Genomic DNA, 56,833 nt, shown 5'->3' on the forward strand with positions numbered 1-56,833 from the left:
ACTAGTGTCAATCTCTCTACTGACACAGATACTTCTTCTCATGACACTCTTTCTTCTCCTTTCTCTTCTCCTCATACCACTCCACTTTCTTCTCCACACTCTTCTCCTCCATCTTTCTCTACTTCTACTTCTCACATTCCTTCTAATGCCACACAGGATCTTACAGATACATCTCTCAGAAAGTCCAGCAGACATCATAAGCCACCCTCTTATCTTGCAGACTATCACTGTCACACTGCTAGGCATTGGTGCAATTTGGTTTCATACACTAGCTTGCCACCTACTTATCATGCTCTAGTAAGTCTTATTGATAGCCTGATGGAACCAAGGAATTATAAAGCAGCAGTACTTCACCCAGAATGGATTGAGGCTATGGAGAAAGAAATAGAGGCATTACTGAACAATCATACTTGGGATATGGTACCTCTCCCACATGGCAAGAAACCAATTGGATGCAAGTGGGTGTTCAAAGTCAAACTTAAGGCTGATGGGTCTTTGGAAAGGTGTAAAGCCAGACTTGTTGCACAAGGATATACACAAAAATATGGAATAGATTTTGAAGAACATTTTCTCTGTTGTGCAGATGACCATTGTAAGATGCATTATAGCTTTGGCAGCAAGTATGCAATGGACTATCTATCAGCTGGATGTCAACAATGCATTTCTTCATGGTGATTTACATGAAGAAGTGTACATGAAAGTACCAGAGGGCATTCCTGTAATCCCCCGTAATTTTATTATGTTTTATTTATATATTTTAACGTATATTTAATATATTTAAATAAGAATTTATGAATTTTGAAAATAAATATATAATTAACGTATATTTATTTATTACATTTTAATATTTTCAACGATTTACGAAATTGAAAATAATTTTAGAATTTTAAGTTGAAAAGAATTTGAATTACGAAAATTGATTGAATTTAGAAAACGATCCTATTCAGTTTTGGATTCGAATCAGAAAAGCTAAATCCTAATTCTAGCCCACTTGGGAAAGCCCAACATGAAAACCCAAACCTCATAACCTCACCCAAACTATTTCACGTAAAATAACTCAAGCCCTCCTCTCCCTTTTCTGTTTCACGTAACTCAAACCCTCATCCATCACACTGCAGTTTTCTCTCCTCCCTTCACGTCCGCCGCTTCTGCCAGCCGCCACAGCCACCGGCGACCCTAACGCCGGTAACCCCTTTCTTCTTCTTCGATCTCCTACTTCTCCGTTCTTCGTCCTTCTAATTTGCTTGCGTTCCCTTTTCCTTTCGTTTGTTCTCACCATTAACCCCCTCCTTGTGTTCGACTTTGCACAGCAGCACCACGAGCTTCGTGCCGCCGTCCACCACCTAGCGCAGTCACCCACGAACCTCGACCACCGCCGCACGGTAGTCCTCTTTATTTCCTTCTTTTTCGTTTTTAATTTTCTTGCTCTTCGTTCTTGATTCTTCGACCCTTATTAAACATGTCGTTCTCCACAGCCGTCGAGCCGCGCAACCAACCTCCGCAAGCTGCCGCCTTGCCGCCGCCGTGATCTGTCCGCCGGCCAACCCTTTTCTCTCCCTCTTTCTTGGTTATTTCTTGAACTCTAAGCAATTGAATTAAGTATTTTAATTTAAATGTTATTAATATAAGTTATAATTTAATTAAATTGAATTTATGAATTTATGATTTAATTAGAATTTTTCAGAATTTTATATTATGTTTAAATAATATATTTAATTTTCAGATTATATAAATGCATTGAAATAATGATTTTTAATTATTTAAAGCATGAATTTTAAGTTTTAAATCATGGTAGGATGATTGTGGATTATTAAATTTATTGTTTCGATGTTCTAAGAACGTAGATTGGCCTTGGTGAAGTTTTTAAATAAGTTTACATTGCTGAAATTGAAAGTACGATGTTTGCAAAGAGTTTTCAACAAATTTCAATCTCTAATTCAATAATTGTTATGCTAGGAAAGCAAATATTCAAGTTTTGTTATTGGAGAAAAGTTCTAAATATGTTTAGGATGTAGTTAGAATGTGTTATTATAGCTGTGAACGATTAGAAGTTGATTTGGAATCCTTGTTGGTTGTTTTTAGGCGGAGAATTCTCTGTAGGCGACTTTTGAATTATTAAAGTGGTCTTGAAGTTTGTTTACACAAGGTACGTACATACCTGTGTGCTTGGAATGTGTGCTAATTGTTGAAACCATGTTGAATTTGTTGTTGAACTTGGCTATGTTGATATTATTGTTGAACTTGGTGATGTTGATATTATCGACGAACCTAGTCAGGTTGAAATTGCATGTTTAATACTGTTGGATGGACGTATTGAACCTATATTGCATTAAGAGAATTATAACATGTTAGTATGGATGATTGATGCAAACATGTTTGATTGGGAACACTAGATTACTTTGTATATGTTGATTCAGATCAGTTGATTGTTGTTCCCTTTTTAGCTTTTCACTACTTTATGAGGGCCGAGGACCTTGTTTAGTAAGTTGAAACTTTATACCCATATACAGGGTTGATCATGGTTAAAGGAAAGGTTGGGTAAATTGGAATGAGTCTTGATTGATGCCTTTATGATCACGTACTTAATTCTAAGATAAAAACAGTTGTGAACGAATGTGGATTATATGCCTTATGTGATTTTTGAGTCATAACAGAGTCTCAATTTGTAAATCATGTAAAGTGAAACTGAGTAGCAATAGCTTTAGACTGTGCACGTCTAAAGTGACGGACAAACAGGAGTTGGGGTTCATGGTGGTAGCCCATGGCCTTTATCTCGGACCGGATTGATCACCGTGTCCTATTTTTATTCAAATGTTCCTCGATATCGCAGGTCTCTGAGGTTACGGAGTCGCGCCCGTACCTCGTCTTCCTTAGTGAAGGCTGTCGGACGGTCAACTCGGTCCATTGTCTATTTCAACTAAAATAATATTATTGCTAAAAGTCTAGCCTAGTCTAGTCTGGTCAAGTATGGTCGTCAAACTATCATGTTTTGTCTGCCTTTATTTGTGTTCATTAGTATCATGTTAGGGTTGTTCGTTTAATAGAATCATGTTAGGATTATTATTGATTTAGTATGTAGTACTCAGCTTTGCTGATTACGTGCTTTTGCTTGTGCATGTTGATCATGGCTATGCCTTATTGATCCTGTGATGACCCAATCTTTGGTGAGCAGTCTCTAAGGATCAATAAGCATTGTCCATCTGCAGGTTTGAAGATGTTGCATCATTGGGATCGGGAATAGAGAGCTTGTATTTAGTTTTGATTTGCTAAGTTGACTTGGGTTTGTTTAATTGGACTTTAAACTTGTCGTACTATTTATATTTCCTTATTTTCGTTGGTTGATTTTTGGGACTAAACCTGTAATCGATTATTTATAAACCTAAAGTCAGTTTTATGTTTTCCGCTGCAAAATTCTGAATAAGCCGTTACGTTTTCACACGGGCGATAATGCCTTGATAATTCTCTACGTTTTATATTAAAAGGTTATTTTAGAAAAGAAAGAATTGTCGGGGTGTTACAAAGTGGTATCAGAGCTATAGGTTTTATTGATTTTTCGTGTCTACTTTTTAAATTTTTAGGCGCCTAAACTAGCTAGTTTCCTAAAACGAATTTCCTAGAATGGAGCTTCTACTTATTATATCATTAAAAAATGCGTACTTTTTTTGGGGGGACCAACTTCATTTTATTTTGTTTGAAAGTATATTAACATTTCTTATTTAAGTTCGGAATTAACTTATTTATTCGAAACTTTTCGTTTATGTGAATTAAGTACGTTTTTCTTTATTTTCGAAACCCTTTCTTAGCATTAAAAGGTGAGCAAGGCTGCCCATTCCCGCATCGGGGATTGGAGGCAGTCGTGAGACTGTTCGTCCTCAGGCCATCTTGATTTCAGTCACTGTTCGTATACCTCCTAAGTCAGGATGCCGGGGCGGAGTTGAGAACATTCGAAAATTAAATTAAATATATTCGAAAAAAATAAAATAAAAATCTTATTCCTTAAGTATATTTATTCGTTTAATATTTATTCGTTTAATAAATATTTATTCGTTTATTATTTATTCGTTTAATAAAAATTTCTTATTATTTATTCGTTTAAAAAAATAAATAAAAAAATATTCGTTTATTATTTATTCGTTTAATAAATTTTTTTTTAATCGTTCTTGTTTTATTCTTTAAATTCTTCAATGTTTGACCTATTATGATTTATTATGAGAGATGGGTAATATAGGAAAGGGCATATAGGATGGAATTATATGTGCATTAGTAGTTAATTGCTAGCATAAGAAGTTAATTGCTATGTGCATGTGTTAAATGTTTAACTGTTGCATGTAAATGTGCATAGAAATTGTTTGATTCCACCAAACTTATTGTTTTATTGAATTCTGATTATGCTTTGGTTGGGAAATCGTTAGTAAGATCTTAAGTTGTTTGTTTCATGAATAAAACACTTCTTTCCAAGTACACCAACATAGGATCCTTTGAGAAGATCGACGAATACTGAGGATCTAGATTTCACTTCACAAATTTCCAAGGAAAGAACAGATAGACAAGATTCCTTAAACATTTGAAGTTGTAATAGTTAGTTTGTTCTTAAATGTTTTGGAGAATAAGTAGCAAAGCTACAACAGTTTAAAGTTAAAGCAATAGGAGTTTGAGTTATTCTTTATTCTTTTCAAGGATGTATTAAACCTTTATTGAATTAGCAATAAAGTTAAAGTATTCGTTTCCAATATGAGAATTCCATAATTCGCCCAACAATAGTTTATGTTTATGTCATAGAACCTTTATTTTATTTTGGGACAAATATAGTGTTATGGTTTAGGAAGTGTTATCAACACTTTTTCTTTCGAGGAGTAAAAGTTAGATTATTGATAATCCAAATGATCCAGAGTTTATTTTGGGCACGCGAATGGAAATATTATTACTTATTTGTGGTGATTGAATTTCCATTCATTGATTTTCAAATTGTGTGTCTTTGATGGAGATAATTTTTTTCATGAATGAGTGACGAGGATTAATCTAATATTGTTGTACTTTCTTGAATAAGTGTTTGTTGAGGTGATCTCTATGATCAAATCAAATATTTACTCCGTAGGGAATGAACTATAAGTCATGTACCGAACCTAAGGTAGAGTCATAAATTTCAGGTCGCGTACTAGAATGGAAAACAACCACAGTGAGTTAGCTGCTGCTTTTCGCAAAAACTGACACAGGAAAGAACTGAGTGTCCTGATTCTGCTAGGGACATGTTTGAAAGGTTAGTCAAAGTTAAGTCACCATACAGTGAGTTAGCTGCTGCTTTTCGCAAAAAATGATTATTCATTGTTCATTAAGAAATCTGGACCACACATCACCTTAGTTGCAGTATATGTAGATGATATACTGCTGACTGGAAATCACTTGCCTACTATTGTTGCTCTCAAAGAACATCTTCATGATGTTTTCAGTATTAAGGATCTGGGGGCCATGAGTTATTTTCTAGGTATTGAGGTTGGATATCTACCTGATGGTATCATTCTCACTCAGAAAAAGTTTACTAAATCCCTTCTTGCAGAAAGTGGTTTTGATCTCTACAGAACTGCTGCAGCACCCTTACCTATCAACACTAAACTTCTTGTTGATGAAGGAGATATTTATGATAAACCAGAACATTACAGAACTCTTGTGGGAAAACTGAACTTTTTGACACATACTAGACCAGATCTTTGTTATGCAGTTCAGTTGCTCGGTCAGTTTATGCACCTTCCCAGGGTTCCTCATGTGGCAGCTCTTCATCATGTCCTGCAGTATGTGGCTGGTACAGAGGGGCAAGGTATTCTTCTTAAAGTTGTTGATACCTTAACTCTGCAAGCTTTTTCTGATAGTGATTGGGCTTCTTGTCCTAACACCAGAAAATCCATCACTGGTTACATTCTATTGTTTGGCAACTCACCTGTTCCTTGGAAGTCAAAGAAACAAGGCACTGTGTCCAAAAGTTCTTCAGAGGCAGAGTATAGGGCCATGGCAGCTGCTGCTTCTGAAATCACTTGGTTGGTGAGATTGCTAGAGGAGATTGGTGTTACTGATTTGAAACCAGTTACATTACACTGTGATAATCAATCAGCAATTTACATTGCTAAAAACCCAGTTTTCCATGAGAGAACAAAGCATATAGAGATAGATTGCCATTTTACAAGGGATAAGGTATTGGAGGGTCTAATTAATACAGCTAACTTATTTTCCTACTACTTCACAGCTTGCAAATGTGTTCACAAAGGCATTGCCTTCACCCCAGTTTTATGATCTTCTCTCCAAGCTTGGAGTCTCTCCTGCACCTCCTAGCTTGAGGGGGGGTGTTGGTTATACTGCACCAGTGGCTGAAACTTCATCAGCAAGTCAACCACACAATAACAAAGGTGGAGCTGGCCTCACTTGATTATTCCCCCTATAACAGATTCTGTTATTGTGTCAGCTTATGGCAGCTAGTTTGTTAGCTTATGCCACCTAGGATGATTATGATTGGTTGTTAGTTTTTATCCTGCATGCTGATTGGTTATGACAGCATAGCATCAAGGTAGTTTATATAGCTAGCCTTTACCTCTTTGTACGAGTAGTTGAGCATATTCCTAAGCTGTATCAACATACTCACTCTCTCTCTAAATATAAGCTTTTACACAGCTTCTTCAATGGCTGTTTGAGCACCAAAATCTCTGTGTTTTAGTTACTTGATTTCTGCTTGATTTCAACAAATACCTTATTAAAAAATACAGTAATTAATTATATATCTGGTAAGATACTACCTATTGGTCAGATTACTAACATTGATTCAAGATTTTCGGGGTTGACTTAACTAGGTGTATCTCACGGGAATATGGGTAACTAAATGACACATAAATTGCATGCATATGGTAAAGTCAATCCAAAATTTTGAGTCAATTAACGTTCAAAAGGTAATATATTAGAGCATAAATTTTAATAAGTTAGTTAAACACAATATTTTTTTATAACGTACTTTTCGCAAAAACTCGACTTTACGTAGTACTCCTTGATATTATGTTTTTTTTGCCAGTTACTACCTCTGTTTCATAAAGATCTTTAGGGTTACTATTTGCACAAATATTAAGATAAAAGTTGGTTGAATATATTAAAAAAAATGGATAAAATAAGAGAAATATGTAAAAAGGTGGGTAGATTCGATGAACGAAAAAATGAATAAAGTAAAAAAAAAAGTGAGTGAAAACTTGTAAATGTTGTGGAGTAAAAAGGGTAATTAATGTAGTAAATTTAAATTTTCACATCCAAAAATGGAATACAATATTTGTAGAGAACGTTATGAAACAAACTAAAACGGAAAGCGTACGAAAAGATCATTATAAAACGGATGTAGTAATTCATAATATGTTTTCTTTTGACATAGCTAAGCTAGAAATCTTTTTTTGATCCCCTAGTTACTTTTAAAATAATTTCATACGCGTTGATTAAGTAGCTTAGCATTGAGTTCACTGACTGGGTGCCCTCAATTGGATAATAAGACCATTTAAACCATGAAAAATTGTTTGAAATTTCAATCCAGTACATGTTCTTTATAACTCTAACTATATATATACTCTCCTAAATCCTAATCCTAGTTAACTTGTTTGTTCATTCACCTAATAATTTTGATTTTGTGTTTTTCTTGCAAATTTACGTATCTTTTTACTCGTTAGATCATGAAGCCACAACAGCCTGCGGCAATGGGAATTCCCGTGGGTCAGGGAACCGCCCCATTTGCACCCCTGAATCAACCAGCCGCTGCTGTTGCGGACTTCTCTACTGGTCTTTGCGATTGTTTCTCCGATATTGACCTATGTAAGTACCCATTTTTATGCTTATAGGCCGGTTGTATTTCCTCCAATTTTTAATACTCGCAACGTTTGTTTATTTTACACTATTCACCTATTCTATTTTTGACTATTGTTGGTGATTTATACGTAAGATAAAACATAATCACGTAGGATCTTGTTAGATTCGTCTCAATTTGTATTTTCAAAATATTAACTTGTTATAATTTTTATCCCCATTGGGCCTTTGGGGGTCCCTCTCACATTTTTTTCCTCTTTCCTTGCATTAATACATTAATGATAGTAGCTCGTAAATTAAAATTATATTACACCCTCTCACATTCTCGTGGACATAAGCAGGTTGCTTGACTTGTTGGTGTCCATGCATTACTTTTGGACGGATAGCGGAGATAGTTGACAAAGGTTCCTCATGTAAGTATCACTATTTCCGACGTTGATGAATCTTTAAAAATCCGATTTTTTTTTTTTAATAATACTACCTCCATCCCTAACTAATATTTTGTGTACATTTGATCCTAAAATGTAGCATGTGGAACAAGCGGGGCATTATATTCACTAATTATGGGCCTAACTATGTGCCAATGGATATATTCGTGTACATATCGTACAAAATTGAAGGCACAACTCGGAATGCAAGAGAATAATTGTGGAGATTGTTGTACCCATTTTTGGTGTGAGCCTTGTGCGTTAGTTCAAGAGTACCGTGAGCTTCAACGCCTTGGCTATGATCTTGCCCTTGGTAATGCTCTATTTATATATATAATTAACCATATATATTACTAATTAATTAAATTACTAATAATTCATTTTTGAATTATGTTGTTAATTGTAGGTTGGCATGGTAATATGGAGAGGCAAAATCAGGGAATTGTGATGCCTCCATCAGTGCCAGGTGGCATGACCCGATAAGTCAGATGACATGACTTTATGGGCACGCAGTCATGCACGCTTGTGACTTAGGCCGGAGCTCACTCGATCGAGTTAAAAAGTTGTATATTAATCAAATAAATAAACAAATGAATGTATATGTAAATTTGTTTGTACTTTTGGTTGGTCTATTTGATTTTCTATCATTTGGAGCTTGGATGATTTGTTGTTTAAGTTGCTTGCTTTGGTCTTATTTATGAGGATATGAACTTGTGTAAACAATTATCTTCCATGTTGTAATATTTCAAGTATTTTTTTTCATGGGAGGATCAATGAATGAACTTTATCTTTATTTTAGAAATTGTTGAGTGAATTAAGCCCTTTTCAATGAAAAAAAAGAAGTAGAATGAGTCTTTTTGTATGGTCTAGTGTGGTCGCTATAATGAAAATAAATGAAATTTATACTTCGTATAAAAATTACAAAATGTCACGTGTTGATGCAATATCGAACGATAAATCATTAAATTCAAATTCCAATGAAGAATTTATGTCGTATCTTTAAAACAATTTTGCTCCCTTAATGTATATTTTAGACATGTTTTGTTCATCTTATTTCTACTCATTTCAGACGCCTAGTAAGTCACCATAGCTTGATTGAGTAGAGATGTTAAGCAAATACCTTAAATACAGATCAAGGTCATGAAATGAAATATAATGGAGTCAAATTAAGATGTTGCTTTGAGTACCATGGCCGGTTATTAGGCTGTGCAACCAACCCAACAACACAGGGCCCCCAACTTTTTGGGGCCCCAAAATCCAAATATTTATTTAGTATAAATAAAATTTAGAACAAAATCAACTTTCAAGATGAAGAAAACAAGGCAAGTGAAGGAGGCGCCAGAGGTCAGGTGTTCGATTAGGCTAACCTCTATTTGTGAGTTAGTTAGATTTTCTAAAAATAATTCTCGTTAGTTTTTGCTCTTGATTTATTGGCTTCTTCAATAAGAAACCCGCGCAATCTTCTAAGTTTCAATAAAACACATACCTGGATGGCAAAAAAAGAGTTCATTTGACTGTTTGAGAGTCTAGAGAGGACTAGGGGAGGGAACTTAAAATTACCCATATTTATGGAAAATTTTAATGTTGTGTAACACCCATTATGAAAGTCAGAAAGTCCAATAATTTATGGCACAAGAGGGCAAGCGCAGAGCACTTGCCAACTTGCCATGTGTTCAAATTCAAACCCTAATGTCTTTGTTAAAGAAAAAAAACTTCGAAACTATTAATGGCGGAAACTATGGGCAACAACTTCAATTATAAGTGTCTTATCAAATTTCGGGTGTCATCCCATAATTTTTGGGTCAATCATTTTATACAGTCGTGTATCCTTTTCTGAAAGTTCTTTATGCTTTATAATATGTGTCCAAAATATGAAATTTTTTACTATAAATTCTCACTATTATTATACATCAAACATTACCACGTGCCTTATTAAATTCGTCTCGTTATTTACTTTCAAAATATCTACTCCCTCCGTTTCTTTTTGTTGTATCCATTTCCTTTTTAGTCGTTTCATAATGTTGTATCCACTTAGAATCTTTTCTATTTTTGGACATACATTTTTTTCTAAAATACCCTTACATTTCAATCTAATTACCAAAATACCTAAAGATTCTACCCATATTCCCACCTAATTTTCCCCACCTATAATATTTAATCAATTTATTTTCCCAACCTCCATTATTAAATTAATATTCCCTTCCCATCACTTTCACTCTCTCTCCTCCCTCTCTTTTCTGTTTTCCCTCTCTCTCCTCCCTCATGTTTTCACTCTCTCTCCTCCCTCCCTCTTCTGATGCGTCTCCCCTCCCTCCTCCCTCAAAAATTTCACTCTCTCTCCTCCCTCTTTCTTCTGATGCGCCTCCCCTCCCTCCCTCTTCTAATTTCATATCTCTCCTCCCTCAAATTTTTCACTCTCTCTCCTCCCAAAACCTCTTTTGTAGATTTCCGCCGCAACCACCACCACCACCACCACCACACCTCCGCCGCCTTTGTGTTTCCACCACCATCTCTGGAAAAAAACTCTATATTAAGGCTTTAGAGGGTGAAATTCGACCTTAAAAATTCTAGATCTAGAGTTTTCATGGTCGAATTTGATCTCTAAATCTTCAAAATCTTGGATTTATGGTAAAATTGTTGATTTTTATTTTATTTTGTAGATTTTTGTGGTTCAAAAGTCGATTTTCTGTTGGTTGATTTTGTTCGAATTTGTTGATTTTTGGGTTGATTTTTTGCGTTGATTTTTGGTTGCTTTTTGGGTTCGAATTTGTTGATTTTTTGTTGCTTTTTGGGTTCGAATTTGTTGATTTTTGGATTGATTTTGGTTGCTTTTTGGGTTCAAATTTGTTCGATTTTTTGTTGAATTTCTTGGTTGAATTCTTGATTTATTTGTTTGAATTTTTGTTCGAATTTCTGGGTTGAATTTTGTGTTGATTTTTGGATTGATTTTTGGATTTTTTGGTTTCAAATTTGTTGATTTTTTGGGTTGATTTCTTGAATTTTGTTGGTTTTTTTGGGTTGAGTTTCTGGGTTGAATTTCTGGGTTGAATTCTTGATTTTTTTTGTTTGAATTTTTGTTCTAATTTATGGGTTGAATTTTTGTTGATTTTTGAGTTGATTTTTTTGTTGTTTTTTTTTAAAATTTCTGGGTTTGAATTTTTATTCGAATTTCCAGATTGAATTTTTTTGTTGATCGTTGTTCGAATTCCGGTAAACAAATTTGTGGTGAGAAAATCTGATTATTTTATTAATAATAATACAATATCTCCCCTTTACACTAATTATTTATTGCTTTCTCTCTCCTTCTTTTATTCCAATCACTTACACACAATCATTTCTCTTACACCCAATCATTACACTTATACCCATACAAACCAAGATTCTATTTTTCTTAAAAACCCAACTTGATTCCATATGGATACAACATTTAGAAATGGAGGGAGTACTTTTTAGATTTTTTTTTCTCATACAAAATTGAATATCTTGTGATTAAATATTACATTGGAGTCCGTGCAAATAGTGATTGCAAACTTAAAAAAAATGGAGGTATTATAATTTAAAACATCAACTATATATATCATCTTACCACATACTCCCTCCGTTCCTAAATAAGTGTCCACTTTGGACATTTACGCGGGATTTAATAAAACTGAGTTGTGTGTAAGAGGTAATGATTAGGAATGTGTTTTTTTGGGAAAGGAAAAATTAGATAATTGTTTATTGATAAAGTACAAATAAAAGTGGATGTAGTGATTGAAAAGTGGGAAAAGTGTAGAATGTGTAAGAAAAATTAATAATGATTTATGGAAAAGTGAGAAAAGTATGTGGAAAAGTGGGAAAAGTGTATGAAAAAGTGGAAAAAGTATATGTTCAAAAATGGAAAGTGGACACTTATAAGGGAACGCTATTTTTGGAAGGTGGATACTTATTTAGGAACGGAGGGAGTACTATATATAATCAAAATTTATTTGTTGTCATCATAATCGTACTTGAGAATCTTCATCATACAAGTATACAACCGAGGTACAACCGTACAAGTATACAGGCCGAGGTACAACGAAATCATGAAAATCAAAATGTCGTAACTAAAAGAGGACAATATGTGTACTCTGTATAAAAAAATGTCTAGACGGTGAATACGCTGTTACTCCGTATTTATCAATCATAACCAATAAATGTTCCTAAATGTTTTGTGCCTTGTGGCCGGAAATGCTACCACCTTTGGTTAGGAAAGGCACGTGAATGAGGGATTCTCCTTACCATTTTCCGCTATTCTAACTCATAGTGTCTGGTCCGCTAACTCACATCGAATTGACCTAAAAGAAATTTAGGTTTGATAGATCGAACCCTTTAACTTACCTTTAAATAACGTATAGGCCATAGTGGTTATTTAATAATTGGTTGACTAGAAGGCCAACTACGAACGAGGTTAATTAAACCTCACTACCTCTCACCATCTCATTTACAGCGTGTAATCCAGGTTGATAAAATTGAATTGACCAAGTCTACGTACCAAAAAAAATTAATTAAAATAGTAGACTCAAGAAACCAAACAAAACCTTTTAGTCTTTTACCATACTATATTTCCTAGAAATTTCCAGCTTCTTTAGCTATGTGTAGTACTATATATATGGCCTTACCCAAACTCTAATTTATTCCATTCATCACACATTCATACATATTACCTTATATACCAAACAACAACAACAAAATTCTCAAATCACGTACTCAATTTGTTTCGAAAAGGAAATTATATTCATTAACTAATTTATCATGAAGCAAGATCAGCATGCAATGGGAATTCCAGTGGCAGCTCAGAATCAATCCGTTGTTACCGGGGAATTCTCTACCGGTCTTTGTGATTGTTTCTCCGACTGTTCTCTCTGTAAGTCGTCCATCTTCTATTCAATTGATAAATAATATAGTGAATTACTCCATATTATTTACCGCCTTGTTTTACCATGGGGTTAATACGTGGTACTTATCATCATTTAAATTATACGAAAATGATAAAGGTCGCAACATGCGACCTTTAAGCCGTGTCACAATGATGACGTGACATGCTTATGTGTCATGCGACCTAAATTATATGTGTGTGCGCAGGTTGTTTGACATGTTGGTGTCCATGCATCACCTTTGGACGTATAGCAGAGATTGTTGATAGAGGCTCATCATGTAAGTATTATTAACTATTTAACCAACTTGATTAATTTTAATTTTGTGGATATTTGACATGAATAATTTGGATTAATTCTGATTTGTGGAAATTAATTAATTAATGCAGCATGTGGAGTGAGTGGAGCATTATATGCACTACTAATGGGATTAACTGGGTGTCAATGGATATATTCATGTACATATCGTTCAAAATTGAAGGCACAACTTGGAATGCCAGAAAATAGTTGTGGTGATTGTTGTACTCATTTTTGGTGTGAAGCTTGTTCTTTGTGCCAAGAGTACCGCGAACTACAACATCGTGGCTACGATCTTGCCCTCGGTACGTAATTAATCATTCATCTAATCTCTATTATACGATGTTCATATAGTACTCATGAATCCATATTAAATAAATATGATGAAATAATGAAACTATTGTATTACTTCGTACTAAGGCCGTAAGGCCTGCTTTAAAATGAGATAAATCCGCAACCTTCACTTTTAATACTAAACTGTTATCCAATTGAGCTATGACTTTTTATATATTATCTTTGAAAAATTAATATAAATATAATACAGAAAAAATAACTTGTGAAAAAAATTCTTACATAATTTCATTAAATATAATAATTAATTGTTATTCACATAATACTTCGGGGCGTCGCCCGGACCAAAATACTACTAGTTAGTTATTAAACCGATGTAACTTGTGATAATGTATTATATTTTAATTTTTACTGAAAATTGATCGATTTGTTTAATTGGTTATGATTATAGGTTGGCAGGGGAATGCGGAGAAGCAAAACCAGGGAATGATGGCTCCATCTATGCCAGGTGGCATGACACGATAAGCTGGGTGATACTTGATCAACAGATACTGGAATTAATTAATTAATTAATTGAAACTGGAGAATAAAAGTGTGTTGTGTTGTATACTTGTGTTGTACTCGTAGATTATTTGACTGATTCAATCTTGTGTGATTCTTTTTAATTTAATTGTTTGTATGAGTATCATTTTATCAAATGTTTAATTTGTGATGGTGTGAGTGTATTTATTTATTCGGATTAGTGAATAAGATAAAAGTTTTAACGAGCTGAGTATTTCTATTTTATTGCATTGTACTGCGTATGTTTATATATGCAATATCTATATTACGGAGTACCTAGCACTTCGTATTCACTATTTTGTAAGAGTACTACCTACGGAGTAGAGTATTTATAGTTTTGGAGAAGTTAAGCTTCCATACAAGTATAAAACATTTCGAGTTATAAGACCACCTTCTCTAATACTCCTTTTGTTCCTTTCTTATTACAAGGAATTTCTTTTATGAGAAAACACGAGAAATTTAAAAGAAAAGATAAAAAGATTAATTCGAAATAGGCCGGTGTATATCTTTTAATAATGAAAAGTTATTGTTATGATCGATATACAGTCTAGTAATGTGCCTCAACCCAAATTTTTATATGAGACTGTCCTCACCATCAACTGATGGTGAGACCAGTTCACACTTGCGAATCTAGGTATGTTACTTCTATTTGTTACTTTTTTTTTATATAATTTTAGAGGAGGTACTTTTTTAGTTTAGGTATGTTACTTCTATAGTTTAGATCTGTTACTTTTTTTTATATAGTTTTAAAGGAGGTACGCTATTGGTTTCGCGCTCGTCACACCATCAAGTTGATGGTGTGGCTGGTCTCACAGGAGATGCGCTAGTGCCTCAAACCATTTTTATTAGGAAAATGGTAAAATATTCGCCAAAGAATGCATGACAAGCGCCGTAACATTTCATCTGTGCATACCAAAACTTCCACAATGTTGTTAAATTGAGTTGCTATGTTCCTCTGCGCGTAAAGTGCATAAATACAAACGACCTGTTTTACGGGGTGTCAATTCAGATAAACGGATCGGATTTGGGTCGGATTTATCGGTTCGGGTTGATACAGGTTTATTTTGCGGTTCGGATCGGATCGTGTTCGAAAATCAATGAGTCCGATCAGTTCGGATTGATTAAGCACGGGTTCAAATCTGATCGGGTTCTATCGAATTATAATCGGGTCGGTCAGTTTGGGTCGGGTTGTAAATGGGTTTAGCCGGATTGTAACAGGTTCGGATCATATCGGGTCGGGTTCATCGGATAAAATTCTGAAATGGGTCGGGTTGAACAGGTTTACCTGGATTACATCGGGTTCAGGTTCTTATCAGTTTGAGTTCTTATCATTTCGGTTCTTATCGGTTTGGGTTCATACAATGGGGATAAATCAGTAGCGAGATGAAATGGGTAGTTGGTTGTACTTCATGTCTGGTCAATTAAGTTCTAAATTAAAAAATTACAATAACAAGATTACTAAAATCACAATTTCAATACGTTTATAAGTTATAATATCAAGGCTTTAATTAGGGGACAAGGGCGGTAACTAACTTTTAAAAATGTTAAAAATTTAAGATCAGTAGCGGGATTAACGGGTTACGAGTTGAAAACGATTCGATTAAACGGGTCACGAGTTGTAAACGGTTCGGATTAAACGGATTTTCCTCGGGTTGAAACAGATCAGGTCATTAATGGGTTTCGAATCCATTCAATTAGGGATGAAACGGGTCGGGTTGTTGCGACACGGTTTGTTATCAGGTTTCGGATCTTAATCGGGTTAATATTTATTTTTCGTATCGGTTCGGGTTCGGATTTAATATAATCGGATCGGATCGGGTTTCAGATTCCAGCTCGCGGCTTATTAATGGTTCGGGTTCTAAAAAACCGGGTCAACCCCAGCGGGTTCAACGGTCCAAGTTGAGAATTAACAGCTCTAGGTGTTTGTCCTAGTGATTAACATTATGACATGACATGTGTACAATAGGTCACATGTTCAAAATCTTTGAATCCCCTTTCCCCATGCATATTTTAATTTTGTTACGTAAATATTAGACTCAAGTTGAGTTTTAAAATCCTCGCTTGGCACCCGGTGGTTTTAAAAGCAGATGAAACTTCCACGGTTTCATAGTGAGACTCTTCCGTGTAAAGATCAATCGTATAGAAAACCATGTTAAACCACCTGCAATGCTCTTATACCTTCTCCTTTAGACGCGCATATTTAATCCCTAACTTGTTCTTTTGAATCATGTGTGAGAATGTTGGAGTTGTTCCTCCAATATTATGCTTCAAAAGAAGGAAATGTTTTTTTTGTCCTACATTGATTAAAAAAACAATTTCTACTTTCTTTACATATACCACTACTCTATAACGATTTGTTAGAAGACATGAGAGGTGGGTCTAGTAACCACACACACGTGCGTTGGGCGTATAGCACGGCATGTTCACTGTTTTGGCCCTTTTACTCACCGTTATAATTTTTGGTCGTATAATCAGTGCGTCATTTACGTAACGGCTAATTGATTGTTTTAACGATTTTGTTTCTGTCAAATAAAATCATCATGATTTCTTGCTTTGGTTACGAAAGCAATCAAGGACTAATTTATTTATTCCTTTTTTTTATACCCAATTTTCCTATATAAGTCTCACCTTCCATCCAGAAAAGATATACACGGAAAAATAACTTCTTCATCTTCTCCGTAAAATAAAACGTAAAATCACTAGTGGAAAATGACTCATTTGCATCGCATATTTAAGGTCATTTGCGTCGCACATTGTGCGACGCAAAAGGTCGCGACGCAAATGACTAAAAGTCATTTGCGTCGCACAAAAGTGCGACGCAAATAACTCTCATTTGCCACGCACATTAAGCTAATGTGCGTGGCAAATGACCTTTTGGCGCCAAAAAAAATTAGCCATTTGCGTCGCACATTAAGCTAATGTGCGACGCAAATGACTTTGAATTTCGTAAAAAAAATAGGTTTCATTTTAATATATACATATATATATATATATATATATATATATATATATATATATTAAAATGAAACCTATTATATAGTAAAATGGACAACTCATATTATTAAATAGAACAATAATTAGGCTAAAATCAGTGTAGTATCGAGCAACGTCCCAACAATCAAGGCCAAGGCATAGCAAGTGATGAGATCGAACGAAAAGCAAAAGACTGACTGTGATGCAAACAACATCAATTAGGCTAAAATCAGGTCTATTTAGCTACGAAAGCTGCTAAACCCCAAAAAAACACAATTTCTGATATTTCTCTCTCTTCTTCCCATGAACAATCAACCCAAAAAACATGCAATTATCCGAAAATCAACTTGGGAAAATCAAACTTTTCAAAATTCTCCTGATACACTCTGTTGAGCATACAAAACCTTTGGCCTAACAGACCATAATATCTGAGATATGTCCTCTCCTGGCTGCAGCACTCCAATAATATTATATTCAACTCCATCTGCAGTGACAATTTCAGATGAGTTTCACATAATAACCAATTACAAACAGCAAAAACAATAAAATCAGCATAAAGAAAATATCAGTGCTACACAAACAAATAAAACCGACATAAAGGCAAAGAAATAATTAAATTTTACTGACAATCTTAAGAACTACAACTAAAGGGAGATTCCAGAAAAATACAAAACTGCATAAACAAATTAACATGCATCATTGACGTTATGAACAGCAAAAGGTATACATCAGAGCCATGGTAGGATAATAACTGAAGGATTGCCTAGTATTTCTGAAAGAGTTCAAAAATATTCAGATTAAATTTACACAGAACATGTAAAACATTGAAAGGGTGCAAAGAAAAGAATCTCCCAAACTATTAGAGAAACAATTTTCAGATCAAGCCCCTTTTGCACAGTCTGATGCACTTCAAGAACAGAATTTAAGGCAATAAGAAAAGCTGTTAGAGAAATCCAAAAGAGAAGAATTGCTCTACCTCTTGCCCAGGCTCAAGTTTGATTTTCAGCAATTTGTGGCCAGCTTCTTCAAAATCTACACTGGACATAATTGTTAAATATATAGTTCTTCGGAGATTTATAAGGTTGGTTTCTGTTTCATCTTTTATCTGCATTTGCTTCTCTTCATCGTCTTCGTCGTCTTCATCATCGTCCTCATCATCATCATTTGGTCTACTCTGGGCTACAACTGCAACCAAACAAAACCAATGAATAACAAGCTGTGGGATTGCCTATTAAGCAATATTTACAATATAAAATATCAAGAATATATACGCCATATGGGCTTGAAGGAAAAACAGAAGCCATAATACAGTTTACCAAAGCAGGGGAGAATCGAAAGAAACTTCCATTGCCAACCAAATACTGCAGATATTATTAAGAAATAGAAGTATGAAGTCTGAAATAAACAGCACAACTACTGCACAAGTCTCTTATTTGGTAATAAGGGATTCTAAACGTAAGTAATTAATACCATCGTCTATAAGATTTGAATTTTTCATAACAAATTTTATCTCCAAATCCTCAAACTTGTTCATCATCACAAAATCACGAGGAGAATTGGACAAAATCATAGCGAACAGAAACGGAACGCCTGAAAATCTGTAAGAGTTTATGGGACTACAACCAACACAACGACATTCAAACCGACAAATAGAATTGCATATCAGCTCTGTGAAATCCTCATAAAGCACGAACCTTTGTGAGGATTGCATATCAACAAACAGCCTACTTGATCAACGATCATAACACCAACTGCATACTCATCAAAAATCAAACCAAATTCTAACACAAACCTTTTGGCGAAGCAACTGCATAATCATCAAAACAAAACCAAAATCTAACACGAACAGAAATTCAATCAAACCTTAATCATTCAGCGACCGAATTAAACAAATATCCTTCCAATTAGAAATTATCAACCAATCAGAAACCTTGTACAGCAGTAGAAGAATATAAATATGAAATTCGGCGATAATACTTCAAACCCCTAATTCAAATTGATTAAAACCCTTAATTCCTCAGCAATTGATTAATATCCTCCATCTTAAAAATTGCGCAAATATTACACCAATCAATCGGAAAGAAGCCAAGAAAAGCAGCAACAATCAATAAACCAGCCTATAAATTTGGAGAATTCGAACTTCAGAAATACAATCAAACCCTAATAATTTAGCAATCGTAATAAACAAACAGCCCTCCGATCAGAAATTAAACCCTAGATTCAAGAAGGCATAATAAATCAATTAATAAATTAAACCCTAGAACAATGACTAGTAATGAACGAATAAACTTATCTTTAACCAAGTCGTGGCGTGTATGAACACTGCCCTAAAGTTGAATTTGCCCCGTTACGTACACACGGCCTCTTGACAATCAACCTCCAGGGTTACACGACATCTATCTCGTTGGTGTAGTACAAAAAGATAGATTGAAAACGAAATTGAACGTTGCCCAAAATGAAACAGAGAGTATGTGTTTGAGAGGAAAATTTTCGGAGAGCAATTTTTCTGTGTTTTCTTTGTGAAGGAGGAAGCCAAAATAAATAACAGAAGGCTGAAGAATTATTTCGGGAAGGAAATAAATTCGGTAATCAATTAGAATCAATCAACGACTCAATTTCCGGAATAAAATCTGTAACCGTTATGGAAAATATTCGGTTACCAAAATACAACAACTAGCCGTTACACGGGATTGATTGGTGGCAAAAAGGGCCCCACCCACACCCGCGAACGCGCCGCGCCACTCGACCTCGCCCTCGCCCGGTCCCGGCCCGGCCCGGCCCGCGCGCGCGCGTGTGCGGTGGCCTAGAGCCTCCTCTCAAGTCTTCTAACAAACCTATTAGTGGAGTGAGGATATATAAAGTGGGTAAAACTCTTATTTTTTGTCAATGTGGGACAAGCACAATTTTCATTCTTTTGAAGCATCACTACCTATACTTCCAACAATCCCCCACATGATTCAAAAGAACAGGAAAAACTAGGAAGGAACGTTTTGGGCAACGGAGACTTTAGTTTTGAAAGTGTCAATGTCTTTTGGACTTGAATTAACACCCAACGCATACAAAAATATCTTACAGTTGTTTTAGGTAGATTTCTCATTGAACCTATCACGAAGTTAGTAAACTACTTTTGCGCGTTTCAACTTTTCTCAAATCAAGACTCGTTTTTGAAGGAAATAATGCCCTTGGTCCAAGTATGCATTCTATGTTAAGTCTAATAAATGCGGTTCAGTATCAACAAGTTAATAATTCAGTGAGATCAAGTGAGCTGAATGCCTAGCTAGAGGCCGCTTCAGTTCAAGTGGAATTAATGATATTAATCCACAGCTTACTCTTGACTGAACCCGTAGGGTCACACAAATAGTACGTAAACGGATCAAGTATTTAATGGCATTAAATACTCCATCTATGAATATTCGGAACCGACGGATCTTGGTTTCAGTGGGAGCTAAGATCGTCACAGGCAAGAAATGAATACTCCGGAAACGATGATATTGCCGGAAACGGAAATATGGATCGTATCGGAAATATGAATATTATCCAAGTCGTAGATGTTGCCGGAAACGGAAACATGGTACGTATCGGAAAATATTATTGGAAATGGAAATATTACCAGAATCGGAAATATTGCCGGAAACGGAAATATTGTCAGAATCGGAAATATTGCCGGAATCGGAAAATAATTCCGGAAACGGAAATATTAAATATTTGTTCGAAACGGAAATTAATTCCGGAATCGGAAATATTAAATATTGTTCGTATCGAAAATAGATTCCGGAAATGGAAATTTAATCGGAAGCGTATCGTACGAATTAGCATCGGACGAGGCCTGCCGGACGAAGGCCCAGCACGAAGCCAGGCCGTCGCCCAGCAAGCACGCACGCCACAAGCCCAGCGCGCGCCAAGGCCACGGATGCGTGGGCCTTGCTGCGTGGGCTGCAGCTCGCACGCATGGGCAGTCCTTGTGGCTGCCGTGTGTGTGTGAGTTTGAGCTCATGCGAGATTCCTGAATCTGCAAGAGTCAGTGTATGATTAAATGTCTATTCCTATTGGATAAATTGATTAAGTAGAATTCATGTAGAATTCTAATTCCAATTAATTCGCATCCTACTAGGATTACGATTCCTTTTCCATAACTCTATAAATAAAGGCCTAGGGGTCATAATTTATACATAAGTTTCAAAGTATTCAAAAGTGAGTTTTTTGAGAGAAAATTCAAACACCCATCTTGCCCCAAAAGTGCCGAATTTTCTGAGTACCTTAAGGGCGATTCTAGTTGGTCAATCTTAAGGCGGATCCGGACGTGCTGTGGACTTTCTACGGAGGGACGACACTTGGAGTCCTAAAAGACTTGTTCTTGTTCGGTTCGGGCGCAGCTAGGGAAGGCACGCAACAAAGAGTATGCATCTAATTATGCTATATGATTATGTGTAAATAATATGTTTCCTGGGTTAATGGTTGTTTCCGCATGATCTATGTAAATGTCATATGTATCATAACCTAACAGTGGTATCACGAGCCCCTTATTATTTTCATAATCTAAATTGCATGAACATGGTTAAATATTACAAATTTGCAAGAATTAAAAGGGGTGATTAATTTTCGTAATTGTTAATTAATTGCAAATTGCGTTTATTTAATTATATGTACGCAGTTTTTCGGCAGTTTCTTCATTACTCATCCGAATTGAGTGATTTTTGTGTCAATTCCGCATGTAAAAGGCATTCTAAAATTTTGACAAAAATAGTATTTTTCTGCCGAACCCAGAATTCTCAAATTCGAAGCCTAACTATGACTTTTCGAAGGTTTTAGTTTTTCGGATGCAAAATTTCGTAAATTTAAGATGTTAAATTAAATATTTGCGATTCCTGTTGATAAATCTTGAATTTTTGATTGACCTACTGCATATGTTTAACAAGTTTGAATGCCTAGTCTTGTTAATTATGCAATCTAATTTGTAATTATGATTAATTTGTTGAAAATTAGAATAATTTAGAATTAATTTGATTTTCATAATTAATTGTAATTTAATTAGAAACCTATGATTAAAAACCACCATAAAAATTGTAAATTTACGATAAATTTTAAATTTTTATGACCTAGACTTGAATCCATATCAATCGGAAATCAATTGGATAATAAATTTTCGATTTTTTCGCCCTAAAATTATGAAATTAATAATATTTATTAATTTGTCATTAATTTTAAATATAAATTTTAAATTTTTATGCGATTCGTTCAAATAACTTGCACGCACGAAGCAATGGACGCTTCGTGTTACCCTTAAGGGGTGTTGTATAATGCGGGCATGCGACGACGAGCAAGGGAGCTCGTCGCCCGTGCGGCACGAATGCAATGAGCAAGGGCGTAGTGCACGAGCACAAGGCAGCAGCCATGCCTTGTGTCGTGTGCCACGAGCAATGAACGGATGGGCATGGGCGAGGGGCGAGCCAAGGCAGTCGCGTGTGGGCAGCAAGCGAGCTGCGCCACAGCGCGCGCTGCCTCGCATAACAGCGCGCAGCCTCGTGCGCAGCGAGCGCAAGCTCGCGTGCCACGAGCGCTGCGCACAGCATCACTCGCGCGCACCAGCGAGCGATCTCGCGCGCCAGCGAGCGATCTCGCGCGCCAGCGAGCGATTGCTCGCGCGCACCAGCGAGCGATCTCGCGCGCCAGCGAGCGATGGCTCGCGCGCACCAGCGCGCGATCTCGCGCGCCAGCGAGCGATGGCTCGCGCGCACCAGCGAGCGATGCAGCGCCCCAGCGAGCGATGGCTCGCGCGCACCAGCGAGCGATCTCGCGCACCAGCGAGCGCGGTAACGCGCGCGCGCTGCGAGCGATAGCTCGCGTGCGGTGGGCGCTGTGCGGAGGCTTGCGGATGGGACAGCAGCAGCTATGCAACGAGCGCATGGGCTGCGCGCACATGGCCAGCAATGGCTGTGTGCGTACGGCCCATGGGCGTGCAACGCGTAGGGTGTTTGCGTTTCGATTAGATCGTTTTGAATGTTTAATTTGAAAATTTCAGTTCACGTAATTTTAATTAATTTTAAAATTAATAATTTGAATTAATTTCTTGGATTTTAATTTTGAATATTAGAATTATAATAAATGGAATTTATTCTAATTATTTTACTAAAATTAAAATCATGAATTAATTTAAATGCGACTGAAATTAAATTAAAATTTTGGATTCAATTATAAATTTATATGAGCTTTAAATTTTAATTAAATTTGTATGTTTCCGGTTAGACTAGAAATACAATTTTATGTTTAAAATTAGTAAAGCATATGAATTTATTGGTTTGAGTGGGAGCACTTTTTAGTCATAAACTCTTGATTAGGTCTACAAATCCTTAAGGTTAAAACAACTCGATTAGAATTAATAAGGACTGAATAATTGGTAGATTATTGGTGCCCTTGATTAATTGCTGCAAATGTTTACGTGATGCATAATGTGTTTAACTAACCAGCTATGTGGGCCATTCATGATAATGAATGGGTGAATGGTATATATTGTATATGTACTGTTTTGCAGGTTATGAAGTGACTAGTATGGCCCAGATAGGATAGAAAATATGGTCTGCGTACCATTAATTTGAATGTATTTGGTCTAAAGTACCAAAGTTGTTTTTCAATTCAAATATGGTCTGCGTACCATCAAATAGTTGTAATTAGTTATAACTTATCCTATTTGAAGAAAATGGTGCCTCCCACGGAGATTTTCAAGACGGACTTTGAAGTCAAAGCTTCAAGATGAAGTCGGGCCATACTAGATCACAAATATCTTATGCATGTTTTAAGTTATTTATTTGCTTTAAATATGTCTTAAAATGCATGAGATCAAAAGCTTGATTATGTTGCATGATTAAGGATTTTAGTTCACTTAAAATCTAACCAACATAGTAAGAGCCTTAAGTTCCAAACTTAAAAATTGAGTTAAAAGGTGCCATGCCAAAATATACACTTGCTTGGATATCCTTTACATCAATCTAGTAATAGTTTTCGCTCAGCGAGGTGTTACTTATTGGTCCTAAAGGGGCAAGGTACACAAATAATTGTGAGTACATGTTAGTTTTGGTGAAACTCAACGATATAAGTAAGGAGTCCTTTTATGTCGTGGCAAATTCGATAGGTTTACCTAATAAGTTCTTAGACGTACCTATCAACCAAGAATAGTTTCTAGACTATCAGCAAAAGGCTTTTGCTTACCTAAGATGTTCTAGGATTAAGTCGACAAACTGTGCTTAGTTCTTCAATGATTTTAGGATCTTGGAATCATTTTATTCACACCTGCCGGAACACATAACTTGAATAAAATGCTTAATAAACATTGAATTATGCATGTATGCTAGAATTTAAGTTTATTAAGAGAAACTGTGAATGGTTATTTATTTGTTTATTCTTTTCAATTGTAGTTTTAATATGGCAAACAACAATCAAAACATCATCATGGGTTCTGAGCTTATGGTCAAGCTGAACCTGACAAATTTTCTTGAATGGGAAGCTAAGCTAGTTGAAATAGTCAAACTCAATGGACTTGAGTATGTACTATCACATCCCATGCCAAGCTACTATGCCAGAGACATGACCCCTGAGAGATTTTACGCCTGGGATGCGGATCTCAAAAAGGTTATGAGTCTCATGCTGAACAATATCCCTGATGATTGGGCTAGAAGGTTTGTAGCCTATGAACCTTTTACGCTCATCAAGAATCTGAGGGATATCTGTCGTGGAAGTACGGAGGACAGGGACCTGAACGTCCATGAGTTGATTGAATCAATGTCTGGGCTAAAGGTTAGTTCTCCCAACAGGTGTTATAGGATGGAGGTCCAAGAAACACATGTTCAGCTCCTTCGCACTAAACAGAGGGTAGGCGTCCCACTGAGGTTCCATGTGGATCTTATGTGTTCATATTTTGATCGCCTAAGTCTACTAGGAACACCAATAAGCGAAAGGATGGCAGTCTCTGTCTTGCTCAATTCACTACACAGTGGGTTTGGTCGCTTCAAGCAACAATACCTAAGTGAACCAAGAGAAGAAACAGTTGCAGAATTTATTCACCTTGTCAGAAAGGCTGAAATAGTACTGGACTGTGAAGCCAAAGATTTACTCAAGGCTAGAAAGAGACCATTCAAGAAAGGTGGAAAGTCCAAGGGCAATGCTAAATCAAAGCAGGACAAGTCCACATCAAGCTGTCTTTATTGTGATGGAATAGGCCATTACAAAAGAGAATGTCCAAAGCTAAAGGAAGATCAGAAGAACGGAACAGTCGTTCCATCTTCAGGTATTTTCGTTATAGACTGTATACTTGCTAATTCAACTTCTTGGGTATTAGATACAGGTTGTGGCTCACACTTATGTTCCAATCCACAGGGACTAAGAAGAAGTAGAAAGTTAAGCAAGGGAGAAGTCGACCTACGAGTGGGAAATGGAGCACGGATTGCTGCATTAGCCGTAGGAACTTACTATTTGTCGTTGCCCTCCGGGCTAGTTTTGGAACTGGAAGAATGTTTCCATGTTCCAAGTCTTACTAAAAACATCATTTCAGTTTCTTGCTTAGATGCTAAGGGATTTTCCTTTATAATAAAAGACAATAGTTGTTCGTTTTATTTTAAAGAGATGTTTTATGGATCTGCTAGATTAGTCAATGGACTTTATTTATTAGATCACGACAAACAAGTATATAACATAAATACCAAAAAGGCCAAAAAGGATGATTCAGATCTCACCTATCTGTGGCATTGTCGATTAGGCCATATAAACTTGAAACGCTTAGAAAGACTTCAAAGGGAAGGAGTTCTAGAACCATTTGACTTAGAGGATTATGGTAAATGCGAATCATGTTTACTTGGCAAAATGACAAAGCAACCTTTCTCTAAAGTTGGAGAAAGAGCAAATGAACTATTGGGTTTAATCCATACAGATGTATGTGGACCAATGAGTACAAATGCTAGAGGTGGTTTCAGCTACTTTATCACTTTCACTGATGACTTCAGTAGGTATGGTTATGTCTACCTAATGAAGCATAAGTCTGAATCCTTTGACAAATTCAAGGAATTTCAGAGTGAAGTAGAGAATCAATTAGGCAAGAAGATCAAGGCACTGCGGTCTGACAGAGGCGGTGAATATCTGAGCTATGAATTTGATGACCATCTGAAAGAATGTGGAATTCTATCAGAATTGACTCCTCCTGGAACACCACAATGGAACGGTGTGTCAGAACGGAGGAACAGAACCTTGCTAGACATGGTCAGGTCAATGATGGGTCAGGCCGAACTTCCATTAGAATTTTGGGGACATGCACTAAATACAGCTGCACTCACTATAAATAGAGCTCCGTCTAAAGCTGTCGAAAAGACTCCATACGAATTATGGTTTGGAAAGCCTCCAAATGTGTCTTTTCTTAAGATTTGGGGATGTGAAGTATACGTCAAACGATTAATTTCAGACAAACTTCATCCAAAATCTGACAAATGTATCCTTGTGGGCTATCCAAAGGAAACAAAGGGGTATTACTTCTACAATACATCTGAGAACAAAGTGTTTGTTGCTCGAGATGGTGTCTTTTTGGAGAAGGATCATATTTCCAAAATGACAAGTGGGAGAAAAGTAGACCTCGAAGAAATTCGAGTCGAACAACAAACTCTAGAGAATGCTCAAGATGACATTCAGGATGAAACTCAGAGATCTTTAGAAGAATCTGGTGAGAATCATGGTCAATCTAGAAATGTTACCCCGCGTAGATCGCAAAGATATAGATCTCAACCGGAAAGGTACTTAGGTATTTTGACGAACGAGAGCTATGACGTTCTATTACTTGAAAGTGATGAACCTGCGACTTACAAGCAAGCTATGACGAGCCCTAGCTCCAAGCAATGGCAAGAAGCCATGCAATCTGAATTAGACTCCATGTCTGAAAACCAAGTATGGGATTTGGTCGATTTGCCAGATGGCTACCAAGCCATTGGAAGCAAATGGGTTTTCAAACTGAAAAAGGACAAGGATGGGAAACTTGAAGTTTTCAAAGCTAGATTGGTTGCAAAAGGTTACAGGCAAGTCCACGGTGTGGATTACGATGAAACCTTTTCACCAGTTGCAATGCTAAAGTCTATTCGAATAATGTTAGCAATCGCTGCATATTACGATTACGAAATATGGCAGATGGATGTCAAAACTGCTTTCTTAAACGGCGTTTTAACAGAAACTGTGTTTATGACACAGCCTGAAGGTTTTGAGGATCCAAAGAATGCTAAAAAGGTATGCAAGCTAAAGAAGTCAATCTACGGATTGAAGCAGGCATCCAGGAGCTGGAATATACGTTTTGATGAAGCAGTCAGTGACTTTGGTTTCATCAAGAACGCAGACGAATCTTGTGTATACAAGAAGGTCAGTGGGAGCAAAATTGCTTTCCTAGTATTATATGTCGACGACATATTGCTTATCGGAAATGACATTCCTATGTTGAACTCTGTCAAGATTTGGCTTGGGAAATGTTTTTCGATGAAGGATCTAGGGGAAGCACAGTACATATTGGGCATCAAGATTTACAGAGATAGATCTAAAAAGATGATTGGACTTAGTCAAAGCACTTATATCAATAAGGTGCTTGATAGGTTCAAGATGGCGGACTCCAAGCGAGGCTACCTACCCATGTCTCATGGAATGACTCTAAGCAAGACTCAGTGCCCAAAAACACTTGATGAGCGTAGACGAATGAATGGGATTCCATATGCATCATTGATTGGTTCAATAATGTATGCTATGATATGTACACGCCCGGATGTTGCGTACGCACTCAGTGCTACGAGCAGATACCAGTCAGACCCAGGAGAGGCGCATTGGACTGCTGCCAAGAATATTCTGAAGTACCTGAAAAGGCACAAAGATGACTTCCTGGTCTATGGTGGAGATGATGAATTAATTGTTAAAGGCTATACGGACGCAAGTTTCCAAACCGACAAAGATGATTTCAGATCACAGTCTGGGTTTGTCTTCTGCCTCAACGGAGGAGCAGTAAGCTGGAAAAGTGCTAAGCAAAGCACCATTGCGGATTCTACAACTGAAGCGGAGTACATTGCTGCACATGAAGCAGCAAAGGAAGCTATATGGCTAAGGAAGTTCATAGGAGAACTTGGTGTAGTCCCCTCCATTAAAGGACCAATAGCCCTGTATTGTGATAATAACGGAGCTATTGCACAGGCAAAAGAGCCTAGACACCACCAGAGAGTCAAGCATGTACTTCGTAGATTTCACCTTCTACGAGAGTTCGTTGAAAGAAAAGAAGTCGAGATAAGCAAAATTGGAACTGATGACAACATATCAGATCCATTAACTAAACCTCTGCCGCAGGCGAAGCACAACTCGCATACTGCAGCTATGGGAATCAAGCATATTGGAGAATGGCTTTGATGTCTCTGTTTAATGTTTTAAAGTTTTAGAGTTTAAATCTTTGTAAAACATTATTGGTTAATCATTCACAATAAATGAAAGAAATTCATTTTTCCATTTAATTTGTGGTTTATTAAATGATGAGTCCCTTCAACTTGACGATATATTCAAGATAGACTGTCAGGACCAGTCCTGTGACTAAGAAATGTCTATCAAGTGAACTTGAATGTCAAAGGTTGAAAATGGTCCCTAGTCGGAGTTTTCTATAAAATTGGACGCATAGAAAACGTTAGACGATTAGAATGCAAGATGACTAGTAGTTCTGTTTCTTGAACTATGTGGACATGGCAATGTCATAATCATTTGCATAGATACTTACTTTGGGAAGACTAGTATCGGACAAGACCTATGAAACTTTACTGTAAGAGATGAAAGTCTGTCATAAGTAAATTTCATTAAATTATTAGACACTAAATCCTCAATACCTGAGTGATTTGAGATTACTTGTTTGAGAACTGGTTGCTTTGACGTTGACCAACCGTCGCACCGTAAAAGGAGGCTATAAAGGCAACGCTCAGGTAATCACCTATCAAACGAAGTCTAATCTCAAGATCGCAAGATTGGGATTGTCCTCCCATAAATCGGGATGAGATGCTTAAAAGTTGTACAAGGCCACTCGGAGAGCTAGAAACTGTGAAATGCATGGCCGTGCTCGGATGAATCATAGGCTATGATTATCTGTTTATTTGATCAGTTGAACTCTGAAACCGAGGAACACCTCTGGACATAATAAGGATGACAACTCTTACCTTATGTTCAAGAGCAAGCATCGAGCGACAAAGGAATTAGGAAATGCACACTTGTCCCTAAGGACAAGTGGGAGACTGAAGGAAATAATGCCCTTGGTCCAAGTATGCATTCTATGTTAAGTCTAATAAATGCGGTTCAGTATCAACAAGTTAATAATTCAGTGAGATCAAGTGAGCTGAATGCCTAGCTAGAGGCCGCTTCAGTTCAAGTGGAATTAATGATATTAATCCACAGCTTACTCTTGACTGAACCCGTAGGGTCACACAAATAGTACGTAAACGGATCAAGTATTTAATGGCATTAAATACTCCATCTATGAATATTCGGAACCGACGGATCTTGGTTTCAGTGGGAGCTAAGATCGTCACAGGCAAGAAATGAATACTCCGGAAACGATGATATTGCCGGAAACGGAAATATGGATCGTATCGGAAATATGAATATTATCCAAGTCGTAGATGTTGCCGGAAACGGAAACATGGTACGTATCGGAAAATATTATTGGAAATGGAAATATTACCAGAATCGGAAATATTGCCGGAAACGGAAATATTGTCAGAATCGGAAATATTGCCGGAATCGGAAAATAATTCCGGAAACGGAAATATTAAATATTTGTTCGAAACGGAAATTAATTCCGGAATCGGAAATATTAAATATTGTTCGTATCGAAAATAGATTCCGGAAATGGAAATTTAATCGGAAGCGTATCGTACGAATTAGCATCGGACGAGGCCTGCCGGACGAAGGCCCAGCACGAAGCCAGGCCGTCGCCCAGCAAGCACGCACGCCACAAGCCCAGCGCGCGCCAAGGCCACGGATGCGTGGGCCTTGCTGCGTGGGCTGCAGCTCGCACGCATGGGCAGTCCTTGTGGCTGCCGTGTGTGTGTGAGTTTGAGCTCATGCGAGATTCCTGAATCTGCAAGAGTCAGTGTATGATTAAATGTCTATTCCTATTGGATAAATTGATTAAGTAGAATTCATGTAGAATTCTAATTCCAATTAATTCGCATCCTACTAGGATTACGATTCCTTTTCCATAACTCTATAAATAAAGGCCTAGGGGTCATAATTTATACATAAGTTTCAAAGTATTCAAAAGTGAGTTTTTTGAGAGAAAATTCAAACACCCATCTTGCCCCAAAAGTGCCGAATTTTCTGAGTACCTTAAGGGCGATTCTAGTTGGTCAATCTTAAGGCGGATCCGGACGTGCTGTGGACTTTCTACGGAGGGACGACACTTGGAGTCCTAAAAGACTTGTTCTTGTTCGGTTCGGGCGCAGCTAGGGAAGGCACGCAACAAAGAGTATGCATCTAATTATGCTATATGATTATGTGTAAATAATATGTTTCCTGGGTTAATGGTTGTTTCCGCATGATCTATGTAAATGTCATATGTATCATAACCTAACAGTTTTCGCAATTTGTAATTTTTTAGTGCCCCACAAAATACCCGGATTTTCATGAATGCTCTAGTGGTCCTAAGCCTTAAGGACTCTCATAGGGGATTGGGCGTAACCCCCACATTCACATAGGTAAGTTCATCAAGTTTGTACTGTCACAAACCACCTTTTCAAGGCTATGAACTTATTAAGAGTCTTAGCTCAACCTTACGCATATGACAGTTAGAAAAATACTACATCACTTTTATTATTAGGAAGGGTAGTAGTAACAAACATGAGTTCTTTTGTGATTTCGTTTGACCCATTGAACTTAGATTTCCTAAGATGGGTGTCCACCACAATTTACTCCACAATAGGCTTTAAACCCATTCCTTGTGCTGACTCAAGCACCATTTTTCTACAAAGGCCTTTGGTGAGAGGATCTGCAATATTCCTCTCGGACTTTACATACTCGAGTGATATTACATTTTTTCTGATCAGATCTCTAACTATAGCATGCCTTAAGCGAATATGCCTTCTCTTTCCATTATAGGCTTGATTTTTCGCTACCCCAATTGCATCTTGTGAGTCACAATGCATTGAAACTAATGGAGCTGGTTTCCCCCACAATGGAATATCAGCAAGCAAACTCCTTATCCATTCAGCTTCCAGTCCTGCCAATTCTAAAGCAATAAACTCATATTCCATAATAGATTTGGCAATGCAAGTTTGTTTAGATGATTTCCATGATATAGCTCCTCCAGCAAGAGTAAAAACATAGCCACTAGTAGATTGAATTTCATCACTATCCGACACCCAATTGGCATCACAATATCCCTCAAGAACACAAGGTGCTCTATGATAATGTAAACCCCAATTGATAGTGCCTTTCAAATACTTCAATAATCTAATCAATGCATTCCAGTGATCTTGATTAGGATTATGAGTATATCTACTCAATCTACTAACCGCATATGCTATATCAGGTCTAGTGTAGTTCATCAAAAACATCAAACTTCCAATAATCTTGGCATATTGTTCCTGTGATACAGAATTACCTTTGTTCTTTTTCAAATGAATACTAGAATCATATGGGGTTTGCACTGGAGTGCAGTCAAATTGACCAAATTTCTTTAAAATCTTTTCAATATAATGAGATTGGTTTAAAGACATCCCATATGAAGTTCTAGTAATCTTTATGCCAAGAATCACATCTGCCTCTCCTAAATCCTTCATCTCAAAACAAGAATTTAGGAAAGCCTTGGTTTCGTTCACTATGTCTATATTGGTACCAAAAATTAACATGTCATCCACGTATAGACATATGAAAACGCAACCAAGTTTTGAAAGTTTGGAATACACACAAGCATCAGAATCATTTACCTGAAAGCCATTAGAAATAATAGTTTGATGAAATTTGTCATACCATTGTTTAGGTGCTTGTTTTAATCCATACAATGATCTAATGAGCCTGCATACCTTATCTTCCTGTCCAGGAACAACACATCCCTCTGGTTGCTTCATATAAATTTCTTCATTCAAATCACCATTCAAAAAAGCAGTTTTTACATCCATTTGATGCACAACAAGATCATGAATGTATGCAAGTGCAATTAAGACTCTAATGGTGGCAACTTTAGTGACAGGAGAATATGTATCAAAATAGTCTACACCATGCTTTTGACGATGACCTCCTACCACAAGCCTAGCTTTATACTTAATCAAGGATCCTTTTGGAGTATGTTTCTTAGTAAAAATCCACTTACTACATAAGGGTTTGCAACCTCTAGGAAGATCAGACAAAATCCAAGTGTTATTACTCATGATAGACTCAATTTCACTATTTATGGCCTCTAACCAAAAACTTGAATCAATTGACCTCATAGCTTCTCCATAGGATCTAGGGTTTTCTTCTAAGAGAAATGCATCAACTTCTTGCTCGTCTAATAACTCTTTCTCAATTAGGAAGGCAGTAATAAAATCGGGTCCAAAGCTAGACTCAGTTCTAGTTCTTTTACTCCTTCTAGGTTCTAGAGTCTCACTAGATGATGCAATGTCATGATGCACAATGGAAGGTGGAGATGCAACAGGTAAGCATGCTTGAACATTAACTTTGATAGGAAAAATATGCTCAAAAAACTCTACATCCCTTGACTCACGAATTGGTCCAAAACCAGATGCATCCTTAAGAATGAATCTATATGAAGCACTGTTGGACGCATAACCTATAAAAATACCATCCACGGTTTTAGGTCCAATCTTACTCCTTTGGAAATCAGGAAGTCCTATTTTTCCCAAACACCCCCACACTTTAAGGTAACCCAAATTAGGCTTAAACCCTTTCCACAATTCATATGGGGTTTTATCTAATTTCTTATGGGGAACACGGTTAAGCAAATAGCAAGCAGAAAGAATTGCCTCACCCCACATGTTAGTAGGCATACCAGAACTTATAAGCATAGCATTCATCATATCCTTAAGTGTCCTATTTTTGCGTTCAGCTATTCCATTCTGTTCTGGGGTATAAGGAGCTGTAACCTCATGAATAATCCCATTAGCTTCACAAAATTTCTTTAAAGGAGTTCCATCATATTCACCACCTCTATCTGATCTAACTCTCTTTATTTTCAGGTCTAATTGGTTTTCAACCTCAGCCTTATAAATATGGAATTTCTCTTCTGCCTCATCTTTAGTGCTCAATAAATAGACCTTACAATAACGAGAAAAATCATCTACAAAGGTAGTATAATAACGTTTTCCTCCTCTACTCATGGAATTCTTAAAGTCGCCTAAGTCACTATGAATTAGTTCTAGTAGGGTAGAAGATCGACATACATTCTTATTAAAGGCTTTTTTCGGGTGCTTAGCTTCTACACAAACTTCACATTTGTCAAAAGAGGTATTACTAAAATCTGGAATAAGACTAAGTTGTTTGAGTCTCTTGACAGATGCAACATTCACATGGCCTAGTCTAGAATGCCATAAAGAAACTGACTCAGCAATATAAACAGAAGCAGAATTATTATTATTATCAGTCACAACATCAAGCACAAATGAACCCCCATTACAAAATCCCTTACCCACAAATTCACCATTTCTGGTAAGTACAAGTTTATCAGATTCAAAAGTTAACTTGATACTTGCTTTGTTAAGTAAAGCACCAGAAATGAGGTTCCTGCGGATATCGGGTACATGCAAAACATTTTGCAAAGCAATAGTTTTTCCAGAAGTAAGCTTTAGAAAAACTTTTCCTTTGCCAAGTACACTCACAGTGCTTGAGTTGCCCATGAAGACACATTCTCCTTCATAAACTTTTTCATAGCCTTGAAACATTTCCTTGCTCGAACAAATGTGGCGAGTTGCTCCAGTATCAACAACCCATTCAGTCACGTTGCTCACCAGATTCACCTTGGACACAACAGCAGCAATGATGTCTTCAGTGAGATTAGCTTGAGGCTTGTTCTCCTTTGGCTTGTTCCCAGGTCCATGTCCTTGCCTGCATTCCCTAGCTGAATGACCATACTTACCGCAAGTATAGCAATTTCCTTTAAACTGCCTTTTCTCCTTGTTGTTGTTCTGCCTTGTACCATGGAACTGATTTGGACCCTTGCCTTCCGGTCCCTTATTATAACCTGCATTTCTTTTAGTTTCAACAAGATTAGCAGTAGAGGAAGAATGGTCAGTAGTTTTTCCCTTGGTTTGGATACGGTTCTGCTCTTCAATCTTTATGTGGGAAACGAGTTCTTGAAGGGTAAAGTCTTTTTGTTTGTGTTTCATGGAATGGACATGGGTTTGCCAAGAAGGGGGTAATTTCTCAAGGAGACAATTGGCTTGGAAAAGCTCACAGATTTTCATACCCTCAGCAACAATATCAACACATAAATGTTCATACTCATGAACTTGATCAAGGACAGGCTTATCATCAGTCATACGGAAATTTAACCAACGACTACAAGCATATTTCTTAGTTCCAAAATCATCAGTTCCATACTTAGTTTTCAGAGCATCCCAAATTTCCATAGCATTCTTAGACTTACTATAAATCATATAAAGAAAAGCAGTCATATAGTGCAACAACATCCCACGACAGGTTTTGTTATCTTTCTCAAAATCCCTAGTGGAATTAGCAGGGGCAGCAATAACAGTAAGACAATAATCTACCCCAATTTGACCCAAGAAAAACTCCATCTTATCAGACCACATCTTATAATTCTTCCCATCGAAAGGATCTAACTTAGACATATCAGGGATGAAAGGGTTGGGAAGCATGGCAGAAGTAAAAGGGATAGCAGTAGGGATATGACCAGCCATTGTAAAAATAAAACACGGAAGAAAAAATTCAACTTTAGATTGTAGGAACAATGACTAGTAATGAACGAATAAACTTATCTTTAACCAAGTCGTGGCGTGTATGAACACTGCCCTAAAGTTGAATTTGCCCCGTTACGTACACACGGCCTCTTGACAATCAACCTCCAGGGTTACACGACATCTATCTCGTTGGTGTAGTACAAAAAGATAGATTGAAAACGAAATTGAACGTTGCCCAAAATGAAACAGAGAGTATGTGTTTGAGAGGAAAATTTTCGGAGAGCAATTTTTCTGTGTTTTCTTTGTGAAGGAGGAAGCCAAAATAAATAACGGAAGGCTGAAGAATTATTTCGGGAAGGAAATAAATTCGGTAATCAATTAGAATCAATCAACGACTCAATTTCCGGAATAAAATCTGTAACCGTTATGGAAAATATTCGGTTACCAAAATACAACAACTAGCCGTTACACGGGATTGATTGGTGGCAAAAAGGGCCCCACCCGCGAACGCGCCACTCGCCTGAGCCCGGCCCGGCCCGGCCCGGGCCGCGCGCGCGTGCGCGTGTGCGGTGGCCTAGAGCCTCCTCTCAAGTCTTCTAACAAACCTATTAGTGGAGTGAGGATATATAAAGTGGGTAAAACTCTTATTTTTTGTCAATGTGGGACAAGCACAATTTTCATTCTTTTGAAGCATCACTACCTATACTTCCAACATCTACTACCTCCGTTTCATAAAGATCTTTACATTTACTATTTGCACAAATATTAAGACAAAAATAGAAAAATTGGTTGAATATAATAAAATGTGGATAAAGTAAGAGAAAAATGTAAAAGAAAAATGAATAAAATAAGAGAAAGTGAGTGGAAATTTGTAAATATTACGGGGTAAGGAGGGTAAAGTTGTAAATTTTTATTTTCAAAAATAGAATAAAGCAGAGTGTAAAGAACATTATGAAGCAGACTAAAACAGAAAGTGTAAAGACCATTTTGAAACGGCCTTAGTATCAAACATACTAGTTGAAGGGTAATATATAATGTAGGTGAACGACTTGTATTTTGTCAATGTGGGACAAAAGCTCTTTTATTCTGTTGAAGCAAAACCAATAAATGTAGGAATCTCCATCAGATTCTTCGTCGTATACTGAAGGGTAGGAATCCTGTATATCCAATGGTAGGTTGCTACGACTTCACGTGTACTAGCGGTGCAAATTCGACTTTAGGGCAGTGATTGGTATCACACTCACACCACAACATTGTTTTAGATAAACTTGTTCTAATTTTTCTTGTTATTAGGAGGTCACACAAATTGGAACACCAGAGGCATACGTGAACAAACAAACATCAATTCCTCTTCCGTGGAAATGAGAATTTTGCCATCATTTTGTAGATAATAAAGGTCTACTATAGTATTAACTACTCCGTATCTGCTTACGGATAAAATGGGTCGTCTTAGTAAGGAATAAAAGAGAAACATTAAGAGAAGCTCTTTATGAAGAGAACTTTCTATATGTCAGATATAACTATATAAGAGCTGGGTGCAACTTAAAACTATTACAAGAAATTATATCTAGCTTGTGTGAAATTAAGTGGCCTATATCTACAATCCAATTTGCTTCACGAAAAATATGCTTAATTTTTGGTGTCCGTCAAATTTATAAATTGAATATCTCTAATTATGTGATCTATGATTAATAAACTAGTACTAGTACTAAACTAGCATAGAAAACACGTCTTGTTGTTGTTGTTGTTGTTGTTGTTGTTGTTATTGACTATTCAAAACCAAGAGAACTCCATCTTGTTACGTCCACGACCACGTCCACCCCACTTGGGGTTAGGAGTTCTCTTTCCTGTGTTGACTAATGACTATACCATTTTTATAAACTTATTACCAGATTCACATATAAGGGCTTGGCGATGTCTTGGTCTAGTGGTTAAAACTGAGAGTCTGTGTACAATAGGTCTCAGGTTTGAATCCTCCGCCCCATTTATAATTTATATTGCCCTTGTAACTCATTCGCACTAAATCAAAAACATATAAGGGCTTGGCGGCTTCAGCAAGGCCTTTAATTAAATACAACTTAGATTAGTTCGGCAATAAGTAGTGGATACTCGAACTCACATTACTACTTTAAGATGATCGAAAAAGGTACTCCAGTAACTTTTCTAAGATAATACTTCCTCCGTCTTTTAATACTCGCAACGTTTGGACTTTTGCCATTATTTATATAATCTACTTTGACTATTCGTAGTGTTTTTTATATAAGATAAAACATAGTCATGTGGGATCTTGTCAGATTCGTCTCAATGTGTATTTTCAAAATATCAACTTTTTATAATTTTTGCATAAAGAGAATTTAAGATATAAATTATCAAAGTTGTGCATCTGCATGCGTGAAACTAACAAACGTTGCGAGTATTAAAAGACGGAGGAAGTACGAAGTATTGTATTAGAGATATCTATAAGTCATAAAGATACTACCAAAATATGAGAACAAATCCCTCTTAAACTTAAATCAATACGTTTTAATCCTTTTAATGTATATGTTTTATTTTTATTTTTGTTGTTGTGAAGGAGCCAAATGTAAATAAATTACAAACTAGATTCGAATTGAAATTTATTATACACATGTCCTTAATCTTAACCAATCACTAGGTCAAGACCTCAATAGTCATGTATACGTTTTTATTAGGGGAAATTTTGGTGTTTTTCAATATTTGGTTGACCTATAATATATGACTTAATATTTCAACTTCAATTCTAACGTTTAGAATAAGTTGATAATAATAATAACAAATTGGGTAGGGACCCTCTTAATTACATACACTTGCAATTAGCGAAGTTGCAAAACCTTGACATGTTCCTTGAAATTTCTATCCAAAACACTTGGATCTAACAAAGAAGCAGACATTTCAAAGCAGCCACTACTCACTATATATACTCCTAAGCCTCTTCTTTCTTTGTTGATCCACCAATATAAGTAGACCACTAACAATTTACTCATTTATAAAAGTTTCGATCAATATTTGTTAACATAAAATACATTGTTAGTTGAATCATGAAGCCACAACAACAACCTGCAATGGGAATTCCGGTGGGCGAGACGAATGCTCCTCCATTTGCACCCATGAATCAACCAGGTGGTGGTGCTGTTCGGGACTTCTCTACTGGTCTTTGTGATTGTTGCTCTGATCTTCCTCTATGTAAGTCCTTTTCTTTTTAAATCCAGCTAGCTTAATTAGAACGTTAATTATATTATATATGTTAATCATCAAGTGTTTTTAATGTTTGGTAAAATTCGAAATTTATGCAGGTTGTTTGACATGCTGGTGCCCCTGCATCACTTTTGGACGTATAGCAAAGATTGTTGACAAAGGCTCATCTTGTAAGTAGTAAATACTAAATAGTAATGCACGCAAAATATGACCGTAGTAACTTTTTTTTTTTTTGAAGGTTATGACCAGACCGTAGTAACTTTGTTTAACCCAAAAATATGCAATGAAGCGTTAATCACTAAATTCCTTGGTATTAGTTAAATAAATGAATTTATTATGCAGCTTGTGGGGTGAGTGGAGCGTTATATTCATTAGTGATGGTAGTTACGGGGTGTCAATATAATGGATATATTCATGCACAATATGGGATACCAGAAGACAGTTGTGGAGATTGTTGTATCCATTTTTGTTGTGAGTCTTGTGCCTTGTGCCAAGAGTACCGCGAACTTGAACATCGCGACTATGATGTTTCCCTTGATACGTAATTAATCCTCTATTTCTCCCCATGTTCAAAAATAAGCGTGACAACTAAATTCAGACAAAAGAAATATGTGTATGATTATGTCCTTCCAACGATTTATTTTGTTATTGTTAAAATTATTGTTTATGTTGTTTGTAATGTGTTTATAGGATGGCAAGGTAACATGGATAGGCAAAACCAAGGCATGCTTCCTCCTTCGATGCCAGGTGGCATGACCCGTTAAGCTGGATAAACATCATGTGTGGAAGATTTGAAGAATATTATTATTGCATACAAGTTCTTATATATTATGCAAATTCTCCATTTGAATTTTGTATTAATACTTTAGTACAAGGAAGAACGTGTAAGTTTGATGTAAATTCAGAGCAAAATATAGGATTTTTTTGTCATTTAACACCTTAAAAAAACTAGTTTTTGTAATTTAACACCTTACTTATTTTTTATTGTTTTTAAACACCTTAAAAAACAAAAAAATTTAGAAATCAACACCACTTGACGATTTTTGTTAGAAAAAGCATTAGTTTTTAACTATGTTAAAGTTCCCAAGGCATGATATGGTGGTAAACAACTCCTTCTACCATCAAATTATGCTTTGGAAGCTATAGCTTGGTTAAAAATCAACGTTTTTTTCTTATGGAAATCGTTAAGCGGTGTTGATTTATAAATTTTTAGATTTTTAAGGTGTTTAAATATAATAAAAAATAAGTAAGGTGTTTAATTACAAAAACTAATTTTTTTAAGGTGCTAAATGACAAAAAATCCCAAAATATATGTTATGTATACAAAATAACAAAACGTATCTGTGTTTCTCTATAAGATATTGACTACTTGTTGCACTTCCACCTGTGACTGTGAGAACATAAGAAAGGCGATAATTGAAAAATCGTAGAGCTGATCATGAACCGGACTCCAGGCTAAAAGACGAGCCATTTTGAGCCGAAAGTGATTAACTCTATAAAATGTGAGTAAATATTTCTGGAGTACACATTGTATTTCCCAAAAGAATGAAGTTATTCAAGAGAATAATTCCAGAATCTGAAATGCAAGGGAAAAGTTGAGTACAAGATGGACATGCACAAAACCACCATTTATTAATTTATTAGATACAGAAGTAAACTACAGGTACAATTTAACTTTTTTCCATCAGTTTGCATACAAGTTTCATTCTTAGAAAGTTTGTTTGGTATACCGAATACGGGTAGCTTTTTATTCATTATTTTCACTAGGTTGCCATTGAACGAGAGCTAGAGCATGTCTACCACCACAAGCTATGAGGCTTGCCCGCCAACAACCTTCAACTCCTTCCTCCTCCTCCTCACTAACACTTTCTGGAGGTGGGAGGTTTATAGGTACTTTCATTGGATGACCAGTCGTGACCTTCCTCCCGTATCCTAAACGGCCATGGTCACCTCGCCCAAACTGCAAACAGGAAAACAAGATACAACTATGACAAACAAACAAACAAACACACTTGATCAAAATATAATACCGACTCTATAAGAAAAAGTAAGTCCATCTCAATAGGGTTGAAATACAGTCAATAATGAGCAGTCCTGATACAATACTAGGGTAAAGCCTCGTAGTTTTCTCTTGTTAAAATAACAACACTTTAGCAAAATTAAGCTTCACATCGTCCTTATGAGTGGATACATCAATTAATTGGTCTAAACCGCAGCAGTAGCACCACATTACTGGTATATGTGATTTCTGATGTATTTAAGATGAATAGTCTAGAAAATGACTAAGAACCAATGTCTTCTGTCCAAATTCTCACTAACCAGTTTTATAGAGTACAATTCACATTAAGTGAACATGCAAGCTACAAATTTGATCCACATAAAGGGTAATGCTTTTTAACATTTAGCACAGTTATTAAAATTAATCAAATTGCCGCCAAACCCAAGCTTCCAGTGGATCAAATACCCTAGAGTGCATGGTAAGGTGAGGTGCAAACTTACAGTATATATGCTTCCATCACGTGTTAGTGCCACTGAATGAGTTCCTCCACAGGACACCTGATGATCAAAACCCAACTTTAATTTCAATCCAGCCAAAAAAAGAATATAAAAGATTCAAAGAGATCATCAATTCATAACCAAAATTGCTGAATTTTTCATATAAAAGCAGCAACAGTATCCCTATGATAATCCCTTAAAAAAGTTATGCTCTGTTTGGTTTGGCAGAAAACGTTTTTCAGTGAAAAATGATTGTCCATGTAAAAAAAATTCCAAGGAAGAACACAATTCCAAATTAGTTTTCCTTTGGCTCCTTAGAAGAAAATTCATAGAGAAAAGGAAAATGAGAGTAGATGGGTGGGCATTGATTGGAAGAGAGAAGAGAGAGGTAAGGAGAAAAATGGAAAAGTGGTTTTCCTTCCTTTAAAATGGAAATGTTTTCCATCCTTTAGAGAGTTATTGGAAATTTGGTTTTCACCCCTTGCCATACCAAACAACGTAAAATTATTGAAATGGGGAAAATCATTTTACGAAAACGTTTTACACCAAACCAAACACTCCCTTAAAGAAGCTTGTATTTTGTAACACACTACTGTTCTACTAAAGTATTGACTGTTTTGTAATGCATGTATAAGCGGCTAAGCGCTAAGACATCAGGATAACATGAGGTATGGGATCACAAATCATCATGCATTGAAGTATCAGATTCCTTGAGCTTTCTCTTACAATCAGCATTTCATACAAAAGACAATGAGGTATGCCAACTGACAAAAGCTAAAAGTCTGGAAAAACGAATGCATTTGATGGATAATCTAAATTGAAGACATTGGGGGGACAAATTAAAGAACCCGATGATGAGCTAAAATAATACAAAGACTGAGGGAGAACAATCAAGAGTAATATCATAGGGATGTATTTCCTCAAACTAAAGCTGCCCGGTTCCGGCCGTTCTAAAGTCACCTTAGCCCTTTCTTCTCCTGCTGAGCTCTAATAAAGTCACCGGTGGCCAAGCCAAATCCCAGTCTAAGGTAGTTTACACAAGTAAACTGTTTCGGCAGAAATTAAGGTTCTTCTACATTCAAATATTCAAAGTTGGGAGTATCTTTCCTCTACCATTGCATAGATTTTCTGTTTCTTTCAGCAAAGGAACTCTAAGGAAGAATCATCCATCAAGTTTTGCTTAAGAAAGTGTTGTTGCTAAATGATCCTAAGAAAATGTCACAAGGGAGACGCATTGGAATTAAAAGGTTCATACCTGAATTATATCTTCTCCGGCTAAAAGTTGCACTTTCTGAGGCAACATTTTACTGCTCTTGTCGTCTCCAAATCCAAGTCGGCCATGTTCCCCTCTACCCCAACCATACACCTAGAAGGAACATTCAATGAAAAATGTGCTCAGCAACCAAAAAACAGAAAGATAGAAGCTAAAAGAATAAAATATATATGTAAAGCATCGTGATCTATGGAAACATAGTGTTCATTATGCATTAAATAAATGTTCATAATCCATGTATATAGAACATACAAGGAGCATGGAAGATAAGGAGTACGCAGCAATAAGAGTAAAAAGATCATTATGGCAGACAGGCAGAGTGAATATGCAAATATGCATACTTAAGAGTTGCTCAAATCATTCGGAAAGATGAATAAGCTGCTTCTTGATAAAAGTGCATACCTCTCCTGCACTAGTCAAAGCAGTCGAATGCCACCCACCAGCAGCAATATCAACCTAGTCCATCACATACGGCAACAGTTAGACTCCACATATAAGTTCCTTCTTAAACAAAAGCATCTAAGCACCATATACATGACACAATGGTATATTCTAATCTGACCAAAGAATGAGCCTATAAATTTTTTAGAACTACTTGTCTACTTCAACCTTTCCCTCCAATAAGACCAAGCCTACTTTGAGGAACATGGATTACTTTCGTATCATAGGCAGCAATATAATTAAAATTTGAGAGAATGGAAAAGATATGAATGTCATAAAACAGGAACAAGTATTGAGAAAATAAAGGTTGTACCAAGCCAGGCAATATTGTGACTCTCCAACTTATAGGAAATACACCTAATAGCTATTACCAATGACCAGAGAGACAATCTGTAATGCATCAAGAATTGGGGAAGGGGAACATTAATCTTTAGGTAATGCCAAACAGTATTTCTTATTCTGAGCTTGATGAGGAACGTAGCTAGGGAGTTATATAAAGATGAGATCACTTAGAGGGTAGGTATGATGAATATTGATGAGAAGTTTTATTTTACTTTGTTTAAGGAGTGTCCAGACACTCGAAGGCTTGGAATTGTATGCCAAATAGTGTATGATTTAATCACAACACAAATACAATCAGTAGTTCTACTACAATCTGATTTCTATCATCGGTAATTTTCCCCCAATTTACTTTCTTCCTCATTTCTACAATCTGATTTTCCATTGTATAACAGAATCCCAAAAGTACAAGATATAAACAACAAAACAATATGACATGCTATAAGAAACCATGACACATACCAGTGTAAGACCAGAAAGCCCCTGTACACGAATAGGCTGTGATCTTGGTTGAGTATCTCCAGTTCCAAGCTGTCCATACTCATTATTACCCCAAGCCCATAAGGTCCCATCTTCTTCAAGAGCCAAATTATGAAATGCTCCCACTGCAATTAAACGCACCTTTTGGGGTCCTCGTACCCGAACGGGGACAAAAATTTGCTTTCTGATGGAAATGGAAGACACGAAATGCCAGAATAAGAAATTGGAAGAAAATTTTAAACATGTCACCCAGACAAAACAATTGTCTTGCATAATAAAGGAAAACTACCAATCTCCTGTCCTACAATACAACAAAAGACTAATATGTGCAGGAAGAGGTGAGAGAGTCCTACATATCCCCAGGTGGCCATGGCTGACCCCAAGTCCATACGTGTCCTTCACGTGTAAGGACCACTGAATGCGTACCTCCAGCAGCCACCTAAAAGGATTAAACATTAACTTCAATTACCAGTTCAAGCATTACAAAGACCCTACAAAATAGCATCTACGCACAAGTCAGCAAGCAGAATTTTCTCTTCCGAGTTTAATGGAGATTTGGAACACTTTCCAGTTTCCACTTATCACTCTCAAACTTGGAATTTAAAGAGTAGTTATTTCTAGCATATCTCAAAACCACACACCCCCCCCCCCCCCCAGTACTTGGGAGCCAAACAGGAACGCCACTGCGTTTCACGAGATTAACAGAAATCCAACAATTATAATAGTCAAGAGCAGCAAGAGGACATGATCCTGAATATCTCATCAAAACCAAAAGCAATAGAAGCTAAGAGTCCAGAAAGTTTCTAGTACCCAACCTGGCGAACTTCAAGCTTAGGTGCACAACGTTGTGGAATCACAATATCCCTTCTCAGAAGTCTACCGGTTTCATCCCTCTCGGGATCTTCACCACACTGCCCATACTCATTACCACCTACATCAAAACATGAAAAACGTTCAAGCGCAAACACTGAGATAATTTTGTTTCGTGAGTTCGTGACAGAAAATAGTTTTTTCACATCCTAGCCTATGGATTACCTTCTTCCAAATTCAAAGTATAGTTTGAAATGATATCAGGGAACAACTAAATGGAACACATAAATGTGCCCAACTAATTATACACTCAACAAGGCTTCCAATATAGAAAATAAAAACAAAAGGTGTCATAACATAAACAAACTTCTTCTCATCTATTCCAATTGAATAGCTTAATTCAATCCTACTGTTATAAAAACTTTTGTAGGAAACCAAATTAAGAAACAAGAAAAAAGGGCTATACCCCAAGCATAAGCACGGCCTTGATAATCAACAGCTAAGCAATGCCACCCGCCAATGGCCGCCTGGAATCGAGAAATTCACATTACTTCCACTAAATAAAAGTGAATCAACCAAGATAATGCACAATATAATTTCTAACAAGCTATTGGCTTTACCTGTACAATTTTCACATTGGCAAGAGCTTTAACCTGGCTAGGAACGTTCTCGGCCTTAGTATCAGGTGGTTGCCCCAAAGTTCCTCTTTGATTCCATCCCCATGTAAACAACTGTAACATCAATAAATCCAATCAAAATCCCTCCCAAATAAAGTTGTCACACTACAACTAAATTTCCAATAAAACCCAACAAAAATAAGCTACTTCGAAGCATATGCAACAAGAAATGAAGATTCCACCGCAACCTAAGAAAAAAATAAAGATTTCATTTTTTCCCTTCAAAATCCAAAAAAGCAGGAAAGGGAATTAGCAAAATTAAAATTCAAAATTAGACTTCTTCCATTTCTAGATTAGTTGCTAACACTTCTCAGTTGTTTTATTCGATTCGTCTCAACGTGTAATTTCAAAATATTAGCCTTTTCATACTCCGTAATTTTTACTAATACATAATCGAAGACATTAACTATCATCAAAGTAGCGCATGGAGACATGAAAAAGCAAACGACGCAACTAATTTGAATTAGAATAATATAATGTAGTAAGAAAGAGAGAGAGAGAAAATGACCTTGCCATCTTCACAAAGAGCGAGAGAGTTGCGACTTCCAGCAACAATAGAAGATACAGAATATTTTTCAAGAGCTTTAACTTGACAAACCAAATCTCTGTCTTCATTATTGCCTATTCCTAATTGTCCATCTTCCCCAGAGCCCCTAACGCCATTAACACAACCATTAAGCAACTTAATTAGCATTAATTAACCATTAAAAATTAACCTAGAAAATTAAAGAAGAAACCGTTGAAAATACAGAAGACAAGAGGAGGAAGAAGAAGAGACTTACCAGGCGATGACGGCGGTTTTGTCTGAAGGCATGGAATAGCAGAGTTGAGGGGGAAAAGAGATGAGGAGACGGCGAGAGTGACGGGGTTATGTGGGGGATTGGGGAAGCTGTGAAGTGAGGAGTAGCGAAATACTGAAATGAGAGTTTGGTTAGACACTTAGACCTGTTTCTTTTTCTCGTTTTTCTGCTTAAGTAGTTAAGTTTGCTTACATGTATCGAATCCAATAAAACATGATAAACGTGCAAACCCTTAATCGTAAACTAACATTTGAGCCCGTTCTGGTTGTATAGTGTTTATTTAGTTTATCTTTTAAAGTTTTAATTTTATTGAGTTTGTGAATATACGATTTAAATAGAGGTAAATTTGAAAGTTGAAAGAATATATAAATTAAATAGTGTATTAATATTGAGTGTTAATCGGAAAGATGGACTGAAAATGTTAAATGAATGGATTGGTGAATTGATGTTGTATAAGGAAGATGAAATGAATGAGGCGATTGGAGTTGTATAATATATCAAACAGCAAATAAAAAATAAAATAAAAAACCAAATTGATGGAGGAAAGAATGAATTACACGTGTCATCTATTCAAATATGTTGACACGTGTCATCTAATCAAATGTGGTTTTCTTTTTAAATACTAGGTATAGATGTGTGTACTCACATAATTTTCACTTATATGAATCCAATAAGAACTTATCAGAGCTTGAATAAAACTAATTTTAATGAATCAAATAAGAACTTATATGAGCATAAATGAAATATTTTATAGGTAAATTAAACTTGAATAATTCTTGTTTTCTAGTTGGGCTTATATGACATTCTTACCTAACTTTCTAATCTATATCAAAACTAAAATTTTCATAGCACTAAAGTAGGGTCATTGGTTTGCAAGCTGGTATGGGGTTGATATCAGTAATGATATCAAAGTGGTATGGATTTGAGAGTTGATTCTTAATATCATATGTTTGGTTTCATTTGGGGATGAGTTTGTTTTCCTTTTGTTTGATACATGGAGTAAAGGTATGAACCATACTCACCTCCTCCCTTAGGTTCTAAACCCAATACCTTGGGGGTTTGAGGTATGAGTTTAATTCTCTTAAAATTTACAACCAAATACAGGGTATTGATTTAGACCATTCTACTCAATTCATGAAAAATAAGGTGAACAAAGTACAATTTGTGTATTGAAATCTGCTGATGCTCATGTAATTAGGCCTTTTATTTAAAACTACAAAGTAATACATGCAAATTTTTCAAATTTGATATACTTTGGAGTTAAGACCCTAATCTAGCTGCACTTGATAGTTTTGAAAATCCTTAACACGAAGACATTCTATTTATGCCCTTCATCTCCAAAAGTAGACTATGTTTTACTTTTATGATCAAACTACTCCCTCCATTCCTTTTTGTTGTTCCCATTTCCTTTTTTGGCATTTCTTTTTGTTGTTCCCCTACTGAATCTTTACTATTTTTTGCCATAGTTTTTTTACCAATTTACCCTAAGATTCCCCACTATTTACCAAAAAACCCTAAGATTCTACCCTTTTTCCACCCTCTTTTTCCCCACCACCCTTATTTAATTAATTTCCCATCCCCCATAACCCCACCCCACTACCGTCACTTTCACTCTCTCTCACCTCTCTGATTTCTCTCTCTCTCTCTTCAACCTCCTTTCACTTTTCTCTCTCTCCTCCTTCCTTTCTCTGTTTCTCTTGCTGATACCCTCAAGAACATCAAAGATGTTCTTCATTTTCATATTCCTCCTCTCACTTTTCTCTCTCTCCTCCTTCCTCTCTCACTTTTCTCTTTCCTCGTTCAATATCGCCGCCACCACCACCACAACTCCGCCACCGCCACCACCACCCGAAAAAGCTGTAGAATACGTATTATGGTTTTAGATGGTGAAATTCGACCACGAAAACCCTAGATCTAGAGTTTTCATGGTCGAATTTGACCTCTAAATCCTCAAAATCGTGAAATTGAAATCAATTGGGTATTTATTTATTTTTGTATTCACGTTTCAAATTTTTAGGGTTTTTTTTTTGCGAACTTATGACGAATTTCTGGGTTGTTTTTTTGGTTGATTTTGGTCGAGTTTTTGGTTTAATTTTTGTCGAACTTTTGGTTGATTTTGGACGAACTTTTTGTCGCAATTTTTGTCGAATTTCGGGTTGAATGTTCTCGAATTTTGGTTTGATTTTGGTCGATTTTTTGGGGTTTATTTTGGTCTAAATTTGGGTTGAATTTTCTCGATTTTCTTGTCTAATTTTTGGGTTAATTTTGGTTGAACTTTCTCGAATTTCTGGGTTTAATTTTGGTTGAATTTGTTCGTATTTCTAGGTTGAATTTTGCTCGATTTTTGTTGAATTTGGGTTGAATTTGTACAATTTTCTGGTTGAATTTGTTGTTCGATTTTCTGGGTTTAATTTGTTCGATTTGGGTTGAATTTTCCTGATTTTCTGGGTTGAATATGTTCGTATTTATGGGTTGAATTGTGCTCGAATTTGTTCACGAATTTGTGAGTTGAATGAAGTCTAAATTTCTGGGTTTTTGTTGGATTTTCTTATTTTTTGGTTATATTTTAAATCGAATTTTCTGGTTCGATTTAGTGGTTCGATTTAGAGTTGTTCTAATTTTGTTCTTTTTCACGATTTTAATCTGATTATTTTGTTAATGAAATATCTCTCATTTATCTTATTTATTTAATATTTTCTCTCTCCTTACTTTATTTTAAATATATAATCTCTTACACACAATCATTATTCTTACACCCAATCATTACTCTTATCCCAATACAAACAAAGATTCAGTTTTCTTAAAAACCCCCAACATTCTTTATGGGAACAACATAAAGGAATGGAGGGAGTATATTACTCCATAGTTTTGATCATGAAATTTTTTAATCAATATTTGGAGTACCATATTATGTACTAATATAATGACAATACTTGGACTCCGTTTGATAGAGCGTAAAACGTTTTCAATGTAAAATGATTTTTCTTTGTTTGGTACCTTAGAGGAAAATGGGAAAATATGGTAAAGATTGAGGGGAAGAAAGGAGAGGGAGGTAAGGAGGAAAGAAGGAAAAGTGGTTTCCCTCCATTTTAAATGGAAAAGGGTTTTTCACATTTGAGGGAGTCATGGAAAATTATTTCCCATCCCTTACCCAACCAAACAACGTAAAATGATTGAAAAGGGGAAAATTATTTGAAAATCCTAACGTTTTACGCCCTACCAAACGGAGCCTTGGTGGTTCAAATTGATTCATACATACGAGTTAGAGGCGTAATAGTAGTTATAGTTCTTGATCTCAAGAGGCGTAAGGGTGGTTATAGCCCTTATAGGGCCTCGAGTAAGAGGCGTAAGTATGGATATTGTCCTTATACGGCCACAACTCAAAAACAGAAAGAAGAAACACAATTTTACTACTGGGCAAACACAAAAGGGGAACAAATCTAGTTAAAATATGCATCTTTATTGACATGTACACGTACTACCAAAATGTTGGAATCTACTTTCTGTAGTACAACCATTTCAGATCAACGGTTCCAATACGGGTAATGCCAGATGCCAAATTCATCAAAAATAAATAAATTGCAAGTGGAGAACAAGTCAGCAACCACCCAATACTGATAAATGTTCACATGAACAACCACACCATGAAAAAGAAGCAAGAAAAAGCCGAAAAGTGCATCCAGAAAAGAGAACTTTGTTCAATTGTTCTCCTGTATTTTCTGTTTCTGGGATGTGTATCAAACTCACTACAGTTCGGAAACGAGACCGATTTATTAGGAAAGCATTAATTCTTTAACATTGACAAATAATCTGAGAGTACATCAAAACCTTAAGGATGACAAAAATCAAATACTCCCTCTGCCCATGCAAAGGTTTAATTATGCAACTACATCTCACGCATTAAACATATTAATTAATAAACATAGCATAACACTGTTTTTATAAGTGTCTGCGAATATAATATATTACTAATTCCGACTTCTGAGTACTACCACCAGCACTCCACACTAAACACCATGTGATTCTAATAAACCTAGCTACTACGACCGAAATGACAACTATACTGGAGTTTCATGCCAAAAATACAGAGCACAATTCTCCATTTTATCACTGTTGTTCGCTTGATTCACGCTTTCCTGCAGCTTCCTTAATCTCGTCACCACCCTCCTCCTGAGTAGATAGATTTGTGCATGGTCAGTTAAAAAGTGATGTAACAGTTAACATTGTGATGCAAAAAACAACAGAACTTCAAAGAGAACCAAATAAAGCGATAGGACAGTTTAACTGCCAGCCATTCAGCAAGCTACCTTGCCATTACTCTGTTTTCCATTTATGAGGCAACTTTTTAGAGGATTCTCAAACATAAATGAAATACTTCTACCACAAAGTTTCACAATCACGTGGCACAGGGGGCAAAATTGTTGCAACTACAATCCCCCTTTTACTGACAGGAGTACAGAACAGTGAGATTTATCTCTTATGTGACAAAATAGGATAAGATAATCTGATTTCTGAAGCAATAATGCTTGTCTCGCAACGCTGCAAGCCTGTCACTTGCTAAGGGACAAATAGATAGTGGGGTAACACTTTCCCCCTTAAGAAGTCATACTTTTCATGCCGTACTCGCTAGGTTGGCAATTTCCATTAAGAAGCTAGTAAAAAGACGAGTATACTGCTAGAATTGAAAATGCCTAAAGATTATCAAAAAGCTCAAGGTACGCTATTTAAAGTGCTCAAAGCCTCAGAGGATGACACGGGATATCTTCACGTGAAACCGAAAACGTTTGGCAACTTATATAGAAGACACGTAATCCCAGTATCTTCAGACAAGAAGTTCAATGCCTATTTGGAATAATCCCACCTACTATGCTGAAAAGAAGTCTCAAGTAACTATTTCCAAACTTCTAATTCCCATACTGATAATTGCATGTTAATCGGTCACAAAAAATGCAATCTAGCAATATTATCTATCTCTTTGCAACTAAATCAGTAAGACTTCAGATCCCGATATTCATCAGAGAAACTCAGAAAAAGACCCCCATTTGGAAATTCAGCAGGACACTAAGCAAGAATATAAATCAGGTTCAGGCAAGCCTAAACCTTAAACTAACAATAACTACGAAATGCTAAAAGAGATTCCTTTGGGAAAAATATATACCGCATTGTCTGAAGTCCACAGGGTCAGATTGTCTCGCAGAAGCTGCATGATCAATGTGCTGTCCTTGTATGACTCCTCACCCAATGTGTCCAGCTCAGATATAGCCTCGTCAAAAGCCTATATTTCGTACACAAATTAGTTGCAGGTCAAAAAGACAGTAACAATTCACACCATAGCCTTCATCAATAATTTAGATGGTTAAAAACCTACTATTATGTTGTTTATAGCCGTTTAAAATGAACTGTTTTCATTTAGTAATGTCATAGATGAAAGAACATTGTAATTGAGTGTGTTATGCAGTTCAATTTACAAGCTTTTAAAAATTCAAAAGCATATACAAAATAAAGAAAATCATAAATAGGAGCAGTAGGCAAGTGCAAGATATTTATAGAAACAAAAATGCACAATACCAGTCTTGGATACATGTGATACCTGTTTTGCAAGATTGCAGGCACGGTCAGGTGAATTCAAAATCTCATAATAGAAGACAGAGAAGTTTAGAGCAAGCCCAAGCCTAATTGGATGAGTAGGGGCCAATTCAGCAAGAGCAATGTCCTTGAACAAAACAAAAGACTGGAGTCAGCACAACTGAACCACAAGAAGAACTGTGATAAATGCAAGGAGAAAAATATCATTACCAATATACCATAAAATATAAAACCCACCTGAGCAGACTTGTAAGCCAACAGGGTGTTCTCAGCAGCCTCCTTACGCTCAGCACCTGTCTTGAACTCAGCAAGGTACCTGTGATAGTCACCCTTCATCTTCTGGTAGAAGACCTTAGATTCGGCTGAGGAAGCTGAAGGGATGAGGTGTGACTCTAGAAGGTTCAAAATGCCATCACATATCTTGCTAAGCTCAGTCTCGATTTTACCCCTGTACTCCTTGATGGTTGCAACATGATCCTCGTTTCCCCTGCTTTCCTCCTTCTGTTCAATAGAGGAAATGATCCTCCAAGAAGCCCTCCTGGCACCAATCACATTCTTGTAAGCTACGGACAAGAGGTTCCTCTCCTCCACAGTAAGCTCCTCAGCATCTGTCATCTTAGCAACTTTTTCCATGAATTCCACCATTTCCTCGTAACGTTCAGCCTGCTCGGCCAACTTGGCCATGTAAACATTGTCTTCCCTTGATGATTCAGTTGCCATTTCTACTACACAGAAAATATCAAACCTGACAATACGAAGGCACAACATGTAAGACAAAATCGTGTTGTGAGTTTGAAGAAATAACCACACAAAAAATCCTACAAACTATAACTAAGTGCAGCAAATTCTTTCAACTTTTCCTATAAACCACACACCCGAGTCATTAAGTTAAATTCCAGCCTAGATCTAATCGTTAGCAAAACAATTAATCAAATCATCCAAAACACAAGTCTTCCTACATCATCACGGTAACCTTAAGCATCTTTTTCACATCAGTATAGAAGGAAAATTATCTACGCAACCCTCCAAGGCGTAATATTAAGCATAAACTACACGTTAATAATACTCATAGACACATAATTTACCATAAATTCCTAAACTTAAACCATTTTAGGACAACATACATAATGCTTTTACTTAACCTTAAAAGCTAAGTAAATCAAAACCAAAAATAAAATTAGGGGTCACTTTAATCTTAGTATTAGAGCAAGATCAATGGGGACTTGTATTAAGACTTTCTTCAAATGCCATGTCAACATTACAATGATATTTATTTAATATTTAAATTATTGTCAAAACTCCTTAAGATTCAATCAAATTTAGCTTTTCACCCTTCAAATTTATTTAACACTTGTAAATTTATGTATAATATTATTTTATCATTTAATTCAACACACACACCAAGCCTTAAGTTGAGTCTTAATTTTTCAAGACTCAATTTAAGACTTTGTTAAGACTCGTCTACTTCAATGCTACAACTCTTTTTGCCTGATCTTAAGACTGACGAGTCATGCTCCATGTCAGCATAATTTAAGTCTTTGGGGCTGATCATACTCTTAGGCTTGTTATCAATATGAATACAAAAATAAATGACAGAAACAACATTTTGATTAATCCTAATTCTAAATTTGGGTAATCGACTAATAGACTCATGACAATGGATCAGATTGATAATGTCAGCCAACTAATATACGGAGTAAAACAAAGCAACAGCATGAATATGCCAAACCTAAAATGCAAGCCTCCGATAAAATCAATTAATTAGTACCCAGACACCCAGTAAGTCTTTGAACAATAAATATGAACAAAATCCAATAATTGGCTAAATTACTAAAGTTTTCCACGATCATTCAACATTAAGAAGCTGAGTTTAAGGCATAAAACATGTCAAATAAACAAACAACGGGCCAATTAAAAAAACTAGGGTTCTCACTAATCATATTAAAAAAAAGCACAAAAAAACAACAAATTGGCAATTGACTTATTTAATAAGAAATAAGAAACTAATAAAATCAACCAAGAGGGAAGAAAATGTTCATACACGTTAACGAAATAGGAATCTCGCAAAAAATTGGCACCGATCTAACACAAAAAATGAAAATTAATTTAACAACAAACAGAGGCAATGAATTGGATTTAGAAGGGGAAGCAACGCAGAAACCCTAAAATGAAGGGGCGGAGGAAGAGAGAGAGAAAGGACGTACCGTCGTTTACGGAGACAGTGAGAGGGAGGAGGTGAGGAATTGGGGGAAGGGCGAAGGAGGGTTAAAAATGGGGGAGATTAATTATTGATGTAAGAGAGAGAAAAAGGGAAGGGGGGTCCAATTGAAAGCTGACAGGTGGTTGGGAAGCGGGGAATCCGATTGAATTTTTATTACACCTATAACCTATTCAATTGGTTATACTTATACTCCCTCCGTAATTAGTTTATCGGTTTTTCTAACGTGTGTCTACGGGCACATATTAACAAAACAGATTCATAATAAATATTTGATATTAAATGATATATACAAGTTTAAAAAGGTATGTTGAATATTTGATTTGTGAAATAATAAAACTGTTAAGATAGAATACTAAGTCAATTGTTAGAGTTAGAGTTAGACTAGGATTATTATAAATTGTAGTATCCTAGTACTAGACGCATATCAGTAGTATTACTAGTTAGAGTTGACATAGAACTCTAATAGATGGTACTATATATACTTTGGTTAATCATCAATAAGAACAACAACTTAATCTCATATTTGTCATGGTATCAAGAGCAAGGTTTTGAAATTTTTTCCGCAGAATTAAACCACGTACGTGAGTTATGGCCTCGAACGATGAGGAGCCAAAATCAAAGCAGGGAGTAGAGCTTGCTAAGGAGTACTATTTGGGTTCAAGTGATGCACCCGGAAACATTATCACGCCAATTAAACTGCGTGGATCAAAGAACTATGATGAATGGGCTGCCTCAGTTCGTCGAGCCCTCATATCAAAACGGAAATTCGGTTTCGTTGAAGGTAAAATCAAAGAACCTACGGACCCCGACAGGCTTGCGGATTGGATTGCGGTACACTCGATGCTCGTCTCTTGGATCTCTCACACTCTAGATGAATCCCTACGATCAACTGTCGGTGATTTCGATGATGCCGGAGTTATGTGGATATATTTGAAGACAAGATTCTGTGTGGTAAGCGGTACTCGTATCTGCCAGTTAAAGAAGAAGCTTGGGAATTGTAAACAACAACCCAATGAACCTGTTGCCACCTATTATGGTCGTCTCTCGACACTATGGAAGGAGTTCATCGCTTATGCCCGTGTGCCTAAGTGTTCTTGCGGGGCGTGCAAGTGTGATATTGCTGGACAAATTGCTCACATACGGGGTGAGGATTACTTGCATTACTTCTTGATCGGTTTGGACACTCCGTATGAGGCTATTCGAGCCCAATTGCTAGCACAATCGCCTCTGCCCAGTGTTGAAGAGGCATACCTGAATGTCTGCAATACTGAGGACCTCCGTGACGACCATACTCAAGAGGGACGCGCACCTGTGATGGCATTTAAGGTGGATACTCGCTCAAAAAATCGCGACGAAGATAACAGTGATAAATTCTGTAGTCACTGTAAGCGGGTAGGGCACGAAGAAGAAGGGTGTTTTCAATTAATTGGATTTCCAGAATGGTGTCCGGCTGATCGAAGGGGAGGACGTGGTGTCGGACGGTCAGGTACTAGGGGCAGCAAATCTGGTCGTGTTCGTTCGTCTGGTGCAGGAAGCAGCAACTATGGAGGGACGAACACAGGGGCTAACACTACCAACAACACTGCCAGGGCTAATAAAATACAAACCCAAACTGTACAGGCCTCAACCAAAAATAATATTGGGCTTGCAGATGGGTTAGCAGGAGTTTCAGCAACTCAAGTCCAACAAATTCTAGATATACTGTCATCCAAGGCTAAACCAAAACTGCAGGGTAAGAATACAAATAATTCACATTGGATTATTGACACAGGAGCGTCAAATCACTGCACATTCGATCTGTCGATATTGAAAAACATTCAGACAGTACCAAATTGTTCTGTAGGACTGCCAGACGGTCAGACCGCGAATGCAAATCAATGTGGTTCGGTAAAATTGGACGGCGGATTGGTGTTGGACAATGTGTTATTTGTGCCTCGTTTAAATTGCAATTTAATTTCTGTTACACAATTAAGTGATGAATCAAATTGTGTTGTTCAATGTACTAACAAAATATGTGTTATACAGGACCGGTCGACGAGGAAGATGATTGGCCTGGGTGTTAGAGAAGATGGACTTTATTTTTTCCGAAGCGTTCCGTTAGTCAAAGTGTGTGCAGTCGAGACAGAGTGTGTGGTGGAACTGTGGCATCAACGAATGGGACATCCATCGGAAAAGATAGTGAAACTTCTTCCTCCTGTTAGTAGTGCCGTCAGAAAAAATAATAAAGTATGTGATATCTGTCCTCATGCTAAACATACTAGAAATAGTTTTCCTATTAGTGAGAATAGAGCAAGTAGAATGTTAGAATTAATACATCTGGATTTATGGGGACCCTACAAGACACGTTCGTCCTGTGGGGCTCGTTATTTTTTAACTATTGTAGATGATTTCTCTAGAGGAGTTTGGATTTATTTACTTCGTGATAAAACTGAGGTTGAAATTATGTTTATGAATTTTATTGCAATGAGTAAACGTCAATTCAATCAAAACATTAAAGTTATACGAAGTGATAATGGGACGGAATTTAATTGTCTGCAAGGTTATTTCTTCAAAAATGGCATTTTATTTGAATCTTCTTGTGTTGGCACTCCCCAACAAAATGGTAGAGTCGAACGAAAGCACCAACATCTTTTAAATGTGGCCCGAGCTTTGCGCTTTCAGGCACAGTTACCTAAGAAATTTTGGGGAGAGTGTGTGTTGGCGGCTTGTTACTTAATTAATAGGACTCCGACTCCGTTACTTGACAATAAAACTCCATTTGAAATGTTGTTCGGAAAGTGCCGTCATATGAGTTAATTCGGATTTTTGGGTGTCTTTGCTATGCCCACAATCAACGGAGTAAAGGAGATAAATTTGAGTCTCGTGGTCGAAAATGCATTCTTATCGGATATCCGTTTGGGAAGAAAGGATGGCAATTGTTTGACTTAGAAACTCGGGAATTTTTTGTGTCTCGGGATGTTCGTTTTCATGAAAAGGTGTTCCCGTATAACGAGACCTTGAAAGATGTCGAAAATAATATTGGGCTTGCAGAAAACATGGGGATTTATGATTGTGATGATGGTCAGACACTGCTGGGCAGTAGCCAAGGAGAGATGGGTTCCCTGCCATCTGCGTGCAATACCCCACAGCTGCCTTCTGGTGCAACATCTACAGCACGCAGTGAGGCGCAGCATGAGTCTCATGAGGAGCTGCAGCCTGTAGAAGAGGCGCTGCCCATGCCTGAGTGCGAGGCGACGCACGAAGCGCACTTGGAGGCACTGCATCAGGCGCTACAGCCTGCTCAACTGTGCGCACAGAGGGATAAAAACGCAGCAGAGCTGCAACCTACACATCTGCGTGCACAACAAGA

The 56,833-nt window shown here is 36.7% G+C and overlaps 5 protein-coding genes across 8 annotated transcripts; 3 read left to right on the plus strand and 2 right to left on the minus strand.

Moving 5' to 3' along the window:
• The first annotated feature begins 7,592 nt into the window (after positions 1 to 7,592).
• LOC110786824 (cell number regulator 10-like) lies at positions 7,593 to 9,039 on the plus strand. Its single transcript, XM_021991400.2, has 4 exons — positions 7,593 to 7,827; positions 8,160 to 8,231; positions 8,347 to 8,559; positions 8,653 to 9,039. Exons 1-4 carry the CDS (start codon positions 7,689 to 7,691, stop codon positions 8,727 to 8,729), a joined length of 501 nt encoding a protein of 166 aa, XP_021847092.1. The 5' UTR covers positions 7,593 to 7,688; the 3' UTR covers positions 8,730 to 9,039.
• A 3,854-nt stretch (positions 9,040 to 12,893) lies between these two features.
• Positions 12,894 to 14,513, plus strand: LOC110786825 (protein PLANT CADMIUM RESISTANCE 2). Its single transcript, XM_021991401.2, has 4 exons — positions 12,894 to 13,131; positions 13,350 to 13,421; positions 13,531 to 13,743; positions 14,181 to 14,513. The coding sequence occupies exons 1-4, from the start codon at positions 13,020 to 13,022 to the stop codon at positions 14,252 to 14,254; spliced, it is 471 nt and encodes a 156-aa protein (XP_021847093.1). The 5' UTR covers positions 12,894 to 13,019; the 3' UTR covers positions 14,255 to 14,513.
• A 23,548-nt stretch (positions 14,514 to 38,061) lies between these two features.
• On the plus strand, positions 38,062 to 39,738 carry LOC110786876 (protein PLANT CADMIUM RESISTANCE 2). Of its 3 annotated transcripts, none has more exons than XM_056840711.1 (4): positions 38,062 to 38,349; positions 38,460 to 38,531; positions 38,704 to 38,897; positions 39,051 to 39,334. In XM_056840711.1, the coding sequence occupies exons 1-4, from the start codon at positions 38,205 to 38,207 to the stop codon at positions 39,123 to 39,125; spliced, it is 486 nt and encodes a 161-aa protein (XP_056696689.1). In that variant the 5' UTR covers positions 38,062 to 38,204; the 3' UTR covers positions 39,126 to 39,334. The 3 variants fall into 3 exon arrangements, 2 of the variants coding, with proteins under 2 accessions (XP_056696689.1, XP_056696684.1); XM_056840706.1 differs by having other exon boundaries at positions 38,064 to 38,349; positions 38,704 to 38,871; positions 39,072 to 39,738; XR_008930940.1 differs by lacking the exon at positions 38,704 to 38,897 and having other exon boundaries at positions 38,281 to 38,349; positions 39,052 to 39,193.
• Positions 39,739 to 39,974: 236 nt separating this feature from the next.
• On the minus strand, positions 39,975 to 45,836 carry LOC110786874 (ultraviolet-B receptor UVR8). The gene is made up of 11 exons (XM_021991454.2): positions 45,660 to 45,836; positions 45,386 to 45,530; positions 44,821 to 44,931; positions 44,667 to 44,727; positions 44,206 to 44,321; positions 43,744 to 43,829; positions 43,373 to 43,574; positions 42,533 to 42,586; positions 42,113 to 42,223; positions 40,861 to 40,917; positions 39,975 to 40,321 (listed from the first exon to the last, which is right to left on the minus strand). The coding sequence occupies exons 1-11, from the start codon at positions 45,689 to 45,691 to the stop codon at positions 40,109 to 40,111; spliced, it is 1,188 nt and encodes a 395-aa protein (XP_021847146.1). The 5' UTR covers positions 45,692 to 45,836; the 3' UTR covers positions 39,975 to 40,108.
• Positions 45,837 to 49,446: 3,610 nt separating this feature from the next.
• Positions 49,447 to 53,623, minus strand: LOC110786877 (14-3-3-like protein). Of its 2 annotated transcripts, XM_056840719.1 has the most exons (6): positions 53,468 to 53,539; positions 53,305 to 53,345; positions 51,501 to 52,008; positions 51,268 to 51,390; positions 50,836 to 50,952; positions 49,447 to 49,847 (listed from the first exon to the last, which is right to left on the minus strand). In XM_056840719.1, the coding sequence occupies exons 3-6, from the start codon at positions 51,981 to 51,983 to the stop codon at positions 49,785 to 49,787; spliced, it is 786 nt and encodes a 261-aa protein (XP_056696697.1). In that variant the 5' UTR covers positions 51,984 to 52,008; positions 53,305 to 53,345; positions 53,468 to 53,539; the 3' UTR covers positions 49,447 to 49,784. The 2 variants fall into 2 exon arrangements, with proteins under 2 accessions (XP_056696697.1, XP_021847147.1); XM_021991455.2 differs by lacking the exon at positions 53,305 to 53,345 and having other exon boundaries at positions 53,468 to 53,623.
• Positions 53,624 to 56,833: the final 3,210 nt, after the last annotated feature.

This window comes from Spinacia oleracea, chromosome 1 (genome assembly GCF_020520425.1).
Source record: "Spinacia oleracea cultivar Varoflay chromosome 1, BTI_SOV_V1, whole genome shotgun sequence".
Taxonomy (NCBI): Eukaryota; Viridiplantae; Streptophyta; class Magnoliopsida; order Caryophyllales; family Amaranthaceae; genus Spinacia; species Spinacia oleracea.

Excerpts from the sequence above, each read along its gene's own strand:
- LOC110786877 (XM_021991455.2), bottom strand. The coding sequence starts at position 51,983 with ATGGCAACTGAATCATCAAGGGAAGACAATGTTTACATGGCCAAGTTG. Across the intron at positions 51,391-51,500 it reads TGGCTTACAAGTCTGCTCAG|GACATTGCTCTTGCTGAATT; the intron begins GTGGGTTTTATA and ends GTTTTGTTCAAG. Across the intron at positions 49,848-50,835 it reads TGTGGACTTCAGACAATGCG|GAGGAGGGTGGTGACGAGAT; the intron begins GTATATATTTTT and ends CTATCTACTCAG.
- LOC110786874 (XM_021991454.2), bottom strand. The coding sequence starts at position 45,691 with ATGCCTTCAGACAAAACCGCCGTCATCGCCTG. Across the intron at positions 44,728-44,820 it reads CCAATGTGAAAATTGTACAG|GCGGCCATTGGCGGGTGGCA; the intron begins GTAAAGCCAATA and ends TCTCGATTCCAG. Across the intron at positions 43,830-44,205 it reads CTAAGCTTGAAGTTCGCCAG|GTGGCTGCTGGAGGTACGCA; the intron begins GTTGGGTACTAG and ends TAATCCTTTTAG.
- LOC110786825 (XM_021991401.2), top strand. The coding sequence starts at position 13,020 with ATGAAGCAAGATCAGCATGCAATGGGAATTCCAGTGGCAGCTCAGAAT. Across the intron at positions 13,132-13,349 it reads TTTCTCCGACTGTTCTCTCT|GTTGTTTGACATGTTGGTGT; the intron begins GTAAGTCGTCCA and ends GTGTGTGCGCAG. Across the intron at positions 13,422-13,530 it reads TGTTGATAGAGGCTCATCAT|CATGTGGAGTGAGTGGAGCA; the intron begins GTAAGTATTATT and ends TAATTAATGCAG.
- LOC110786876 (XM_056840706.1), top strand. The coding sequence starts at position 38,205 with ATGAAGCCACAACAACAACCTGCAATGGGAATTCCGGTGGGCGAGACG. Across the intron at positions 38,350-38,459 it reads TTGCTCTGATCTTCCTCTAT|GTTGTTTGACATGCTGGTGC; the intron begins GTAAGTCCTTTT and ends AAATTTATGCAG. Across the intron at positions 38,872-39,071 it reads CCAAGAGTACCGCGAACTTG|AGGCAAAACCAAGGCATGCT; the intron begins AACATCGCGACT and ends GGTAACATGGAT.
- LOC110786824 (XM_021991400.2), top strand. The coding sequence starts at position 7,689 with ATGAAGCCACAACAGCCTGCGGCAATGGGAATTCCCGTGGGTCAGGGA. Across the intron at positions 7,828-8,159 it reads TTTCTCCGATATTGACCTAT|GTTGCTTGACTTGTTGGTGT; the intron begins GTAAGTACCCAT and ends GGACATAAGCAG. Across the intron at positions 8,560-8,652 it reads TGGCTATGATCTTGCCCTTG|GTTGGCATGGTAATATGGAG; the intron begins GTAATGCTCTAT and ends TGTTAATTGTAG.